Genomic DNA, 72089 nt, shown 5'->3' with positions numbered 1-72089 from the left:
GTGTCTCTGGTGGTGCTCTTTTATTTGTAATACTTTTGCCAGCAAACATCAACAGTCCCCTTGAACCCTTTCGGGATTGGCCTTCGGTCAGCTCATCTTTGATTTTCATATTCATACATCACTTGGAAACAAAGCTTTGCTACCCTATGGAAACCACAGTCTTCACCCTCTATGTGAAGCGAGCCCTGGGCATATTCACAGGGAGCTGCGAGATGGCTCTGTGGTCTTCTGGAAACCGGTGCTTGGCTCTAGAGCTGTTTCTTCTCATCGTGGCCTCATTGTGTGGTTATTGCCTATGTTTCTCTCTTTTTACAAATGTAAGAACTTTAGTAAGATACAGTCACAGACCACACAACTCGCCTATTAGAAGCGTCCAATTCCATGCCTTGGAGTATATTCACAGAGTAGTGCAAACATCCCTGCCATCAATTTTCGAACATCTTCATCACTGTTTCATCACTCCAGAAAGAACTCCATACCCACTAGCAGTCACTCCCTGTTTCCTCCCAACCCAGCCCCCCCGACCCCCACCCCAGCAACCGCTAATCTATTTCTGTCTGTAGATTTGCCTATTTTGGACATTCGTAACACTGGACTCCTACAATATGTGGTCTTCTGTAACTGGCTTCTTTCACTTAGCATAGGGTTTTCAAGGTTTATCCATATTATAGCTTGGATCAATACTTAATTTCTTTTTATTGCTGAATCGTATTATATGGGGAGACTGCATTTTATTTATCCCTTCATCCAGTCGATGGACATTGGGTTGTTTCCACTTTGGGGCTATTGTATATAATGCTGCTCTGAACATTCATGCACAAGCTTTCGTGTGGACACATGTTTTCCTTTCTCTTGGGTACTTACCCAGAAATAGAATTGCTGGGTCACTTCCAATGTTTTTAAGAATCATGCTACTCTTTCGCCCCATTACTCATTTAATTCTTTTCAGGCTTTTATTAAACAAGTATCCAGAGGTGTTTATGAGGTTGTTAATTAGCAGTAGCAACAATAAACCCCAAATTTTCAATGTTATAACATTCTCAACATTTACTACTCACTCACATAACAGTTTAATGTGGGTGCTCCTGGTCAGCAGCCAGTTGCCCCGTGAAGTCACTCAGTGTCCCAGGCTCCTTGTATCTTGTGGCTCAAACATCCCCTCCGCTTCAAGCTAAAGAAAAGGGGTCAGGGGCATGGAGAAGGAACATCTGCTTCTAAAAACCACTATTCCAGGTTTTTCCATTGACGAGAACTAGTCCCATAACTCCATCCCAATGCAAGTGGCACTGGGAGAGATGTCTCCAGCGGGGCAGCTGCTGGTTCTCAGAAACAGCTTTGTGCTGTGACAGAAGGAGCATGAACTATTGGTGGTCAGCTGACAGACTGCCACACCGGGGTTCAGGAAAGGCTGTTTGTTGGCAGCCAGAGGGCACAGGGCAAAAGATTTGAGCCAGGATCTCAACAAGGTCAAGAAAGGGGATTTCTCTCTCTCTCAATCTCTCTGCCCATTGCGTCTTCTTAGAAGGGAGTTGTGCCTGTGTTCAATGAGACACTGAAATAGGAGCAGGAATTGTTAAACATAGGAAGCTAGCTGCCATGAATGCGCCCCCATACGGAGAGGTCAGCCATGAACTTCTAGGTGCCTGGCATTCATTTAAATGGTCTTCTGCTGGGAGCACTATAGACCCCTCTGTCTTCTGGTAGGACTGTCCAGGGAGGGGTCCCACCGCCTCTGGCCAGAGGATGGATCATTGGCCCAAAGTAGACCAGGTTAACCCTTCTCCATGGAACTGGAACCTTCAGCAATGTGATACAAAAACAGACACCCCCTGAGGGTGGGATCCTGAGGAGGTATTGTGCATTCTTTTCTTCTTGGATTCCTGAATGGTGCTGAGATCCTGGTGTTTTGGGAGCCTTGTGTGTCAGCTCTGACTCTGTCGTTTGCTCCGTAGCCCTACAATAAGGCTTGTTAACTAAATCAGAGTTGTTTCTTGTCGCTGGCAACAAAGAATCCCAACCAATACTCTACCAGAGGCAGAAGCCTGAGGCTCATTCCAACATCCTTTCAACGTTCTGCATTCAAGTCCTATTGATTCTGTGTCTTACGGAGTGCTCAGGTCTGTCTCTTTGCTAATAGAACCTCCATGGCTGATGTTGAGGTTCCCACCATCGTCCACCTGAACTTCACAAGACCCCCTAACTACTACCTTCCTATCCCCATGGAAACTTTTCTAACATGCAAGTAAGGGTTTAAAAAATGACAATACCACCATCAATGCAGTGAAATGATGCATTCATATATTACTAGTGGGGTTGTAATTTTTATAACCTTTTTGAAAGGCAATTTGGCCATATGTATTGAGAGCCATTTAAAAAAATAATACATCCTCTGACCCAACACTTTCACTTGCAAGAATCTTTTTCCTAAAGAAACAGAGAGATAGAGATGTATGCATGACAGTGTTCTCTGAATCATTCATCCATCCGTTTATTCAACCATAATATTGAATGCCCACTCTATGCCAGCCACTATTAGTATTACTTTTAATAACAAAAAAGAATTGTTCAGTTAGTGGAAATCAGTTATGGTTGTATGATAGAATAAAAAAAGAGAACACTATATAGTCATTAAATACCATATTTTTAGAAGAATAATGACATGGGAAATTCACAGTAAAGGAAAAAAGCCAGTTCCAAAATAGTGTATAAAGTATAATCTCAAGTTTGAAGAGAGAAACACACACACACACACACACACACACACAGTACCCACCAAAATGTTAACAATGGCTATTTCTAGGAAGTGAGATTATGAGTGATTTTTTTTTTTTTGGTCCATGTTTTTATATATTTCTAATTATTAACAATAAACAGGGAAAATTACTACAAAAATTACTTAAAAAGCAATAAGCAAATATGATCATGCTCCCATTCTATATAAAACCCATCAACAGTTCTCCCCCTGTAGAGTAAATGATACAGAATTAGCTCTTCCAATGTCTCCAAGCCCCCCACCTGTCCCATTTCAGCTCACCCACCACTGCAGAGCACACCATGACCTTTCACACCTCGGGGCCTTCCCTACATCCCCACCCCTTTGGTCCCTTTTCCTGCACTGCCTCTGTGTCTTTGCTCATTCAACAAACACTCATGGGGGGCCATTCCTGGGCCAGCCTCTGTCCTAGGCACTAAGAATATAATGGTAAAGGAGTGCCTGGCTGGCTCAGTCAGTTAAGCATCCAACTCTTGGTTTCGGCTCAGGTCATGATCTCCAGGTTGTGAGATCGAGCCCCGCACCAGGCTCCATGATCAGCAAAGAGTCTGCTTGAGATTTTTCTCTCTCCCTCTCCCTCTGCCCCTCCCCCTGCTAGCATGCTCTCTCTTTCTCTCTCTCTCTCCCTCTCTCATAAATAAATAAAATCTTTAAAAGGAAAAAAAAGACTGAAATCAAGGTGTCAGCAGGACTGGTTCCTTCTGGAGGCTCCAGGCAGGAGTCCATTTCCCTGCACTTTTTAGCATCTAGTGGTGACTGGTGGCCTCCCATGTTCTAGTGGATTCCTCCATTTTCAAAGCCAGCTGGGCAGCATGTTCTCTTGTCTTTGAACATCTGTGTATCTGTGTCCATCTGACAAGGACTCTTGTGATTGCATCTGACACACCCAGATAATCCAGGATCATCTCCCCATCTCAAGATGGGGAGATCGGCAAAGTCTGTTTTGACATATGAGCTAAAGAGTCACAGCTTCCAAGGATTAAAACATGAACATTTTGGGGGGCCAGTACTCAGCCTACCATATGTGGTGTGTCATATGTGTTGAATGCTATGGAAAACAAAAAAATAAATAAATAAAAGGCTGAAAGTGCTGTGGAGGAAAGGTAATGAGTTTGCTCTTTATAGGGGGGAGTCAGGCACAGCCTCACTCATCAGGTGAGGTTCGCACGCAGACCCCAACACTCTTGGCATTCCCATGGTTGTCCTGGCAAAAAAACATTCATTTTCCAAGAATTCGTTCAAGGATCTCTCCTCTGGAAACCATAGGTCGATGACTCCATCGACCACCTCCCTGGTGGGTTAGTGTGACCAAGAGTATTTCCATATGTCCCACTATCATAACGCTTGGCATCCTGGGTGATCATTTTTGGGCTTTCCCTAAGAGCTTCTTTATGAGCTTCTTTAGGGCAGAGTCAATGTACTGTGACCGTCCCCCCCCCCCCACCTCCATTCAGCACAGCACTAGGCACAGATGTCCATTGAATGGGTGTAGAGCAGGTGAAGAAATGAGAGAGAACTCGACTTGGAATCAAATGTGACCCCCAATTCTGCTGCCCCCCCCAGCAGCCCATGGCAAGTTATGACAGCTCCCCATCTCTCTCTTCTCATCTGTGAATGAGATGACAATGTCACCTGCTTTCCAGGATGAATCTGGGAATCCAGTGAGGACGAAGTATGTAAAACTTCTAATGATTGGCTTGAAGGAGTCCCATTAAATTACATAAAAGCTGTGTCATAAAATTGGAGGTGAAGAGCAGCCAAGGGAAAAGTACATTTTGACAACTTGTGACCAGTTGCTTGAACTTAAGCTGAGGCTCTAAGCTGAGCGCAGACACTTCCCTCCCGGGCCTAAGCAGGAACCTGGTCTCATGTTGTATCTCCCATGGGGCCTAGAACATACTTGTTCAGCCCACCGAGTATGGAAGGTGCTGCCCGTGTGCCAGGAACTGTGCTAGCTGCGGAGGGTACACAGTTGACCTGAGAGACAGACCCATTTCCTGGCTCACAAACAGGACATGCACTAACTAGCATAGAAGCCAGACTCTGAGGCTCAGGAGACTCCTGCGCCTGGAGGGCCTGTGCTTTGGGCGGGATGGGGATGTTACTGGCCTCTGAAAATGCCTCGGGCAGAAGTCCTGCATTTCCAGCTTTGGTGCAATTTTGAGAAAAGACAGAACTTTCTTAAGACACTCTGGATTTTTCCATGCAGGTTTCTGTTGACAGCAATCCCACTTTGCATCTGTGAAATTTGCTAATGCACAGTTCTGTGCTAATGCATCGTAAGGCGTTTTATGACATTCGTGCAGCGCTGTTAAAGAACATGCTGGGAGAATGAACAACAAGCCAGGAAGAGCGTGGCGCAGGCTCTCAGGAAAGTTCCATCTTCTCCTCACTTAGCGCTGTTAACCATCGTGCTTGGGGTTCCTTGACTCCAAGACGCTATCGGGGCTGCCCTTTGTGAGAGAACGTGCATCCCCCCCACCCCTTGCAGCTCCCTCTGGGCTCTGAGATGGAGGTTGAGGGAATGCCGAGTTTCTCTGCCCTTCCACAAGGTAAGAAGGTAAGGGGGGCTCCGGGTGTCTCCCGCTTCCCTCCCTGGGGAAAGGTAACACGAGAGAGCCTTCTCTGACTGCCTCTGTGTGGACCCTGTCCTCTTGGGCAGTTGTGTTCCAAGATCATTGTATCATTGGCACTCCTTCCCCAGACGGCCAGAGAAAGGCCACTGGCAGAGCTGAGGCACGTGCACCTCGCCCTTTGCAGGGGGGGTGACCTCAGTGGCCCTCCAATCCAGCCACCGGTCCAGTGGCCGTGGTGATGAAGGTGGGTCCTGGGGACACTGACAGATCTGCACAGTAGGGCGTTCCTGGTCTTGCCCAGATCGTTCGGGGCTCCCTCTCCACCTGCACGACGCACCTGAGCTCAGATTTGTGCCTTACTTGCTACCCTCTGTCTCCTTTGCCTGGGATCAGCATCTTCTCTGCGATACTGCTTAGATTTTCTTTCCTGCCCATGGGTACCGGCCCCTGGCTGGGGTTCAACAAGAACGATGGGAAAGGGCAAATGGCCATAGGGTCTGCGAGGACCAATCTGGCTTATTTAGAAATTTAAATTTGGTTTTAAGTCATAAAAGGACTATAAAAACCTTACACTAAATAAGGAAAACTATCCCATTCGGGGGCCTAATCCCGGCCCCGTTCTGCTCGGCTTCTCTCCCTCATTACACTTGTATAATACAGTATGGTTTCTACTGAGTCTTTCCTTCCTGTTTTTACACTTATTCTTGCTTCACTGACTTTATTATCGGCAGATTTTTGCAGCATTTTTTTTAACACAGCCATAAATACTATTCAGTTCAACAAATGCATACAAATGGTTTCCATTAGAATTTTAATCTACTCTCAAAATGAAAGAAAAGCTTAATATAAATCTTTTTAAATTACCAGAACATAAATTCAGACAGGGACAGCTCCACCTAGACTACACACAAGGGGTCACATCCTGCTGTCCTCACTCATAAATTAATTGAGGTCTCTTGCCGCCGTAAACGAACAGTGCATCCTGGAAAGATCATATCTGTCAAGATTGCAGATTGGTTTCCCTCAGACTTTGTAAAAGTCACAGCTTACAATACCTTCATTATGCCGATGAGAATGGCTGTCTCCCCAACTGGAAAGAAATAGGTGTTTTGTTCTGTTGGACCAAGATTTACAGAAAGCAATTTTCCTCCATGCAGGAGATATGACAAACCTGCTGGAAAAAAAAAAATGTCATTTCACAACTTCTCCCATTCCGTCACCTTTTTTACTGCTCGATGTAGATTCTCTCCCCTGTGCGAACGGGCTGATGACATTTAATGGCTAAGTGAGGTATTCACCGGTGAGTGGAGGCACCTTTCCGAGGGACTAAGTCACAGAGCTGGCGTTTCCTCCTGTGTCCCCTCCCAGAGGCTGTCTGGAGATGCCCCAGCACCCACCAGTGCCAGGGAGCGAACCCCAGAGCCCCTCGAGCCCTCAGACCAACTTGAACTTGAGAACTCGTGTGAGGCTCCACGGGCTTTTGCAAACTGCAAGGTTGGCTCAGTTTTCCTCCTGTTGGCTGAGCCCAAGAACCATCCCACAGCCCTCTGTCCTTGGCCACCGGCAGCATGCTCTCTCCGGAGGACACCTGAAGGGCAGAGATTGGGCTTAGGTTTTTTTCCATTTCCTCGTGTCATAACCTAATGCTGTGGGAGCAGAGCTTCTGCATATTAAATTGCCTCTTAGCCACCAGGAAGGGGGTGGCGTGATCCGTGGAGAAAAAGCTCCTCGTATAAATGTATGATGGCTGACGCCCCCCCCCACCCCACGGAGGAGAAAGGGCAAGATGAGCTTGGAGACCGGAGGTCAGCAAACCCCGGGAAACGTCACTCTTTACAGTCACTTCGCTCTCCTTGAGTCAAGAGCCACTGTCCTGGGTTTCTGGCCCCCAGCATCCCCATCGCAGGCCTGTCACCGCCTGATCTTGGGGCCATGGCTGGCGACAAGGCCGAGGAAGTCTATGGGGGAGTGTAGGGAAGTGCTTTGTGTTCTGAGAGCTTCTCTGCAGTTCGGGTACCAGAGAGAAAGCTAAGGCAAAATTAAATCTCTCTCTTGCCAAGGAGGAGGGACTGGATCTTAGACAGCAATCGTGCTACAGAGGAGGCTTCCTACCTGGGCAGCCACTTAGCTGCTCTGGGCAGGGAGGGCTCGGCCACTGAAAAGCTTAGTGGGGCGTCGTCTCTATGGGCTGGTGAGGTTTTTGCAAAATCTTTCTACAAATGATGATCTCTATCCACATAAAGTGGCATAATAGCCTCTTCGCTTTACTGAGTGGTGCTGGCTGTTCAAGTGCTTATTTCTTGATTCTTAGCCCATTTGCTTTCCATTAGCAGTAATTCCAAGCCTGCAAAACTCCAATTACCAAGTGATAATAGAAATGCTGCTCTGCCTCGAATTCTCTGGAGAGTGAGGGTCCAGAGCTGGCCCGGGTTCCATGCACAGCCCCATGACGATCATAGGGTTGCCATGAGAGCGAGACATCTGGCCAAGCCCTGGGTGGAAGGCCCCAGGGCGGTGGGGGGGCGGTATTCATAGCAGGTGTCTGCCCCGCAGGGTCCTAGGAAGCTGGGCAAAACAGGAAAGGTGCCCTTGACACAGTCCAAGGCACTCAGGCAGAGAAGTGGCATCTGGAGGGGCCCGAGGCATAAAGCAGGATGCTGAACGTGTGCATCTTTGAATTCTCGAGTTGGGGGCAAGGATGTCCGGGGAGCGAGTGAGTGTGGAGAAAGACGGGGATACAGTCAGGTGGGGCAGCTCAGAACTACACCCAAACTGAGGAGAAATTTCACCCTCTCTGTGAACTACACCCAAACTGAGGAGAAATTTCACCCTCTCTCAGAGTTTCTCTGCAGTTCGGGTACCAGAGAGAAAGCTAAGGCAAAATTAGCCCCTGGTGACCACACGTGGGGGGGGGGGGGCGGTGACTGGTTTTGTTTTTGTTCTTTATTATGTTAAAACACACATAACATAAAATTTACCACCTTAATCATTTCTGAGTATGCAATTCAGTAGTACATTCACGTTACTGAATCCAATCTCCAGAACTTTCCATTTTGCAAAACTGAAATTCTGTATCTATTGAATCCCCCCGCCCCAGTCCCTAGTAACCACTTTCTACTTTCTGTCTCTGTGACGTTTAACTACCCCAGATAGCTTCTATAAGGGCAGTCATACAGTATTTGTCCCTTAGTGACTGGCTTACTTCACCTAGCAAAATACTCTCAAGGTTCATCCGTTGTAACATACGTAAGGGTTTCCTTCCTTTTTAGGGCTGAATAATATTCCACTGTATATAAATATTCTACATTTTGTTTCTTTGTGATGGAGTCTTGGGTTGCTTCCATTTCTTGGCTATTGTGACAAGCACGTGTCTCTCTTTACAGAGGACACAAGTCAGACATTATAGCAGCACTCAGGGGAGTCCATCGGCCCCATCTGGCTCCTCCTGAAAAACTAGCACTCTCTTCTCCTAAGATTTCCTGCCCTTGGCACCAAGCTCCCTACACCCTGATCCACGCTGTCCCGACTTCTTACTTTCCACGGCTCCTATCTCTCCAAATGTCCCCATTTTCCCCCCTCCTTCTGGCCTTCAAGAATCACTATCTTTTTTTCCACTTCTTCCTCAACCTTAAAACTACTCACCACCCTTAGCTTGTTTCACTCCCAAGCCCTTCTGCTGTATTTCACCAAGCACTGGCCTTGCCTCTCCCCGATTTTTCTTCAAATGTTCTCAACTGCAAGATCCTCTCCTAAATATACTAGAAAGGTAGACTTGTCTAACTTTTATCTATTTCATACCCAGGGACAGATCCCAACAGACAACAGAGTTTCTGGTGCTCCTGATATTTATTTCTGTGATTTAGGGGGTTTTTTGTTCAGACATGTGTACACCTATCCCCCTTGGAAAGCTCATAATTCATTGCCACTGCCAACCTGCGAAAACACAGAGACCTTCTCACCTGAGCAAATTTCATCCTAACCGTGTGTCCTCCCTAACAATGAAAAGTAGCACAGAAAGTGAAGAGCAGGTGCTTTCTCTTGCTGGCCCCTTCAAACCTTTTCTGAGTGGCTCCTCACTCAAATTGTTAATCATGCCACCAGCCACAATTTTTTTTTTCAGATTTTTAAAAAAATTAGCAGACTTAAGTGTTCAGAGCAGTTTGAGGTTTACAGACAGTACGGAAAGTTCCCACATTACCCCCTCAATTCTCTAGCCCACACCCCCAGAAATTCTCCTATTATTAACATCTTGCATTAGTGTGGCGCATTTGTTACAACTGATGATCCAATACTGATATATTATTACGAACCGAAACCTATAGTTTACCTTACGGCTCACTCTGTGTTGTACATTCTATATGTTTTGACATATGTATAATGACATGTATCCCACAGTATCACATGGAATAGTTTCGCTGCCCTAAAAATCCCCTGTGCTCCACCTATTCGTCCCTCCCTCCCCTGGAACCCAGGCAGCAGCCATATTTAAAATCACTTTAGACCAATTTTCATGAGACTTTCTACTGGGAGTCTCTGATATGTTTGGCCTCATGTGTCCTTGCTTAAATCCAAAGGAAGGGAGGGGGCATTGATAGGACGCAGTGAACTCTAGTTCTCCTGCCAAGGTTTCTGCCTGAGGCCACACACCAGGAGATTGGAGCAGAAAGCTGATTTGCAAATCCTTTCTTCTATGTCATTGAGAAAAAATAGTTCATTGCAAAAAAAAAAAAAAAAAGTGGGGCGGGTTATGTATTCTTCTGACACACCATTCCAAAACAATGTAATGAAATAAATGTTCGTTACATGGACAATGGTTGTATTTAAGTTATTAGATGATCAGAGTTTTTTTTTCTCCTACAGTTCTCAGTTGTGATCAGCTCTCCCCAGGCCTTCTTGGGCCTGGGTTCTGAGTCCAAGAACTTCTGGCTTCCTTCCCCCGGGCAGCAGCTCCAAGACACACTGGCAGGTGTCCCTCCCCTGCTGTCTTAGGACCAGCCCCAGCTCTGGGCCCCAAGTTTGGGTTACAGCCTGCCCGTTCCCAGCCCTGGCAATTATGTGACCTGCCTGATAACCCAGCCCCTGGAGAACAGGTAGCCCTGCCTCGCTCGGGCAGTTCTCCTCTCCAGGCCCTGCCCTAGTGGCCGGGGCCCCGTCACCTGCTGACAACCTCTCCCCACTGCCCACTTAGATGGCCCGCTCCTGGGTGCCCCTCACTGGCTCCCCTGGGCCTCCAGTCATCCTCACTCTGGGCTTGTCCCCTCTCTTGCCCACTGTGTCTCGGACAATCAATGGCTCTCCCTCCCGTCCATCATCCCCGGACCCAATTACTGAGACTCCTCACTCACTATTTGATTCTAACTCCTCTGAGCCTATCTCAAAGCTCTAGCTGACCTGTCCCCGCCTCCAGCTGTCCCACTTCAGGACAAGATCTGAGGCCAGGGTCCAGAACTTCAGTCTGCCTCTGCTGTCATTGGCCTGACCTCAGTCAGCCCTACTCTAAGGTAAGAAAGCCTCTGAGGAACACAGCAGGGGCATCATTCATAGAGAAACCAGAGGGCGGTGCTCCCAGGAGCTGTACAACGGGGTGCCTGCCGGGTAGATGCCAAGCAGCCACCAAGGGGAGAATCATAAATACCTCTCTGGGAAGCACCTTGTGTATGGCAAGCAGAATCTCTTTACACCATCCCTCCCGCTGTGACGTTTCCCCTCCGCCCTTGGAGGGGGAAAAAAGAGTCTGCCTGAACTACAGGGAGCGTTTCTGACCAAGACTTCCAGAGATAAGTTCATCCCTTCACTCCATTAGTCATTTAATACCTATTTGTTCAGGGACGCCTGGGTGGCTCAGTGAGTTAAGCATCTGCCTTCGGCTCAGGTCATGATCCCAGGGTCCTGGGAGGGAGCCCCGCATGGGGCTCCCTGCTCAGCGGGGGGCCTGCTTCTCCCCCTGCCTGCCACTCCCCCTGCTTGTGCTCTCTGACAAATAAATACAATCTTTTTAAAAAACCCAAAATGAAACAAAAACCTATTTATTCAGAACTGCTCCCCACCCAGGCCCTGTTCTACGCACTAGGGAGTCGACAGAGAAGAAGAGAGACTTTGCCCCTGCTGTCTTGGGGGGAGACAAGTAGAAAACAGAAAAAGCCAACAGACAGAATAATGAGGATGGAAGGCAACTGGGTGCTCTAGTAGAACCTGGGGGGTGGGGCTGCTGGGAGGGCAGGGAGGCAGGGTAGGCGTCTTGGAGGAGGAGGACTGAGCTAAGTGTGGAGGTGGGAAGGGCCGGGGAGGGAACTCCCGTCCAGGAAGGAGAAATAGCAAGTGCGGCAGCTTTGACCTGGGAAGGAGTGCTCAAGAAACAACACAGCAAGGCCGGAGCATCAAGACCAGGACGGTAGAGGGGAGGCGGGACATGCAGCCGTGATGGGAAGCCCTAGAGTGGGTCCCTCGTGCCTGCTTCAGCCGCAGAGCCAGCTTCAAGGCACGATACTTAGCCCAGTTTCCCTGCCAGGGCACTGGCCTCCGAGTTGGGAAGCCTGTGTTCTTCTCCTGGTTCTACCTCTCAAGCTGTGGAACCCCGGAGAAGCCCCTTAACTGCACACTCCTTGCCCACAAAGAAAAAGTGCGAGACCAGATGCTTGGAAACCCTAATACCCTCTGGCGACAACTGTGCCCCGCTGCTCAGCCCCCAGCGCGGACTCGGCAAACCGCGCTCTGTCCAGGCGCCCAGCTTGCATTTCGAGAGCCTCGGATCTCCCCTGCAAAGCTGCTGCCATTCCTGAGAGGGTGGAACCCTGCCAAGCGTAGTCCAGGGACACTAACAACTCGCTTGGCCGGTGAGCAATGTCACCGTCGTGTCCACGAGAGGACAGGCAGGAGGAGAGAGCAGACAGGCAGGAAGCCCACTCCCGGACAATGAGCCTCTTAAAGAGTCCTGACCGAGCAGGACTCCAAATTGAAACATCATCCCAGTTGGGCGGAGTGACTGCACTACAGCAGGCTGGCACGACATCAGACAGTAGGTAACATGGCTGCCCGCGCCGGAGGTTCCCGCTGACTTCCTAATTGGGCCAAAGCACCTCGAGAGTGTTCCGAGCCCAGAGTTCACCGCCACCGCCGCCACTGGGGGCTGAAACAACTAATCCTTTACTCAACTAAGCCGGGCTTCCGAGGCAGCATGTTGCCCTTCCCCGGAGGGGCCGGGGACTGACTCTCAAAATCTGCTCTGGCCTGGAGACCCACATCCGGGCTGCAAACCGGAAGGGGCGGGGCCTGGAGGTCGCGCCCGGGCCTCCACCGGCCTAGCCTGGGTGCTCTGCACCTCTCTCTTCACACCGCCGCGGATGAGATTAACCTGAGTGCTCTGTGATGGGGGAGGCACGCTCCACACTGAGTCCTTTCTGTAGCCACGCACCTAGCCCTCAGTACTGCTCTGAACTCAGGGTGCCGCTGCTGTTCGATGAAGAACCCTATGCCGGGGAGGGAGGCGGCGTCCCTGTCCCAGTGCGGCGCAGTACCTCTTTCCTCTCGGCCACAAGCTGCAGCTGCATTTCCAACCCCAGCTCCTGCTTCCTCCCGCTTTTAAAGATAGTAGTAGTTGCTTCATCAAAATATGCCAGGGCGGAAGGAGGTGCATCCGAGGGCTGCACAGGGCTGGAGTGATGCGCATGCGTATTTCAGGCAGGCACTTTCCTTACAGCTGGCGGCACCTTCCCCGGGGATGTGGTATAGGGAGGTGAGCGGACAGAGTCCTGGGCATCACTCTGTGAAATCTAGGGGCTAAAGGAGAGCTGCACTGTGGCCCCTTCCCCAGCCCGTGCTCCCCTCTCAGAAGCCACTCCATCAGCTCCCTGCTCCCCCCCCATTTCTGACTCCTCAACTAAGACGAAGGAATCAAGGTCACAAAGCATGCGGAGAACACGCTCACAGTATGGAGTTTCTTCTAAGTAATACTTTCCTGATTCATTTCATTAAGAAATTAAATAGTTGATCCATTTGAACTCTCATTAATAGATACTAAATGTTGCTTATAAAAATGCTAATAAATCATTAGGTTTTTAAAAAATTAACCACCAAATAGCTAACAAATTAAATTTGAATAATTAAGTCCGATATTCCTAGAGAGGGATCACAGGGGGTGGTACATTAGAGAACCTGTTTTTATTTTGTTTGGTTTTAAACAACAGGAGCCCGTGCTGACTGCTGGCTCATGGCTCCCTGGCCCCCTTCCAGAAGGCCATGAGCATCTGCGAGGCAGCTGCCTGGGCGGGGGCTGCAGTTTGGAGTGTGGCCGGGCTACCTGGGCTGCGGGGCCGCGTCCGTGACCTCGGCCTCATTAGTCCTTGCTCTAACCAGCCGCGCTAATCAGCGCCGACATGTGTTATTCAAGTGTTGATGGCTCTGTTGCTTATCGCCTCTTCTCGGGCTGCCAGAGATAATTAAAAGCTCTAACTCTACCTCGAAGATGGCCAAATAAGACTCATCTGGAGTTAGAAAGAAACTACTGTCCCTACTCAGTGAAAAGGAAGCAGGAAAGAAGAAGGCCCCAGTAGGGGGACCGAGTTTTCATTAGAACTCAGAGCCCACCTTTCCAGCAGCCTGCCTGGGTGGCTGACAGGCTCCAGCGGAACCCTCCATCCTCTTGAAATACAATGCTGTTAACTTGATTCAATGCACTGTCTTTTATTAACATTTGAACACAGGGGCATTAAATAAGAAGAGAGTCTGTGATATTCTTTTTTTTTTTTTTAAGATTTTATTTATTTATTTGACAGACAGAGACACAGCGAGAGAGGGAACACAAGCAGGGGGAGTGGGAGAGGGAGAAGCAGGCTTCCCCGCCGAGCAGGGAGCCTGATGCGGAGCTCGATCCCAGGACCCTGGGATCAGGACCTGAGCCGAAGGCAGACGCTTAACGGCTGAGCCACCCAGGCGCCCCTAGTCTGTGATATTCTAATTTGCAAAACCATAATGGACTGTTTCATTTGTTGAGCTGCAGCAAACCAAGCTAGCCTGGTATGTATCAAGGTTTGGTCTATTTTTTCTTCCCTTAAAGTGAAGATATTAATCATACCTTGCATACTTACTATGATATTAGAGGAGATAAAAATTATGGCAGGGGGCGGCTGGGGAGGATCAACTCTTAAAAAAAAAAAAAATCTCAGACCATGTCACCAGGCCAAGAAATGCATAAATACAAAGGGCCAAGCCGACAGTGAACAGACAGTTCCAAGTGCCCGTCAGGCTGGCACCACACTGTCATCGAGGGCAGCAGTTCTCAAAGCATGGTCCTGCAGACTTTCAGGGGTTCCACATTGTCACAACTATTTTCATTATACTACTGACATGAAATGGGATTTGCCCTTTTCACTGTGTTGATATTTGCATGGATGAGACAAAGCAGTGGTGGGTAAAGTGCTGCTGAATCAAAGCAGGGTACCAACTTGTGCTCCTATGGATCATCACTACACACTGGGGACAGACACGAAGAAAGAAGAAAACAGGCCCATTTCACCTAAGAATGTCCTTGGTGATGCCTGAAAAAGGTATTATTTGCACTAAATCTTAACCCTTGAGTCTTTCTAACATTCCCTGGATGAGATGGGAATCGGGCACAAAGTACCTGTGGTGGTCAGTGATTGTCGCCAGGGAAAGCACATGCTCAGTTGTTTGAGTTGCAAGCCAAACTAGCCTCTTAGCTCATGGAACACATTCTCCAGAAAGACTGACAGACCACGGTTACCCAGGTTTGGGTATATGACAAAAGTTTTCTTGAAAATAAACAAAGTAAGCCTATCACTTTAAGGAAAATGAAATGATAAAACTCAAGCTTTGAAGATAAAATGAAATTAGAGTTTTGGAAAACTTGTTATCTGGCACTGTGAGCCAGATGAGTCCATTGACTGTTTCCCAATACTTGAAAGAATTTTCTAACAAAATCAGCTGTGATATTTATTTAAGCGTGATTTGGGGATACGGTATAATGAAATGTATTAACATTTGGAAGATCTACCTAACTCAGTGAACCAGCATTCTCCAAATGACCAATGTTATATCATGCATCGGTAAAACATCAATTCAATGTAGAAGACAGACGACTGGATTTTAATGTAACGGGAAATGTTCACTGATATGGTTTCGGATTTCACATAGCAACTCATCTTAAGAAAAGTACCATTTATCAAATTGTGGTGTGGTTATCAGAGAATATTTATGGGGTGCCTAGGTGGCTCAGTCAGTTAAATGTCTGCCTTCGGCTCAGGTCATGATCTCAGGTTCCTGGGATGGAGCCCTGCATCAGATTCTCTGCTCAGTGGCAAGTCTGCTTCTCCCTCTCCCTCCCACTCTGTGATCTCTCTCACTCTCTCTCAAAAAACCAAATAAAATCTTTAAAAGACAAGAAAAATATTTACAATTTTCTGAAAAGGCTATTAAAATACTCCTCCCTTTTTCAGCTACGTATCTATGAGTAGCTGGATTTTCTTCACATCAACTAAAATATCACCAGACAGCAAGCACTCACAGAAATGAGAATCTGTTTTCTATAAAACTCATTAAAAAAGTTGTAAGACAATGTTACTCTTTTCACTAAATACCATTTATTGTTTTGGAAAATAGTTTTTCAAAGAAGTATTTGTGTTAACATACAAAGGGTTTATTATTGTTATTTGAAATGAATTAAAACATTTTTAAAACTCGTTTTAATCTCTAACATGGTACATATCGATAGCTATAACCCACATAAACAAAAGTGCTTTGGGGTCAATTTTCTTTTTTTTAACAAGGAATAATCTAATTTTCTTCCCTTCTGATGAGAACTCTTAGGATATACTCTCTTAGCAACTTTCCTATATATCATACAGCAGTGTTACCTGTAGTTATCATGCTGTGCGTTATATCCTTAGTACTTCTTTATCTTGCCCAGTAGTTGTTTTTTTATCTTGCCTAATAAAGGGAGTGGAAAAGGGCCTTTTAAGAATGGAAAGGGTGGGGGGAGCGCTTGGGTGGCTCAGTCGTTAAGTCTGCCTTGGGCTCAGGTCATGATCCCAGGGTCCTGGGATCAAGCCCCACATCAGGCTCCATGCTCAGCGGGAAGCCTGCTTCTCCTTCTCCCACTCCGCCTGCTTGTGTTCCCTCTCTTGCTGTGTCTCTGTCAAAAAAATAAATAAAATCTTAAAAAAAAAAAAAAAGGAAAGGGTCCTTGAGACCAAAAAGTTTGAAAACTGCTGCTTCTAAGGAATCTAAGTCTAAGACAGCAGGAGAAAAGGGCTCTCCGAAGATAAGCAGGGCCACCGCGCAAATGTTCTGGGTCAAAGAAGCTAAAGCCACACGAAACTAAATGGAATTACAACCTCTGGACTGGATCCTGTACTTCCGCGCTATAAAGAAAAAATTTAAGCCAACTGCCAAAATTGGAATGTGAATGGTAAAGTACTATAACAGTGTTAAGCTTACTGAAGTCGATAAATATGCTGTGGCTATAGACGAAGACATCCCCATTCTTAAGAAAGACACACAGTATTTAGGGTGCAAAGTCCATTATATAACTTGCCCTCAAATGGTGTGTGTGTGTGCACACGGGTGCACATGTGTTTTTTGTAGTTCTGCCCAACTAAGAAATGAAGAATTTTTTACACGGGAGTTTTGAAAGTCAGCACAAAGGTCCACAAAATTCCATGAAGCAGATGTCACTCTCCAACTAAGCAGATATTTTAACACCTAATATGTGAAAAACAGCTAAGTAAATTGCGTAATTTGAGATGCAATTTCCCAAGCCAGGTGTATAACCGAAAGCCATAATGCTAAGAAGAGCCAAGTGAAAATTTAAAAAGCCTAGGTCCTTGCTGAGCGGCTGAACCAACTCCACCAAACGCTTACCTCTGTTATTTCTTATTATGTGAGGAAAAAATACACTATTTGTTTAAGCCACTGAGAGTCAGGTGTTTGTTACTTACAGCCGCACATACCACCGATGCTTGCTTATTCAGGAGAAAATGGGAAGAGGCAGGAGAATAAACAGAAAGGGTGTATACCGTGCACCGCTGTGCAGAGAAAGCAATCCCGTAACAAAATGTCCATTAAAAACGTGGGCGAAATGGCATTTTTAACAATACCGAAGATGTAATGTTTCATTAACAAAAGTTAAAATAAAGAACCCCTGCAACAGTAAGCATTCTATCGTGATTTAAGACCTAAAAAGGTCAAGACATCCTCTAATCAGATGGGTTTAAATGGAAACATCATCTCTGGGTGTTCTGCCAGGAGTGTATATTGCCAAATTCCTAATTCAAAACCATATATAAGAATGCTTTATCTGAAACACTGAAGTTAAAAATAAGACATTCAAATAGTAATCTCCCTTCTCTCTCAAAAGATATATGTGCCCATTAACCCTGGATGCTAACAGGAAGATTTCTTACACTCTATTTGACCATTTTATTCAAGACATTCACAAGGAAATCAGTACAGAAAAAAATAATTTAGGAAGTTGGCTCCTGATCAGCTACTTCACTGAATTAAAGTGCAATGAGGTTCATAACTTTTAAATAGAAATATTAAACGTTTGTATTAAATACCTGTGTGTGAGGTACAGGGCAAACACGTGCGTGGGATGGGAGCCAGTGGGGCCCAAAGATACACAGCACACAGCACCTGCTCTAGTGGAGTTAATCATCTAGTTAGCGCAGTAAGAGAGCAATGTGGAAAGTTAAAGGAAGTGTTTCAGTAACAGTTCTAGACAGTAGAAGAGATGTCATAAAGCAGTGCATGATTCATTGCCAAAAAGATCGTTGTTGACAATAACTGCTGCAGGATTTCAAAGAAAAAGGTCATTTTGAGCTGAGAAAGGCCTGGGGAGACTTTACAGAGAAGGAAGGATCCAGCTCACTCCAAGAGATGTAGAGGAGCCTGTGGGTGGGCAAAGGAAACACATCTTGGAAAGGCTGTTTTGTTTTTTAAATGTACGTATATACACATATACATGCACATATATATATACACACACATATACACATATATATACATAAACTCCTCCATCCAGGATGTTCAGGTGACTAGTGTAGGAAGGAAGGCACTCAGGGGCCCAAGTGGATGATGCCAGGTTGTAAAGAAACACTGGGACATTCAAGAGAAAATTTGGCCAAAAGCTGGAAATAGTCCAAGTGTCCACCAACAAATGAATGGATAAACCAAATGTGGTATACAGTGGAATATTACTCAGCCTTCAAAAGGAAAGTTCTGGCACATGCTACAACGTGGATGAACCCTGGAGGCATTACTGGCTAAGTGAAATAAGCCAGTCACAAAGAGAAAATTCTATATGATTCCACTTTTATGATGTACCTAAGGTAGTTGAATTCAGAGACAGAAAGCAGAATGATGGTTGCCAGGGGCTGAGAGGAAGGGGGAATGGGGTGTTAGCTCCTAATGGGGACAGAACTTCAATGTTGCAAGATGAAACGAATTCTGGAGATGGATGGTGGTGATGGTTGCAAGATATGAATGTACTTAATACCACTGAAGATGATAACGTTTACGTGCATTATACCACATTAAAAAGTATATTAAAAACAGAGAGAGAGTGGGGTGCCTGGGTGGCTCAGTCGGTTAAGCATCTGCCTTTGGCTCAGGTCATGATCCCAGGGTCCTGGGATCGAGCCCCGCATCGGGCTCCCTGCTCAGCGGGAAGCCTGCTTCTCCCTCTCCCGCTTGCCCTGCTTGTGCTCTCTCTGTCAAATAAAGAAATAAAATCTTGGGCACCTGGGTGGCTCAGTAGGTTGAGCGACTGCCTTCGGCTCAGGTCATGATCCCAGGGTCCTGGGATCGAGTCCCACATCACATAAATAAATAAATAAAATCTTTAAAAAAAAAAAAGAAATAAAATCTTAAAAAAACAAAACAAAACACAGAGAGAATAGCAGCAGGCAAGAGAAGGTAGAGACTGGGGTTCAGGGAGCGCAGGGTGGGAGAGAAGAGATTTAGCAGTTGGCTACAACAAACAGGGGCAGCACCTTTTCCTAGGCTCCAGGCCTGTGAGCCCCATGGGCTCCACCTAGGAATTCCACCACTGAGTGGTGAGCACGTGGTATAGAGACCCCCTCCCCCCATTTTCTTTGGAAATACTGAACTCAATTTAACAAAAGACCTTTAAAATCTTTTAAAATCTCTGACCCTGGAAATGGAGTAAGAGCCGGACACCTGCAGACATTCACTTCTGCCCCCTGTTTCCCACTGGCCTTATTCAGAGGATGTGGACACTAAAAGTAGACAACTCAACCCCAGAGAAAGTGCACAGGAACATGGGCAGTGTTTTCTCTAGCTTAGCAAAGAGGTAGCCAGAGCCAGCTCGGCAAGATGGCGCCATCTGCATCATTGCACCTGGTCGGGCTGTTGGCCTGGCCAGGCTCCCGAGCGGCTCCTCAGGGAGGGCGAAGTCCTGTGTTTGAGAACCACCACATGACAAACCCGACTGGCTGGAAGTTGGACTGACCTTGGGCACCTCTCTGTCTTCTTGTGGATCCATCTCATCAAACAACATAATGAAGATGTTTAGAGTATGTAAGAAGAAATGGGTTGGAATAAACTTTGGAAATACTAATACAGTACGTTCCATCAAGTGATGATAGCAGTTCCTTTGGATTTACCAATATGTTGAGTTAAATGAGAAAGGAAAAAATTGTATGTGAATGTATGTCAGGTCAGCATTTGTGTTTCTCATCATTACATGAAAAAAATCAAAATAGTTCTGTATTCTTCAGATTATGTATACTGTGACAAGGTGTAGAAAATGTCAATTCTAAGGCTCATTATGAGAAATATTTCAATGTGGAAGTTACCGTCTGGTAACAGGGTCAGTCGTAATTAAGGACACATTGATAAGAAAACTTGTTTAGGAGACAGATTTTTTTTCAATCACTGCTTAAGGATTTACTCCTTATATCAACTCTTAATTTCTAATCAAAATAGTCTTTGGTGGATTAGGGTGTAGAACTACTTTATTACTCAAAATAAAAATGAGCTCAAATACTGTTTTCTTCTAGAGGTGCCATTTTGGTAAGTCAGAAAGTAATGATGAATCCAATTATCAGACCAAAAAAAAAAAAAGTTGGCAAAGTTGAGCTTCATCAAATGAACGATTCTATTACCTAGCCATCGAGGTCACCTTTAACTGAAAACTAGGAACCACCAGGGAATCCACCTGATGCACAGTAGACATTCAATAACTATTTGGAGATGCATATACTCTCATGGTGAAATGGCTTTAGACCCCTCCAACAGTTAGGAAGGAAAAATTGGGCTAGCTCTAGGTCTTTTCAGAATTCATGGGCACCCATCAATTGGTCTAAATGTGACAAGCTTTTTCCTGTAAGTGTGATCCTGGATCCAAAAAGCCCCGGGCCCCAGGATATTGTGCCTGCCTCTGCCAATGATGATCTGTAATTCAACTCATCAGGGGTCACTGGCTGCTGGAGCTCCAGTCCTCACACTGAGTCTTAGGCAAGGCCTCCCGGCCCATGACTTGCTGAAACCGCCATTTCTTTAAGTGGCCTTACTTTAAAGAACAGAAACGACTGAACTATGAATATTAAAACTTCTTACCAGTGTCACAAATAGGAGAACTACCTCCTCTGCATCCTTGGGTCCTTCTGCAACAATCCATTCTTCGACCTAAATAATTTTAATCCTCAGGTGGGTATGGACATCGGAAGATCAGAAATTATGCCTGGCCCATGGGAAGTTTAGATCACTGGTCATCCAAGCCTATATTTTTATTCAAGCTCTTCTCAATTTTTCTTTATACGCTTGTTCCTTTATTTTCTTCATTTGTAATTTAGGAAAAGATGGCTAATACATGGGTCTTGTTGGGCTTCAGAAGTCTTTAAGGACAGACTTGTAAAAAAAAAAAAAAAAGAAGAAGAAAAGCATGAAATGTGTCAGGGAAATGGAGTTCCTATCATTTCACTTACAAATTTTGCCTTTTAAATGTAGTTCTCCTGCCAACCGTTCGGTGAAAGATGGTTTCCTTATTGTTATTTATTAGCTGTGACAGGTAGCAACACTATTCTCAGATAGAGTCTCCCTTTGTCACAATTATCTACTAATGCCTGTGAGGCAGAAGACTGCTCAAAACCCCTTCCTTCTGGAATGCTTTTCCCAAAGGCAACAGCTCAAAGCAAACCTCTATTAACTGGAACACTGACATCTGCAGAATTCTCTGGACAGGAAGATTCCACCACTCCTGCAGTGATAGCAGAAACCAAGACATAATTATTTACACTCCCGTCACCAGGAAATCAAGTTCAGCAACCGTTCTGTGTGTGGAAGCCTTATCTACCCATACCGAGAGAATCACCACTCCATAAACAACCCAACCACAGACTGTTGGTGGATGTATTTCCTTCTGAGCAAGGATCTGTCCTTAAACATCTCCCAACAGGGAAAAAAAAATAACCTTTTTTTCCCACTAAAATTCCATGTAACCAATGGGACACAATGTAAGATAGTACCAACATGAACTAAATTAGATGCCCTCCTGGCTTATTAGCCCCTAGACATACTTACGAATGTGACATAAAAATTACACACTCCTTGCAACAGGGCTCATGACTCGTAATGTGCAGCCACATAAAAATCTAATATATTTTCTATCTTTAAGTATCTTTACTGATTTCTTTCTTCTATGTACCTTTTGTTTTATGCATTTTAGAGCTGAGGACAAGTGGCTGGGGGGAGAGAAGAGACCCAAAAAAAAAGAGAGAGAGAGAGATTTAGAAAGAGAATAAGGTGACAGAAGTGTCACAGGAGGGGAAGCCTGGGGCCCATCAGAGGGCCGGGATGACCCATCAGATGGCCCGCACATGAGACTTCCTTAACACCTTCAACCCAGTCCATAAACACGCATCACCCCCCATCAACCCCGGGGAAAGCACCCAGCACCCATCCCTCAAACTGTTCTCTGAGCATGAAACATATGTGATGTGTTCCACAGACCATACAGAAATGACAGAAACGGAGAGCTAAGCATACAATGAAAACATAAAAACTGAACATACTTCCGTGTGGTAGATTTTAATAAGATTGGTAAGGAGCCAAATGACAAAACGCCCTAGAATACGGAGTACAGAACCTCAGAGACAAAATAAAAGCTCATGAAAACATAAGAGCACTTGAGAACGGTAATAATCTTTAGGATAAAGAACCCACTTTCTCAACAAAGCTACTGAGCACGTTTAATAAGAATTAAGGGAGATTAAAGACGAGGCGCACCGAGCCACATCCCCGAGCCGCAGTGACTGGGAAGGCGAGCTCTGTGCTTCTGAAGACACGGCGCCAGGAGCACAGATGAGCTCCCGTTACCAACAGACCTGGAATAAACCACCGCGAGGCAGGCTGAACTTCTCACATCTCACTTACAGGGTAGGAATTAATCGACTCCCTGGCTGAGCGGCCTTGGACGTGCACCGTGTGGGCACGCGGAGGAGCAGCGACTCTTCCACGTGGTAGAAGGGGCAGGTGCACGCGCCACCGCCATCCACACGACCCTCCTGCCCCAGCAGCCGTGGTCTTGGGGGCGACGAGGGGAGACAGGCTGTCTCCGCCGGGAACAACTCATTATTCAGATAAAGCAACGTAAGAGCTCCGCGTGGGGCACAAACCAACGGCGGTCCCCACTTCTGGAAGCAGAAAGTGCCACCACCCCTGTAGGAAGCAGGACAGCAGAAGGAGAGAAAGTGCTCCAGGCTCAGTGGTGCTCATCATTCCTCAGGAAAGCTGTGCCATCCTGTCTAGGATTTGGGGGTGGGTCGGTGGCGGTTTCCCTCCACGCCCTAAAGCCAATACGTCTGCATTTGCACCTGTCATGGGGGTCCTATTTTTTTTCCCCAAGGGCACTACATGTTATGCTTCACTTGGGCCGGATGTTCAAATCAGTGCATCTGTTCATCCTGCCAGCACAACAACAATTATTTATTTGTCCTTCCAGCACCTTAGCAGCGAGGAGCAGCCGTTTCACGCCGCCAGCGTCCCAGCAAACCAGGACACACGCCAGCCCCGTGCGACAGGCCATCTACAGGCTCCTTGATTTTAAACCCTAAATCAGTAGTTTAAACAGATGCACATTCCATGTGACAAGAGAGACAGTCGGGAAGATTTGAGGCTCTACATTCTTTAGATGTCGACTTTTGCTGGACTGGCTATTAAAAAGTTATGTGTAACTTCAAGATGAAAGGCATTAGCAGCTTCTTAGAAGAGGATAATCCCAATCTTTTGGAGTTGTAATGAGATGTAACTCACTGAAGCTTCTGGCTCGGTTTGCTGTTAATTGAATCAAAGTCAATGACAATCGCGCTGCACTTTGGTGTGAATTTCCTAAACACAAGAAACAAAAGATATCAAGATATTATCCAGCGAGTAGTTAAAGCAATTTGTTTACTTTGGCTTAACCTACACTTTCTGTGGGCGAGGAAAAAAATTTCCGGGGAGGCGCTTGGTATCTTATCTCTAAAGGAGCCAATTACAGTGCACCATACCGAGAGGAACATGAACCAGAAAGGACTAAGACAAAAAAAAGATGCATGGGGTGGCTCGGTCTGTATGTTCTCCAGCTAGCTGAGTGCATGAATTATCAGGGAGTCAAAGGATTTCTAACAAGTTAGCTGCACAACATGACACCCGATTTCTGGTTTTCCCAACAGATTTATCTTCCTTCTTAGGATATTTCTGCAGCCAACCTGGAATCGCTCGAAAGCAAAAAAGGGTAAATCTTCTTTTGCCTCTTGTACACACAGCAAGGAAAAAAAAGCAACCAACTAGCTTCAGTGAGGAGTAATTTTTAAAGTCCCGTTCTAAAAATGCAGATGTAAAATAAACCCACCATGTAGTTTTACTCATTAGTGTACCTTCTAAAACAGTTCAAAGGAAAATATTTGGGGACTAATCGTATTCTTTTAAAACCAGTCAACAGTTAATATCTAATTACTATTATTAGGTAAATAATCTGGATTTAAAGTCTCATAAGGCACAACAGTTCAAGAGATTCATTACGTATAACCTCTATCCCCAGTGATGAACACAAGGGGTTAGGTACATTACTAATTACAGAACCCCACTGCTAACCACAGATACTGTAAAGGAATTGCTTTGAAAGCTTTCAGTCCCAAATGAAGTTTCCACCATGAATCGAAGGTGGTTGAACCTGCCTGCAAGTAAAGCATACCTCCCAATCTTTGCCTAGCACAGATAATCATAAAAGTCAAAATGACTTCAAATCTCAATTTAAAATGTTGCTATCAGAAGAATTCCTGGTGTTTCAACCTAGCAGGTTACTTTCATCCTAAATTTTCGATGCCAGAATTGTTACATTTGCAAAATTTACAAAGGTTTAATGTTAATATTACGAAACTTGTGATTTTTACAATGTCTCACTACTGGAGTAATTTAGTCCAAGCCCCGGAAAGCTCCTAATATTTAAGTGCAGGATCATCAGTCCGATTGTCTTCAGATACTTCTGTCACTGCTCTTAAAAATCCACCCCCCACATCATCTTGAGATCCTCAGCCCATCACATTTAAAAAGATGCTTCCGAGTGTGGAAGTCAGGCATCACAAGCAGAAATTAAACGTCAGCCACGGTCAAATACGTTTCTTCATTCGGCCTTCCACCCCCTTGCCCCCAAGCTCTTCCCGCTTACCTGAAGGCCACCCCAGCCATATCAAACAGGCGCCTCGCGGCCGTCATCTCATCACTATCATGGTATTTATCAGATATGAAAATAACTTCTTTTATACCTTCAAAGGCAACAACAGAAGAAGCCCCCTTAGTATATACACATAACGCAGGGGCAGATGGCGCCCCGTAGTGTCCGTGATGAATCACCATTCCCAGGCAGGCTTGCCCACAATGTCCACTTACTGAAATACACATCTACCCCATTCCAATACAGCAGACAATGGATTATATTTAATCTGCCCTCCAGTCTTTATGGATTTTTCTTTTTTTTTTAAGATTTTATTTATTTATTTGAGACAGAGAGAATGAGAGACAGAGAGCATGAGAGGGAGGAGGGTCAGAGGGAGAAGCAGACTCCCTGCCGAGCAGGGAGCCCGATGCGGGACTCGATCCCGGGACTCCGGGACCATGACCTGAGCCGAAGGCAGTCGCTTAACCAACTGAGCCACCCAGGCGCCCGGATTTTTCTTTTTTTTAACAGATGCAAAGTGAAAACATGTCAAGTAGTCAAGCCTTGATCTGATTAACAAATTTTCTTTACTGCGGGCAATCAAATTTCTTTAATCACAAGGCGACTCCTCTTAACACAAGAGGCTGATGGTTGCGAGGGGTGGGGGAGGCGGGTGGTGCGGGGCGGGGGGGAAGTGCCACCATGCTTCCAAAAATGGCTGCAAGAACTGATTCCAGCCAGCTCCACCAACAGCAGATCTGTTTTCTTTTCCTGTCCCCCAGGGCAGTGCTAACTGGAGGGTCAGGAGTCTGGGGGGCATTTGAGACACCACCCTGCTCCTCCACCAGCCTCCGAAGGGACTGCATGCTGGGTAAGGAAAACTCCCGGAGGGTCACGCACCACCAGGGAGGGAGCCCACGACATCCTTTACCAGGGGCCGGCCTCTGATTCTGATACCACCGGATCTCTTTTCAGAGACCCATGGGCTCGTGATAAACAGCCCCTTTAAACCACACATCTGGCTAACATGATAAGTCTTTAAATCTCAAGCTGAGTTTTATGGCAACATAGTGTAGCCGAATCTCAGATGTGACAGTATGAAAAAGGTGAAATATTCAGAATACAATGGTGTAGATTTATGGGAACTGTAATGTAAGGAAAACTTAACAGTAGTACCATTCGAGTCTGATGACATTTATATGCAAAGATATGTTTAGGTCCTAAAGCATCTACCATATATTAATACAAATTAAAATTTCATATACAGACTCCCAGCTGACCTTGCTTCTGACAGAAGTTCATTTCTCTCCCTCCCCCTAATCTATGCACGACATGTCAGAGAACAGTAAATTGGCAGTAATTATATGCAATGCCTGTGTTGTTTTTTGGCAGCTTGCAGTTTAAGAAGTTGCAAACTAAATTAAAAACATGCTAAGAATCACAAAGGATGCAATTAGTCTTAGAATACCTGGCACCATTCAAAAACAAAACACGGGAAATACCTTGCAAAGTTGATAGTGCAATTAATTTTGATCTAAACAATAGCAATTTCAGATCAAGCGCTTCTGCAATGAGCTGCTGATGAGCAGGCAACAATGCAAATGTGACAAATGGAACGGGCCCAGCTCCTACCTGCCTGGATGATGAGCTTCGCACATTCATTACACGGGAACAAGGCGACATACATAGTGCAGCCTTTCACATCGGCTGAGTTTTTGTTCATGATGGCATTCAGCTCGGCATGGCACACTGTGGGTTTGAAAGACAAGGAAAGAAAAACTTTCATCGCGACTCATGAGGAATTTACTAACGCTGCTAAAGCATTCCACTCGCCCCTTTGAAAAAACATATATAACAGACTCGATTTCTTAAAAATTGATTAGAAACGGAAAGTACTGAGAATACCAAATGAGGGCCACGTGGTCCGACAGGTTGGCGATTAGCAGCAAAACCATTCGCCGTTGCGGCCTTGGGTCTGTAAGCGCCTCGAGCAGCCAGGAGAGGCCAAGGTCAAGTATCTACATCCACCCTCAGCACAGCAATAGCTCACGGCTCCACAAGACCCTGGGGTATGAGACTGCGCACATAAAATGGCTCATTTGTGTGTTGATATGCACATGCAGGGATATTTGCTGCGACCGTGAAGAGGGCAGGGTGCAATTTTAAGAGCAAGAGAATCAGGAAGTGAAGCTGAGCATTTCTATCCCGACGGATTTCCTTCACCTCACGGCTCTCAGCCCCCATACACACGAGAAAGATGCTGGCAGCTAACCAGTGGTTTGACTTATGTTAGAAAAGCCTTCATCCGCTTAATGAAAAGTCAAGTTCTTGCTATTATGGCCCATTCCACCAACGATCCCCAAACAGTGATCCAAGGTCATTCGCAGACCTGCCTGAATTCAGAGTTAGAGAGAGCACCCTCCTCTCTTCTCCCGCAAACCTGTAAGCCCAGCCGTCTCCCCAGGCGTTGGCAAGGTGTCCCACCATCTAACCCACAAGGGCGCTCCTCCTCTCTAGGAAGTAGTCCTCACCCCTCTGATTGAGTTGAGAATCCCCTACCTGCGCTGTGAGGTCACCCTATTGCTCTTATATTGTTATTTAAGTTTCTGGGTGTGTTGCTAAAACTCTATTATCATCTCCCTGGGGCAGTGATTTGCAAACCGGTCTGCACTCATCTGGGGTGCAGCCTGGAATTAAGAGACTCCCGGCCTGATTCTAACGAGCAGACGCCTTGCAGAAACACTGCGTTGCAGAATCCTCTGGTAACTCCTAGGAGACCTAACACATACTAAGCACACAAGTGCTAAAGTAAATGTTTGTTGAACAAATTAATGACAATCTGGCCATGGTCCAAATCACACAAAACTGCCGGAATTATAAATATGGGGGTCCTCAAGGGGGCCCCCACCCCCTGCCCTCTCCAACTCACCAAACTTCTGCACTGAACACCTTCTTCTGGGAGCATGGGAGCCTTAAATGAAGAGTAGCCTACACTCAGAGTCTTGGACATTTTAGCCCTGACTACTCACTTAGTCAATGAGCCTTTTTTTAAGATCACAGCCCATCGGAGATTAATCCCCCGCCGGCCGGCCACAGAAGGACCTGAGCCACTCTCCCGGGGACAACAGGAGAGAGAAGAAAGTCTCCCTGGCTCAGTGGCCTTGAGGACACTGGCCTCAGAGAAGCCCCTTCTGCCCCATCTACTTCCCTGGTGACCAAGATGTTCCCAAGCAGGGATTAACACTGCTCGGTGTTAAAAAAACAATTAGATGTAATTGTTTCTTTTATTTCCCCCTTGAGGGCAGAGACCAGTCTTCGAGGTTCTTTCTAACTCCCCCAGTCTAATGTGATGCCAGGAACATAATGGGTGTTAAATATTTATTAAATGAATAAAGGAGGAAATGCAGATTCCAATTATTGATGGTGATGTTGGGAAATACAGAAAGTCCTCTTAAATTCAAATAGCAAGAAGATGCTTTCCCATCTAATAAATATTTTTGGATGGTGTTGGTATTAATCTTCAGAACTACAGTTTCTGAGTCTGTGCGGAAACACTGTTAATAACCATCTTCTTCTGAATCTCTAAAAAGCGGTCACATTGACTGCAACCGTCTTCCTATTCATCGGAGGCAGTTTGGGGATAAAACTGAACATTGTATGGTCTGGATTCATTAATGAAAATTACCACATGAAACAGATTCTCTTGAGCTGCATCCAATATCCCCGTATAAAGGGTGGCTGATAGAAATAATACTTGGGGTCATCAACAGAATTCCCTTCTCTTAGCTACAAAATCACGGGAAGAAAAATACAAAGCTTCTTGTTAGAAACATGAAGTCTACTGGGCTGTATGAACAACTGAGTGTCCGGCACGCAGGAGACCCTATTTTTTTGTTTGTTTTTTTAAAGATTTTATTTATTTATTTATTTGAGAGAGAGAATGAGAGAAAGAGAGAGAGAGAGAGCACATGAGAGGGGGGAGGGTCAGAGGAGAAGCAGACTCCCTGCTGAGCAGGGAGCCCGATGCAGGACTCGATCCAGGGACTCCAGGATCATGACCTGAGCCGAAGGCAGTCGCTTAACCAACTGAGCCACCCAGGCGCCCCTGTTTGGTTTTTTTCAAGTTTTAAGTTTTTCCTTTTGATCTTTATTTTTTTATTTAAATTCAATTAATTAACAAACAGTGTATTCAAGGCCCAGTTGCCACTTAAAGCTGTGTGACCCTTGACAAATCGTGTCCTTCGGGTGGGCAGGAAGAAGAGACTCTGAGAAAGTGCATTTCCAGCTAACAACATAAAAGTGAGTTTTGAAATACCAAGTAATCTGATTTCTAGCTTTTTCCTATTGTGTGTCCAGTTTCCTCCCACCTTCCTCTAGAACAGCGGGATCTTCTCCAAGACAGGCTCTCGACAGCAAATCATGACCTTCTCTCCCAAGGCCAAGGGCAAGTGGAAGCCTTGGCCCAGCTCCCCCAGGGGACACCAGCTCCCCCCAACTCAGGTTTTCTCCATTCTGTGTGTCCTTGGTCTCTACTCTCAAGAGGCCATATTCTCAGCATTTCAGATCTCTTTCCTTCTTCCTTTTGAGATGAAATTGTCCTGCCTACAACTGCAAGACTTATTTTTTAAATAATCATCTCTTGACTTCATCACGCATATACAACCTCTAGTTTTTGCTAAACCAATACTTTCCAAACTGTAGGTCACGAAATCAGTTTAGTGAATTACAAACAGCTTGCCCCCCCTTTTCAATGGAATGGATGAAAAGAGAAGAGATCAGAATGCGTCCCACATGGCAAAGGTTAAGTGCCGTTTCTAAAAACTATCTGAGGGGTGTGTGTGTGTGTGTGTGTGTGTGTGTGTTTCAGGTGTGAACTATGTTTGCTGGGTCGCCATGTAAAAAGTGTGTAACTATGGGGGCGCCTGGGCGGCTCAGTCGGTTAAGCCTCCGACTCTTGGTTTTGGCTCAGATCGTGATCTCAGGGTCGTGGGATCCAGCCCCATGTGGGGCTCCACGCTCAGCATGGAGTCTGCTTAAGACTCCCTCTCCCTCTGCCCCTCCCCGCCTGTGCGCTCTCTCTCATTCTCTCTCTCAAAATAAATAAGTAAATCTTTTTTTTTTAAAGTGTGTGACTACGGAAACCTGTTGACTCTGTAATGTTATTAATATTTACAACCACTGGGGGAAAAAGAAGGCCCTGATTTGCAGAATCTGCTGATTTCAGTGGGGTGACTACTCCCACATGGCCAATTTCCAGGTCCTGGCATGACCCAGAGTTGGGAAGAGAGAAGCAGCTCTGCTCAGGTGAGCTGGTATGACCTAGCTCTCACATACACCCCTGGATGGCCTTATCTTCACCCAAACCCAGTGCCTCTCTGGATGCAATCTCTGGATTCGCCTGCCCACCAGGCCCTCGGTTAGTGACAGCTCTCCACTCGAAACCTTCTCAGGCACCAGGCCTTGTGGAGTCTCCTACTTTTCTGTGGGGTCTTTTCTTTCTCTCGCCCTTCAGGTCATTTTCCAAGGTTCGATCCTGCTCTTCCATTTTTCCCCTGTAGTCACTAAGTATTCATGCATTTGTCGATTCTCCGGGAGCAGGTTGATTTAGTCAGACCCAGTGTCCCATCTTCTCCTCAGGCCTTGGTTTTGGATGGTCTGAGGCTTCTCTGTGACTTTTCTCTCCATGATAAATACTCCATAGTTAACTGACAGCAACAAATGAAAGAATAAATTCATCTTTTTCTAGTGCTAGCATTTTAATTGTGTCACCCGGGAAGAACTACAAGAGCTACAAATATATGAAAGCAAAAACCAACCAACGAGGAGGGGTTCCGTTCATGACCTTGAGATGCACACAATTTTTATATTTGTAGTAGGAACAGGACCGGGTATCCCAAACATACACAGTCCCTAGGAAGTATTCATAAGATAGCTAACTTGTCCCCAAAAAAGACACATTTGCCAACTACCTACCTGGAATTATGCATCTATGACTAAGCAATAAGCAAAAGAAATCTCCAAATACTACAAGTATATTTGATAAGCACAAAGACTGACACAAAACCTTTCAATTATTCTCACCACTGTTTAAAAGGAAAAGAATCAGGTGGTGAAAATATCAGATTAATGCTTATAAAGGAGAGCCTCTGCTTCAGGTAATTATAAGACAATTCATATGCTTTGGTCGTTTTTTTTTTTTCTTTTTCTATTACTAACTGTCAGAATTCAGAACTGCATTAACCTTGGACCACTGAGAAGAGATTGTATAATTAGAAAACTGTATTTTTCAAATTCCCTCTTACTAGGGCTTGATTAATCCTTACTGTCTCAGGTAGGCGGTTCTCTAGAAGTTTGACAAATTAACAGGATATATTCCATCCTGGCTAGATTTAAGAGATTCAACATTTTACAGATTTGACTTTCATCTCATTTGATACAAGACTAAGACAACATCTATTTTAGATAGTACTATTATTAAGGTTACTTAAATAGGTTTTTTTAAAGAAAAAAAAAAACCTGAATAATGCTAAACAAACGTTAATTGCAGTACAAAGAATTCAGCAGTAATAGCGAGGCTCCACCTCACCTCCCGTGCGCTCCTGGGCCAGGATGGGAAATACTGGGCCTGATAAAATTTGGAGTCAGGAAAACTAAGCTTCTCTTTTAGTTAAAGAAACTCTCCAGGGGCGCCTGGGTGGCTCAGTCGTTAAGCGTCTGCCTTCGGCTCAGGTCATGATCCCAGGGTCCTGGGATCGAGCCCCGCATCGGGCTCCCTGCTCCGCAGGGGGTCTGCTTCTCCCTCTCCCACTCCCCCTGCTTGTGTTTCCTCTCTCGCTGTATCTCTCTCTGTCAAATAAACTAATTAATTAAAAAAAAAAAGAAAGAAACTCTCCGGGTTGGTTAAAACTTCCCCATTTTTAGTGGTACAGAATTTTACCTGAAGAAAATGACTTCCTCGGGCCTGAGGGGTGTTCTGCCAAGGAGGCCCTGAAGCGAGGGGCAGCCTGGTGTGGCAGCTCAGGGAGGGGCGGCTCGGAGGGTCACACTGGAGCACCTGCTGCCACCCGGCCGGTTCCTGCCCCACCTTCCGCCAACACTCTCCAGGCTGGACACACTACGAGCCTCGATAAGTCTCTGGGGAAATGTGCCTCTGCCCCTGACCTCAAAGGTTCTCGGGCTGTGCAGCCACCCACGTGAATAGCATGGACAAGAAGCATCTGCTCATGGCCTTCCAGAAGGAAAGGTAGGAGGTTTCACCCTGCAATTAATAACTGACATGACATGGGGTACCCGAGTTCAAAGTTGACCCTGTGCATTTTTAAAAATAACTGTTAATTTTTACAAGATATTCCACTTCTATTCTATCCTTTTTATCATTACCTCTTGAAATAAGGATCTAAGGGCTTTTACTTCAGGGGTCCTATAGCTGTCAGTCATTGCACCCTGGCGCATCTCTCTGTTGGGGCTCAGCACCCTCTTTCCTGTGCTCGAAGCCCCACAGATGCGAAAAGTCCACTGAGGGGTGGGGCGTGTACTTGCCCCTCTAACAGATCCATTTAGGGAACTGGGGCTTCTGGAGCTAAAATGGAGTTTCAACTACTTATTTCTTAATTATTGAAAGATATCCTGACAGGGCCTCATACATCACTGCCAGCCTCCAAGTACCTGTCCTTCGAGTCAATAATTTAACAACAGAGGAGCCTCTGCATTTAAGCCCCTGGCCACCACCTCTAGGGTACCACCCCAAATGTTATCCATGTTCACTATTCCGCTACCCCGAAATCCAAAACATTGCTAGAATTTAGCCCCGGGGCAAGGTCAAAGCTCAAGTACCTTATCTCCCCTTCATGAAGTTGCCATATCTGTAAAGCAGCAACCAGACTCAGGATCAGCGTTTTCAAAGCTACAGGTGGGGAAGGGGAGAGGGACAAACAACTTGGAAACAACAGTTGCATCACGTCCTGAAGCCAGCCCCACCTACACAGGCCCGTGGACCTCATGCTGCTCTGCTCCCCAGCTCCCCCAAGGCCCCCCTCCCCAAAGTCTTCCTCTCTGACACTTCCTGGCATGCTCCAAAGCATATCTCACTCTTAGGGTTTCTCAGACAGCTCTGCCACCCCCAACCAGAGGAGCATCCCTCTGGACTGCACGGCAGCAGGGAGAGGAACCAGTTTTAAACCGTAGGCACTTCCCTCGGACGTGCAGTGATGGGTTCTGGTCGCAGGCAGAGCGCTCACAGGGCTGGGCACCGGGGCTGTAGGAGCAAGTAAGCCCAGTCCTGGAGGGGCTCAGGCCCCGCCGGGCGGGAGATGCCGGAGCCCCGAGCAAAAGGCTAGAGACACGAGAGGAGCACCGAAGAAGTAGTGGGAGGGGGCAGGAAACGGGCCGACAGGTGAAGGGTGACAGGTGCCATGGTGCCCTTCTGCCTCACCTGACCGCGTCCACCGGCTCAGAATCAGACACCACTGCCCCCTGGCCCCACCCCACGCAGTTAGGGGTCTTTCTATCCAGAAGATGGAAGCAACTGGGCCTCACAGCCTTCTGGCTTTGAGAGACACACAATTCCAGCAGAGAGACGATGATTAGGACAGCGTTAAGTCTGCGGGTGAAAATAAAAACAGGTAACAGCGAGAAGACAGAAGCCAGTCCCCAGCCTGGAAAATGTCTGGTGTCTGTTCCGTTACTGCCCGGTGCCCCGAGAAGCCTCTAGCAGAAGAAAATGACAGCAGAGAGGCATCCTGGCCAGGCCCGGGAAGATGGAGATGAGTCACTCACTCAGAAGGCAGCCAAATCCTCCAGGCTCTGGGTGAAGCACCAAATCCTGGGGCACCCCACCGGGGGCAGCGGGACCTTCCCATCTCCACTCCTCCAATGTGCCCTGGGGCCCAACGAAAGGCGCCCGGGCCCTGGAGCCAGCTGATGGCTCTGCCTTCCCCTTGCTTCCTCCCTGCGCGTCCACGCGGCCACTCCTCACAGGCTCTGCCTCCTCCACCCGCTGGTTCCAGGACCCTATCCCCCCGCCTTGTGGAGCCTCAGCCTCCCGGCCTGTGAAATGGACAGAGAGACCCACGATAGTGACTAAGGTCCGTGAAGGCACGGCACCGAGTTGCAACCTGGTACACGCTTGTGCTCCCCAAGCTCTCCTGCCCGGGCTGCCCACCTGAGACCCGGCAGCCCCAGGCTGCTCGGGTCGGACACGGGAGAGCACACGTTCCTTTCCTCTCCCTCCTACGCTGGTCCCCGTCCCCTGCCTCTTGCTAAGGCTGCCGGCAGCACCACGTGGCGCCTGGGGGCCACTTAGCCCCAGGGGCAGTGCGTAGGGCTAAAGAGATTTCTGACTGCGGTGTTTCCATTACTGTCAATAAAGCCCCCAGAACTCTAATCACATTGCTTGCCCGTGTGCAAAGGGTACACCATCAGGTCGGAGGGAGAAGGGCGTGGAAATGCTGCATTTCATCGATGGGTAAGCCATGCCCAACTCCCTCCCCACTGTTCACGTGAAATACATGTTTGATGCCTAAAACATACTCAAGAAACATGAATAGAAACAGAACACTCATCGCTGCTTGGCAGCTTTGTAATGCAAATACACGCAATAAAGATTCCAAGCTTCCCTCTCGCGTTAATAGCTTTCAAAGGGTAAACTGGGACTGAGCAGCGAGCACTGGAAGAAGAGTCAGGATGTGTGTGTTCTAATTAATTCCGGCTCTACGAGGCCCGCCTTGGGCAACTCACTGATCCTGTTCCGGCCTGCACAAAATGGGGCTTAACCGACCTGACTCAGGCTTCTGAGATGAGACAGGAGCTGGTGACTCTGGCAGGCCTTCTCCACTCCGCACTGCAATCCCCTCCCCGTGTCCCCCGTGTCTGAGCCCGCTCACGCTCCTCCTCCCTCCCTGCGGCTGACAGCCTTGCCTTATCCTTCACTGAGAGGCTGCAATGGATCACATCCCCCCTGCAACTAGGCAGACTGTGCGTCGGCTGCCATCCGCCCCCCCCCCACCCCTACCCCACCAGTCAGTGATCCTCTTCTACCACTAATGCATGTGCCTGGGAGGCCATCTCCTCACACCCTCCCAGACCTTCCTCTTTCTCCCTTTCTGGATTCATCGGTCTCGTTCGGACATAGAAACCCTTCTCTTGGTCCCCTCACCCTCCCGTCCAGCTGTCCTCACACACAGCCCAAACCCATCTCTCGACGCTGCCCCCATTCCCTCAGCTTCCTTCAGCTGGCTCTCCGTTGGCCTTCCAACACCACCACCACTCAATCAGACAGCGTCAATAATGACCTCCAGGTCACTAAACACTGAGGACAGCCAGTCTCCCTCTCAGACACCCTGTCACCCAGCCCTCTTGATGCTGACTCCAAGATATACCCCAGATCCATCCACTCCTCTCCATCTCCGACACCCCCACCCCTGTCACCAGAGAGACACGCGTGCCCAAGTCACTTCAGGGCTGCCATCCTTGTTTCCACTCCTGCCCCGAACCATCCACACATCCCACACACACCAACTTGATCTTGTTAATCCAAACTCCTTATCCCACAGCCCCCAACCGCATCTCATTACTCAGACCTTAACCTTAACCGCTAAGCGTGGGCCAAATTCTTTCCCTCCCACGTAATGCTTCCAAGCGCCTTCCTGCCCAAGGGCTTGCACCAGGCACTCTCTCAGCAAGGAATGTCCTTCCCATCCCCAAACCCTGACTAGCCCACCTTGACCTCTGGGAACCCATCAAATCCTTCAGCTCTCAGCCTAAAAGTCACTTCCTCAGAAAGGAATATTCAACAGCATCTGTTTATTTCATTCATGTCTACCTCCATCACTGTGAGTCTGCAAAGTCCTTGAAAACACAGACCTTGTACACTTTATTTACTCCTGCAGAGTGCCTGGCATGAGACGGGCTGGGTGAATGAATGACCACAGGTGAACAGCCTCTGAAAAACATATTGTGATATAAAATAAAGTCGTGATTTTTAAAAAGGAAGCAAGTAACTCGAGAACTCCCCCATCACTGACAGACAACTCATAACTGATAAAAGAAGAGAAGACTCATGAGTCTTTATTTCAATTCCTAAAAAGTTGTAACTCACTTGCAGAAGGAGGAACGACAGTGAGGAATCCCGCTTCCCTTTTTCACCTAAACTCAAAATTAATGGCGTTTTGAACAAAGTCTTTTAATTGCAGAATTAAAAAATTCATGCTCAGTTATCATATTCAATATTTTAAATTTACTATGGCATCTATCATTTGGAAGAAGCACAGAGATAAAATTTACACGTCCGCTAACTGGCTAGGACCGACCCTCCAGAGTGTGTGCTCCCTGGAGTTCTAACTCCCTTGCTTTCACCAATATTCTCCATTCGTCCCGGGATTTCCCGATGCCGTGTTTCAATAAACATTGTCACACTGACTGATGCACAAAAGGATTTCTGAAGTGCTTCTTCTCCATTTGGTCTTAGAATACCCCCTTGTCTCACAGAGTTCTAAACCCGCCTCCTCTATTCAGATATTTTCTTGGACTTCAATGTGGGGTCTTTTTCTACCCTCCAACCTCTTTACATCCAGTGTCTTCCAATCTCCACGTTTGTGGGGTAACCGTAATCTTCAACAGCCCCCTCATGCTTGTATGTTCCGTCTCTGTCCGACTTAGAGTCATCTTAGAGCTGGTGCAGAGTTCGACCACTGGAAGGACAGAACGAATAAAACCTGCTTCTCTCCTTATTAATTTGTCCACACACACACAGATGCGTGTCCTCTCTGTGTCACTGCCACCAACAGCTTGTTATAGCTCGGCAGCTTTCGCCCAGGATGGCTTCGGAACCCCCTTCAAGCCCCGTAAGTAGAGAAATGGTGCCCTAATTGAATGCAATCAAAGCTATACTGTTTAATTTTTCCTTAGAATTCTAGCACTGATGGAGTCCTCGGTGATCATTTATTTCATAAAGATACTGAGAAGTAAATGTCAAGTTATGTTTAACAAGCCCACAATCACTGGGTATAAACACTCCACACCTGGACCCTAGACTCCGGAAGCCTGTCTGGGATTCTGCCACTGGAATCTGGTCCTTGATGTTTTAAGCACCGTGGGGGATTTCTTAGCTAATATGCATATCAAAGACATATATATGATCTCACCCAAATATTAAAAAAGGTCCTAAGAAGTAAAAGCAAAATGCAATATAAATATCTGCAAAAATCTCTAGGAACTGGGTCTGATTGCATATTTCCAGGAGTAAACAATATATACATATTCTACCTTTATACCAGTATTAACGAGGTTAAAGTTGACATGTTGAAAATGTTGAATGTCGAAAAATAATGCAAAGTAAGACCTTAGTCATTCAGGCTGATTTCAGAGAAGATCAGCCCAAATCAGCAAAAACAGATATAGATCAACAGAACAAAGAAAGGAAGCCCATCATTGTCAGCTGCTCCCCAGACCCCCACTGTGTGGTGGCCCAAAGTTCTAGGCCAAAGACTTACCGAAATTAAAAAATTAAAGAAGTTCTATTTACCACAAGGAATATCCACTTGCACTCAGAAAATTAACGTGCTCACAAACTTAAAACCTAAAATGGGTTGAATGTGACCCTGGAATTTTATTGATACTATTAAGTTTCTCAACAGACCTTTTATTTTGAGAGACAATACAAAGATAAACTTGAGCTCACTTCCTGTTCGTTAATTTGGAAACCACTATCCTTGGATTATTTAAAAAGGTTTTATTACAAATTAGCATGAAGTAAACCGGCTCTAAAACACTGACAAATGTGTGTATTTTTATGAGTAGGTTGGATCCCCACAGATGAGCATTTTAGGTTTTCCTACATATGCTTTTCTACATATGCTCCTCAGAACTTGTTACTATCTATACATGCTTTGTAGATATTCCTAGTGAAACAGTAATCTGTGGCTCTTCAAAAATAATTAACCCTGAATCTATAGATTAAAATACATAGACAAAAGGGCGCCTGCCTGGGTAAGTTCGTGGAGCATGTGACTCTTGATCTAGGGGTCACGAGTTCGAGCCCCACACTGGGCGTAGAAATTACTTAAAAAATAATAATCAATAATAAAATAAAATAATAAAACACACAGATAAAAATCAAATACATTAAACCCTCCCAAATCATGATTTATTCTTAAGTCTATTTATGAACAGTTATACCTGAACATGAAATATCCTTAAAATAAGCTGGTTCATTTGCAGGGGGACCGTCACACATACGCTGTTGTATTGTGTTGTCTAAAGCATCACACAATGAAACCTGAGTTTGTCCCTGATTCATAAAAATAATGCACTTTCTTTCTTTCCCGGGGTAAACTTGCTCGAAGGTTTCCCATTGATTATATTCGTTATTTTGTACAAAAGGTCCTCCTTAGGCACACTGTCAGGGCCATCACTGCTAGGAGGCAGAGCAAGGGAGGGACGGTGGGAATCTGCAAGTGAAATTAGAATTCTGGAGCAAAACAAACAGCAAGTCATCAAATCCACGGATCTGCCTAACAAAACCGGAGGGCGTTCAATTTCAGCTGGCTGAAGGAACAAATTTGATCTTAATTACGAAGAAGCTCTTCCAAGTTTTGAGGAAGTCACAGCTTAAGAAGGATCAGCCGCCTAACTTCTTGATAAATTAGTTTCTCAAGCCTAACCTTTTGGATGCCAAAGAAATATATCACATGCATGGCAGTCAGGAAAATGTCAGTGTTCAAGGGGGTAAGGTAAATGGCTAAGTCATCACTAAAATGACATCTTTGCATGCTTAACAATATGCTAAATCTAAAAAATAAAGATTAGATTTAAAGGTAAAATTTTTTTTTTTTAAAGATTTTATTTATTTATTTGAGAGAGAGCATGAGAGGGAGGAGGGTCAGAGGGAGAAGCAGACTCCCCGCCGAGCAGGGAGCCCGATGCGGGACTCGATCCCGGGACTCCAGGATCATGACCTGAGCCGAAGGCAGTCACTTAACCAACTGAGCCACCCAGGCGCCCTTAAAGGTAAAATTTAAAGAAGCACCACCACACACTAGCAAGCTGTTGGAAGTTGCCAGGCTGCGCAATGTCTTATTGAATTCCAGCACTGTCCTCCCCAGCACTAGATCCTTTCTCAAGTTTTCCTGCAGAAATAGGAACTGACCCTGGAAGGAGCCCCACGTCTCCATTTCTGCCTGATGCATCTAGAGCATGGCAACCAACCCCCCTCGGGGCATCAGAACAATGGTCCTTCCATGATGAACAAGTGTGAGGCAGCAGGCAAAGCAATCCTGGCTTCTGGTCTGACGGGACAGAAGAGGAGGCCGGGCAAAGAAGCATGCTCACCCACACATCCCTCACCAACAGGAAACAGCACGACAGGGAAACACAGGCGAGCTTGGTGAGCAGAGGGAACACGATTTAAAAAATGCAAAGTTTTGAACAATGGCTCTCAAGGATGAAGGATGTTGACTCCACTCCAGCTCTCTGGTCTGTAAACCACGTCATCAAAATTCGTTATGAAACCCCAAGGAAAGTGTGATATCTGAATTACCACGAGTATTTTTACCTCCATTTTATAAAATTGGTATTTTGATTAAATGTGCTTCATTCTAATGAGCTTCACAAAGAGAAAGAAACTAAATATGTCACCTGAATACTTCATCCCGGGGTTAGCAACCACCCCCGCCTAAAAATAAAAGTCTTCCAAAGCTTTTTCATATGGTTAAATTAGATCAATCTGCTGCTTCCCGGTTTTTTAATTGTCACTCATGTGAAAAGGTGTCACTTTTAACGCTGACTTCTTCCTGCCACTTAATGTTACTGACATCATACTATCTTTTGGATTTTTTAGGAAAAGAATGAGATAAAAAGCAGTTTCTGTGGCAGGGGGAATTTTCATTTTCCATATTAATACTACATTATAATCAAATAGTTTCATGAAGTTTTGATCCTAAGGTTGGAAGAACAAAAACACCCTTTAAAAATGCCTCTCCAGAGACACAGCCCAGAAAAACCTCCATCTTCCTATTATGTTACAAGTATTCTGCGCTTCTCTCCTTTCCACAAAGTGTCAATCAAGACTAATGACTCTAAATTTACAGAATTAATAAGGAAAATTAAGTTGTATATGTTGTTGGTAAACCCAAACTTACACGGCTCCCAAGCCTCATGCCCTAGGGGAGGGCACCACCATGTGAGCCCCTGACCTCCGGGGTGTTACTTTGCCTAAGCCTCTGCATGCTCAAGGGCATGGTGCAGAGAGAACAGGTGGTCCACTGGGCTCCGACCTAAGCAATCTTTCAGCAAAGCTGAATTCCCTGGCCCCATGGGAGAGGCAGCTGGGTAGTGGAGGGCACTGACCTCAGAGTTAGGAGACGTCTCCCTACCTATGTGGCATTACAAAGGATACTTAATGTTTCTGGGCCTTTCTTTTCCCATCCATAAAAGAAATGCGCAGGCTCAGACCCTGTGGGCACAGGACTCCGAGGCACTACTCCAAGCATGGTCCACAGACTGCGGGAACATCATCCCCTTTCTCTAAACACACACAAGTGCTGCTTAATAAAGCTCAGAGTAATGCAAAGCGTTACTGGTATCTGAGCAAGTTGCTTTTGTCATCCATGGATTTTGTTACTCAAAAGATGCTAACGGGGCCACCTGGGTGGCTCAGTCGTTGAGGCCTCAGACTCTTGATTTCGTCTCAGGTCATGATCTCAGGGTCATGAGATCGAGCCCCCCATGGGGCTCTGTGCTGGCTATGGAGCCTGCTTTAGGTTCTCTCTCCCCCTCTCCCCCCACAGGCACTCTCTCTCTCTCAAAAAAAAAAAAAAAAAAAATGCTAATGATCTCACTTATGTGTGGAAACTTAAAAAAAAAAAAAAGCTCATTAATGCAGCGTACTGATTGGTGGTTGCCAGAGGTAGGGGGTGGGAGTGGATGAAATGAGTGAAGGGGGTCAAACTTCCAGGTATAAAATCCCTAAGTCCTGGGGATGTGACATACAGCATGGTGATTGCAGTGAAGAACACTGTATTGCATATTTGAAGGTTGCTAGGAAAGCAGATCTTCAAAGTTCTCATCGCACACACAATGTTTTGTAATGATGTAGGGTGACAGACATTGACTGGACTTCTTATGGCGATCATTTTGCCATGTATACAAATAACAAGTCATTAGATTGTACACCTGAAATCTAATATAACATTACATGTCAATTATACCTCAAAGAAAGATAGGGAGAGTTTAACTAGCATTATATAGGGGTCCTGGAAGTGTTGACATTTGAAAGAGGATCCTCATATATTCAAAAGAACAAAGAAATTGCTGGTCTAGAACTCTGGATGATCCCTAATGCTCCTTTATAGGGATTAGCACATCATCTATCCTTCCTCAGCAGCTTGGCTGCCGATAATGTTGGTGAGGAAAGAAAGGGTTCAAATTAAGCCTACCCCGGGGGCGCCTGGGTGGCTCAGTTGGTTAAGCGACTGCCTTCGGCTCAGGTCATGATCCTGGAGTCCCGGGATCGAGTCCCGCATCGGGCTCCCTGCTCGGCAGGGAGTCTGCTTCTCCCTCTGACCCTCCTCCCTCTCATGCTCTCTGTCTCTCATTCTCTCTCTCACAAATAAATAAAATCTTTAAAAAAAAAAAAAATTAAGCCTACCCCATCCCAGACATGATCACTGATTTTTCAAATTAATTTAATCTTAAAATGTAAGTAAAAAAAAAAAAAACAAAGAACTTGCATTTTGGCCAATTATCACCAAACATTTCTATCACCTCCAAGGAGATCCAAACATGTATTTCTCTGTGGCCCAAAATCCCTTATAAAAGAAGACTGAGTGTACAGTTTGTAGCTAGTCATCATTATTTAGACTCAAAGCCCACCTTTACATGTATTATGATGGTACTAACACTAAATGCCTTTTAAAAAGCATTTAATACCGTCTACGACTTTTATGGTACATCAAAGTACAAGTCTACTCTTGTGAAAGAAAATTGTCTACATTCTAGCATAGCCACATGTAAAATGAATAATTGATAAGCAAAGGCAAAGAGCTTTGAAAACCTAGAGGTAGCATATGGAGAGTACAAAATAATGCACAACCAGCGTCCTGAAACCCAGTAACTAGTCAATTTAAAAAAAAAAAAAAATCAGTGAAGTTGGACGAATGCCTACATGGGTTTTGGTTTTCTTTTTAATTCCTTTTGGAAAGAAGCTCTGTAAGGTACTGCCTCAAAGTTGGGCAAAGCTACTGGACAGGTTTTGCGGCACAGAGAAGTCAGGGGTGGCCAGTGGGTGGCAAAGCCTTTGGCCTCTAGGTCACTGCCCCGATCTGCCCGGGGCTCACAGTGACCGAAGAAGAAGGGGCAGGTCCCGCCTGGAGAGCCGCTAAGGAACCAAGGAGGACCCTTCTACGACGGTCTGACCACTGGCATCTTTTTACAAGAAGCCTCCGCTTTTTACAAGACTGACACCTACAAACTCCTCCATTCAGCAGGAGGCCCAAGGCTCCACCGTGTGGACTGGGTGAAATAACACCGTGGTTGTCCTGCATCTCAGTGTAGACCTGAAACACATCGACCTTCTCACTCTCGCCGTTTCTACGTGGGACATTGCCCCGTGAAAAATTACCCTCACCACGTACCTACGAACAACGGATCCTTTCCCTTCTTCCTTACCATGGAAAGCTGACAGAATCACAGTCAGGATGAAAAAAGTTTCGACAATACATTAGCACGTTATTCATTTCAGGAGCTCCACTCAGCTACAAGGAACGCTAAGGCTAGAAGATGGTTCTACCGATGTGGTATATATACACAATGGAATATTATGCAGCCATCAAAAGGAATGAGATCTTGCCATTTGCAACGACGTGGATGGAACTGGAGGGTATTATGCTGAGCGAAATAAGTCAATCAGAGAAAGACATGTATCATATGATCTCACTGATATGAGGAATTCTTAATCGCAGGAAACAAACTGAGGGTTGCTGGAGTGGGTGGTGGGGTGGGAGGGATGGGGTGACTGGGTGATAGACACTGGGGAGGGGCTCTGGTAAGCGCTGTGAATTGTGCAAGACTGTTGAATCTCAGATCTCTACCTCTGAAACAAATAATGCAATATATGTTAAGAAAAAAAAAAAAAAGAAGAAGAAGGTAGCAGGAGGGGAAGAATGAAGCGGGGGAAATCGGAGGGGTAGACGAACCATGAGAGACGATGGACTCTGAAAAACAAACAGGGTTCTAGAGGGGAGGGGGGTGGGAGGATGGGTTGGCCTGGTGGTGGGTATTGAGGAGGGCACGTTCTGCATGGAGCACTGGGTGTTATGCACAAACAATGAATCGTGGAACACTTCATCTAAAACTGATGTAATGTATGGGGATTAACATAAGAATAAAAAAAAAAAGAAAAGAAAAAAAAACTGCAAAAAAAAAAAAGAAGATGGTTCTACCTTCTCCTGTCTGGGACCCGGTTCTTCCTTCCCCTGCCAGGGATGGAGTTAAAAGGACTGACAATTAAATCCCCCTAATCACTGAACTATGTTTTATTCCTGGGAAACCCAGAGTGTTTTACAGCCCCCCACCCCCACCCCCACCCCGCCCGCATTCCTCAGTGCCTTCCCCGCCTCCAGGAACATTCTTTTTCTTTGGAAAACAGAGCGGTTGCCCTGAAGCAAAGAGAAATTTAAAAAGAAACTCAAGGGTTTATTTAACATGATTAAGGTCCAGGAACATCAGTAAAAATATATAAAATACATAAATGCCACTAAGTGTAGAGTTGGAATTCTATAGAAAACCCCAGAGGCCAGTCTACTGTGGAAGAGTCAACAAAGGAGAAAGGTCTTACATCACTCCTCGACTCGCGTTTCCTAAAGGCCCAATCTTTCCCATTTGGATGGCCTTCATGGGCTGTACTCCCAACAGAGGCGGTCGGTTCATTTGCAGACAGAACCACAGGCCCTCACGTTATGAAAAATCAGCAACCAGCGAACGCAGTCCCATTTGCCTTAGAGCATTGGCTGCATCTTCTCCAGGGAATTAAAGTTAAAGCGAGGCTGTGGCTCGTCCCTCCCAGTCTCTGAAGTGGTTCTTCTTGGGGCTCAGATATTCAACAAATTATAAGGAGCACCCTTGACTAATTTAAACATGAAAACCAGAGCTGGCCAGGCCAAAGGTTTTCGGTTCCACATGTCTGGCTTGTGGTCTGACTACCGGCCGCCCTGGGAATACAGACCCAGAACAGGAAGAAGACACCGAACCATCCATTCTCTGACATCCACATTGATGTAGGAAAGATGTTAGGGTTCGAAGCCGACGGCCAAGAAAGAATTCTTGAGATGTCTTAGGTGCAAAGAGGTGGTTTTATTAAAGCCCGGGGACAGAACCCGTGGGCAGAAGGAGCTGTACTGGGGTCAGGAGGAATGGCCCGTTGTATGTTTTCAAGTTGGGAAGGGGTTAGGGATAGCATCGGTCTCTAAGGAATTTTGGAAACAACGTTTCCAGGACCTTGAGGGGGCTAGCTATTGTTGGGAAAAGGTCATTTACTACCGTCTAATAAAACCCCAGTCATGAGACCCTTCAGATGTATATCGGAGGGTCATATGCTTGGAGGATGATTGCCAACATGGATCTTGGGGGGTTTAGAGACAAAGGAAGTTTCCAAAGGAATTTTTATATGTTAAAGTAGACTTATAGGATCCTAGGGGCCAGGCTAGGACTGCCTTTTGCCCTTAGCAAAGCATTAACATGGAGGCAGCCGAGTCCCTGGAGGAAGGTCACTCTGCCTGTTTCAAGGACTCGTCAGTGGGCTGTAAGTAGTGAGGAAATTTAATAATTCTTCTTCTGCCTTTGTTTCCCATATCACAGCCCACAGTCATTTCCTACTTTTCAGAGATGAGCTTGAGATTTCCTCTGCAGGCAGAGGGGCTGAATGAACCATGCTTCTCATCAGAGCTAAGCCCTAGCCAGTCCTTGGTTAGCTGACTTTGCCTCCAGGTGGCCAAGAAACAACCCGTGGAGCCCCCGTGCACATCCCCTGCTACCCCCACCAGGGGCTGTGGCCCTCTGCAGAGAAGTCCGCCATCCATGCTCTGGGGTTGCAGAGCCTGGCAGGCCCTCCACAGGCAGCGGACCCCTGGACCTCAGGGACAGGCTGGGTGACCACTAACATGCTTTCCATTCACGGACAGGGGTCGGGGGCAGGAAATTGAGGCAGTCCAATAGGATTTTTCTTTTGTCCAGCTTTTGATGACTAAAAAGAGATGATACTTTCTGACCAGCTTTCTGACTTAAGCACCACCAAGGCTAGGCCCCTAAAGCAGAAGGAAACACAGACCAGGCCCTACCGTAAGGGTATTTGGTATCCAGCTTGCTCTCCGCCGTCCTCCTCCAAGGCAACAGGTCATCGCTGCACCCGTTTGGCATCCCGTTATACCCGATGCCGACAATCTTGTTTTCTGCATTCACGATGCACGCTCCGACCTACAGGGAAACGTGCCCAAAGGCTTGGTGACCTGGCCAGGCTGGTCTGCCCCTGGACAGGCAGACATGAAACCAGAAGCTTGCAGAGCTCCAAAGCGAGCAGGGGTGTGTGAAGAGCTCTCTATCTCCTCGCTTGCTTTCTGCAGCAGCTCCCACAAGCCCAAGAAAGCAGACCCCCTAACCCCCGAGGATGTCCAAGAAGCCGTGAACGGTGGCTGAAAAATGTAAGCACCTAGGGATGCAGCACAAAAGGCAGATTTACTCTGCCTTTAAGTTGCCAAGCATCCGCTTCCTGCTATAATTTGTTCATTTCCAGGTTATCTCTGTATCTGAGTGTCCACTCTCTTAGAAAACTCACTTACCTGTGAATTTGGATCTTTGCTTCTCTGTGCCGATAAGAAGGCCACAGCCATGAAATACTCAGGCCATTCCAAATAGTCATCACGTTTTTTGCAGGGAACTTCACTCATGCTGGGTCTAGAAGGAAAACAGTGGTTGAGAAAAGCATTTTGGTACACCTGCTTGCCAGGCCAATGCAACCACATGTCAACTTTGGATCTGCAGAGTCAATTTCCGTTACATTTATCCATCAGAAATCACAGATCATGGGACCTCAGATCGTGTCTGGCCTTAAGAAAAAAATTACTATTTCAGAAGTTTGGTTTTGGCACGTAGAGTTTCACATCCCCAAATTTTACATCTATGTACTGCTTTCTCATAGGATTTTTTTCAACCTACTACAAATGCCTGCTCCACAAATTGTTCTCATCCGTCACCTCCCTCCCTTAGGAAATAGAGCCAGCACAAGAGGGAGGGAGGGAGAAAGGAGAACATTTATTGATCATCTACTATCTTTCAGACACTGTGAAGGGTTATACGCATCATCTCACTCAAGCCTCATTCCTAGCAAAGGTAGTAACATCCCATCTTACAGAAACTCCCCGAAATCACATAGGATTATTATCCATGTCAGATTCCTCTGGAGCTGTCCCAGCTCTGATATTAACCAGAGAATCTGTCCCTTTTCTTTCCCCTTAGCTTCCCCAGATGAAAACAGAAATTATCAACTCTGAGTACTCAATCAAGTGAGAAGAAACAATCAAAAGTGTCGAGTGCTGTGACTGAGGCTAAGTTTTAGCAACGTGGGCTCTACTTACTCGCTCACGGGCAGGCACAAGCTGATCTACAACAGGGGGAGCCCCTGAAACTTCCAGTAAGGGGTGGGTGGGGTCCTTTCAAGGGAAAATAAACAGCACAAGGGAAGAGGGCAACACAAGAACTGAGTGGGTATCACTGAGCATTCTTGAGCATTTGGGTGGAAGGCAGGTGTTCATTTCCTTGCACTTGGGCTTCAGGCTCCAGCCCTCGGCTTAAGCGGGACAGCGCGCCAGGGCCTCAAACTGGGATGCAGGGAAAAAGTCGCTACTGGGACCCATGATTATCCACTGATCTGTGGCCCAAAGTTCTGAGAAGCCTGTAAGCCCTCTTAACTGCACTGGTTTACCACCGGCTCAACAGTCGGCATCCATAATCGCTGTAGGGTGCCAGTTACGTGCCCACCAAACAGGAGGTGGGAGGGGAAGAAGAGAGGGAAAGGGGGGTATTACTCCAACGTCTGCTTTAACGCTCAGGGGAGCCCCGAAACCCAGCGGCAGCAACAGTTGGGATGCTACTCCAGGGGGACACATCTGGTAACGTGCCCGGACAGAACCCGCGCTCCTCCGCCCACCACCCCTTCCCGGCATCCGACCCCGGCGAAACCCGGCACCCCGAGCCCCCACGTGGGCGCAGGAAGTGCCTGCCACTCCCAGCCTCCCAGTCCCACCCTCCGGAGCAAGTCTCCAGTGATCGGGCCCTCCCAGCCCGCACTCTTTGGCCCGGCAGGAGGTTTCCCCGGGCTGCAGGGGAGGCGGGGGGGGAGGGGGCCACCTCGGGCTTCCCCGCCCGGAGCCCCCGCCGCGAGCCCGGCGCCCCGCACCCCCGCGCGCAGCGCTCGGGCCGCGCCGCGTGGCGCGCAGGCCGCGTACCCGCACGGCAGGGCTGGCCCCGGCTGGTCCTCGGCTCCGGCTCCGCGATCGCAGGCCGCCGCCCCCGCCCCGCCCCGTCGCCGCGCGCGCCGGAGGAGAGGAAGTCGGGAGAAGAGGCGGGGCCCCGCGGGGCCGGAAGGTGACCGCGGCCAGGCGGCCACGCGCTCTGGAGAGGGGGCCCCGGCGGGCGCGCGCCAGGCGGGGGACTCCTGGGCGAGGTCGCCTCCGCTTCCTCGTCCCGGACACACAGCTCGCTGAGCCCGCGATCTGGCCGGCGACCTTCGGGGCCAGCGCCCGAAAGACCCCTCCCGGGGGCTGGCTGCCTCCTTTTGTTGAGGGGGATGGTTTGGGATTTGACCCTGACCGCGCGCCGGCTCCTGGATACCCTTGAAACCGCCCCCGAGGCCCCTGGGCTGGGGCCGGCCGGAGCGCCCCGCCGCGGAGCTGGCCCCGCGGACCTGCGCCCCGGGCTCCCCAAGCCTCTGCCCGCGTTCGTCGTCGCGAGCCTGGGCCCCACGGGGGAGCCTGGGCCCCAGCAGCTCGCGGCTGCTCCCGGGGCTCTGACTTGATAGTCTTTGCGTTTTTCAGATCTCTGAATCTGAGGGTTGGGTAGTTTTCGTTGGTGGTGCTGAGTTTGTTTTTACCACCATTCACCCCCCCCCCCCGCCCCGCCCCGGATCTACCATCCACTTAAAGCTCTCGCTGTAAATCTATTATTTGTAAATGAAAGACGACCCGAAAGAGTCTAGTGCCATGAAACTGAAAAGGGTAGGAAGTAAGGAGACCTGGTTTTGGTCTCTGGACTGGGCCTGCCGGGTCACAGTGTCGTGGGGAATGTGGACGCGTGGAGCGTCACAGTTTGCTGCAGGAGGGGTGGGTAGGGCGGGACGCCATGCCTCGAGGCACAAATGTCTCGAAGTTACATTTGCATTTGTGCTTTGCATGGCCCGCTTAGTTTCCACTCAAACGGTGTGGAAGGGCCCGAGCTGTGCGCTGAAGCCTGCTACCCCTTGCCAAGCCCACCGCGGGCTACACACCTCTCGGCTTTCCCCCATGCGTTGGCCGGGTCTAAAATTGCGCACCCTGTGTTGCAATTGATTAAAAAAAAAAAAAAAAAAAAAGATCAGAGAAAGGGGGCACGGGTCAATAGGAAAGGCCATCAGGGAGATTTCTGAAGCCATAAGCCCCAAGGAAGTAAATCAGATTTTCTTGAACTTCATTATTCTATTCAAAAGTGTAGCCCCTCATCCTGGCGGAACAGGGGTTCCTGCGCAGAGAATGACAAAAGAACCTGTTCTGTGTTACACACAGGGCTTGAGGATATCGTCAGCACCCCACAAATGATAGCTACTGTAAGAATCATGAGTTCTGATCAGCATATCCCAGATCTGAGCCACTAATCCAAACAAAAGCTTGTTAACTATATTAATTTAGCCTAACGGGGGAAGAATGATGAGAGTAAACAGTTGGTTCTACCTAATTTCTCACTACCGCGGACACATCATTCTTCATCTCCACGGTCCAGCCTGTAGATTCAATAATTAAATTATATATGGCGTTTCGTGGATGCCGGGAAAGCAAAGAGAAAAATACTTCATCATTAACTATAGATTTTTTTTTTTTTTTTTGGCTTTGATAAGAGTCAGGTTTCAAAGAGCTACATAGATTAAGATGATGATTTTTAATGTCAAGTTAACTTTACGTGGCTGGCTGGTTGCCACTAAAATGTATTATATACTGAGCCCTTGGTCCCCTTCCCCCTCCCAAATCCACTGCTTGGTCTTTGTCACACTCATCTATAGTCTTTGAGTCTTCATAGATCCATTTCTCTTCTTACCAATCTCCAGCCAATACATCACCAATTGCTGCTGGTCCCTCAACCACAACATCATTAAGCTTTCTTCCTTCCTCTGCTCTGTAAAGACTGTCATACATAATTTAGTTACTTCTCATCATTCTCCATTTTGGTCAGCTCACACACTCTCCTCTGCAATAAATTCAGGATCCTGCTTGCTGCAAACACATTACCCTGAATGTTCCTGCGTTTCACTCTAAGTCTCTCATCTTACAAGATGACATCATTCATAATACAGGAAACCCTCCTGATTCATAGTCTCAGAACTTGAGGTTTCAATTATTCAGCACCCACAGCCAACCCAGGCAGCCAAGGAGGAAGAAAAATGCATTCCTTGGTTTATCTTGCTCATTAACACCTTGTAACTCCAAGTGTGAGTGTGTTAAATCTCTCTTGCTAATACCTTGTATTTTGGTTTATAATTGACGCTCTTTCTCCACCTACCACAGATGCAGAGGCTCACTAGGTTTTCAGCCAAATCAAGAGCAAGGAGAGGGGGCTTCACCTAAGGGTGAACACAGTCAGACGTTTGTAAGGACCATTGTCCCAGGCTGGGCCTGGCTTCTCTATTTATGAGACTGTGGGTTATCTCTGCCTGATCTGTAGCATAACCTGGAATATATTTCAGGACCTCGAAGGTGGGGGATCCCAATAAAAAAATCAACATCAAGGTGAGATTCTTTGGGGGCTCCCTCAAATGGGGCTTTGATGGCATTCATGGATGGCTGCTCTCCCAAGAGACCACTTACCACTTCCCCCACCACCTCTTGCCCAGAAAACGATGTGACTTGCAGCCCGGAGACAGGCAGGGAGTCTGGAAAGCAACCGGTGTGTGCATCAGGGGTTGGCATGGGAGAAGGGCACACTTGGACTCGAACCAGAGTTTGAATTCTAGTGCCATTTCTTACTACCCAAAGGACCTTCAGAAGGGACTCACGTTCTTGGGGTGTTTGTCTCCTCAACTGCCAAATCAGTAACATTCAGTCATTTTTTGTTAATTCTCTATGTGCTCAGTGCTGCGAATACCAACATTGAACAAGATAAGCCAGCCCTTACCCTCACAGGGCTTACCCCTCTCTCTCAAACAAATGCCAAATAAATGAACTTCATTGCTGGCTCAGTGAACACAATAAATGTTATGATAAAAGTTTCGTGTTGGAATATGTTGGTTCTTAATCCAGTAGTCATCAGGGTCAAAAATTGCTTTTCATAGCTCCACAACCATACTTAGAAGGAAAGTACCACGGTTTCTATTTTTCAGAGGAATAATTGTTTATATTTCCATGAAGCAGTCCAAACTAGAGAGAACTGTTTAAACCTTAAGTACGGGGATGACTAGAATATTTGCTAACCAGAAAAGAAGTCAATGAAAATTCTAGGAAAGAAATTACATATGTGTTGTTGGATATATATATATTTTTATATGTATGTTAGAACATGAGGTCAGTTGTTCACAATGGAAGACATACAGACCACAGATTGATATATCAGAATATTATTTTTTTCTTTTTTTAATTAACATAATGTATTATTTGTTTCAGGGGTACAGGTCTGTGATTCATCAGTCTTACACAATTCACAGCACTCACCATAGCACCTACCCTCCCCAATGTCCATCACCCAGCCACCCCATCCCTCCTACCCCCCACCACTCCAGCAACCCTCAGTTTGTTTCCTGAGATTAAGAGTCTCTTATGGTTTGTCTCCCTCTCTGGTTTCATCTTGTTTCATTTTTCCCTCCCTTCCCCTATGATCCTCTGTCTTGTTTCTCAAATTCCTCATATCAGTGAGATCATATGATACTTGTCTTTCTCTGATTGACTTATTTTGCTTAGCATAATACTCTCTAGTTCCATCCATGTCGTTGCAAATGGCAAGATTTCTTTTTGTTGATGGCTGCATAATATTCCATTGTATATATACCACATCTTCTTTATCCATTCATCTGTTGTCAGAATATTAATATCAAAAAAATTCAAGATTCTTGGGGCACCTGGGTGGCTCAGCTGGTTGAGCATCTGACTCTTGGTTTCGGCTCAGGTCATTATCTCGGGGGTCATGGGATCAAGCCCTGCATCGGGCTCCACGCTGAGCATGGAGTCTGTTTGAGATTCTTTCACACTCCCTCTCCCTCCCCTTCTACTCCTCCCCCTGCTCTCTTTCTCTCTCTCAAATAAATAAATAAAATCTTTTTTAAAACATTTTAAAAATTCAGGATTCCTAAACAAGGTTTTTGTTATAAGTTGATGGCCCAATTATCTTTATTGCCACACATCTTCAAAATTATGATGAAGCTCAATGAAGAAATGTTAACTTAGCAGATGCACAGAGCCGGGTGCTTTGCTATTGTATGTCAGTAAATGTTAGTTGACCAAATTAAGGAATAGACAATAATTGCTTTACGCCAAACACTTTGGAGCACCCAACACATAAAGAGAAGTCTTCATCAGTAAACTCTAGTTAGACCTCTCTGTTTCCTTTTTCTCCTTGCATTTAATGGACCTGGGAAGACCTTTGATAAGTGACATCTTGGGGCTGGTGGATTAAGAAGCAAGGGCAAGCAGAATTGCTTTCAAGACATGTAGTATCTCAGTCTTAGGATTTTCGTCTTTGCCTGCAAATAACCATCTCTAGAACCAGAATGAACGGCAGCTGGGAAGGCTGTCTGCTTTTTTGTGGTTATGTCAGCTCTCCCCATGACTTGCTTCTCCTCTACAGAGCTGAACTTGTAGCCTCTTTCATACATAACTGGTTGAAGTTGATGGAAATTACATGTCTTATCACTTCTTAAAAGAAAAAAAAATACATAAAATGTAAATCTGAAAGAAATGGGCAATTTTCTTGTACCACTTTATATTTCTGTGTAAGTTACCAAGTGCCAATCATTCTTACTTTTTAAAATTCAAATTTGTCAAGCAGCATGTAAGCTTTCAGTGTTGTACAAGAAAAGATAATGCTTCATGTGGAACAGTCACTTACGCTAGTTCTGCAAAAGTGCCTACCAAAAGAGAATTTATCAGATTGCTGGTTTTATGGAAATATTAATGACCTCATTAAATTGTCCCTCTACTCGGGGGTCACCATGGAATCTACTGAAAGGTAATCAGCAAGGTATTATAGTCCTGGATATAGAATTCTTTATTAACATCAAAGTCACTGCTCAATTTGTAGTGTATGTTCTAACTAATGTAACAAGGTGAGTGCCCAAGAACCATTGTAAATGAAAGCCACCGTTGAACTGTTTTCAGAAGTTAATGGCTATCATAACCTGCTTGACATGTTGTGTCTTCCGCCAGTTAACCGGAGAGTTCATGAAGGGTACACTTCTAAAATGAGAAATTAAGAATTAAATTAATATTTCAGTATTGCAGCTCCCTGTGTACATGTCTACGGAAGGTAACATCTGGGGTCTGACCATGACAACGATCAATGCCAGGAGGCGAAACATTATCTTCTGCACTCACGAACAAACAAAATAAGGAAGGAAGCCTATCTTATTTGAATAAGTATTGACATTGTTCACAGTAAGAAATTCGAAGCTTTGATGCACGAGGTGACGGAGAACAACACGGCAGGAAAAAGGTCAGGGTCCTCCAAAAGTCCCATTTTTTATCAACCTCTATCGGCTCGAGTGTTCGATTGACAACCCAGAGGTGAGGAAAGGTAGAAAGCTCTCAGCCATGAAGCATTTTGAGAGAGTTTGATAGTAATGCTATCTTCATATTAGCCCTGGACTGAGTTAAATATCAAACAAAGAGAGTAGAACGACACTCGTGAAGTCATCCTTATGAGAAGGAGAGAGATTTAATAGTTTGGTGGTTACAGTAACCACTAGCTTGCAAGAAAAATCAATACCGACACGGTGTTAGAATCGCACTGAGAACTCTTGGAGCTGAGCCATTTCACTGAAGAATAAACCCAGATTCATTAAAGTAGAAAGTCAGGATGTGGTAGGAGGTCAGGCACAAACGTACCCTGGGCTCTTTTGTCTGGAAACTCGAGAAGGTGTTCTTCTTTCAGGATCCAAGTATTTTTTAAAAACAGAATTGACAGAGCTGGAAGTGACCTTGGCCATCACCTTCTTTTTACAGATAACTAAATAGTGGCCCAGAAAGATTACTTGGCATGCCCCCATTCACATAGCTGATCTGCTGTGATTTCCTCCATGCCACACTGTTTGTCCCCAGTCTTAGGGCCTATGAATCAAACCACCAAGTGTTTATTGAGAGCTTCTGTGGAAGATGCTCTGCTAAAAAATAAAAAGCTGAACCAGCTTTCTCTGAGTCTTTTCCAGAGAGGAGATAAAACCGCGTAACAGGTTAACCAACATTCGCTGATGAAACAGCGTGTAAAACAACAATAAAGAGCTGTCCCCAAGTAAGACATGATCTGTCGTGAGTGTCTTCTACTTCAAGAAAAGCCCTTTCTGCCCTCTCAAGATGTAGTTTACTGACAAAGTGGTACCCCTGTACCCCTCAGTATTACTTCCATTTAGTACAATATTCTGTTTATAACCCAGTTTGGCTTTTGTTTTGTTTTGTTTTCCGGAAGAAGTGCAAGATCCACAAGATAAAAACAAAACAAAAAAAAAAACAACGAGAGTCTGACAGACATAGAGAAGCATCTGCATCTCACCGAGTAGAAGAGGTTGCCCTAAGTACGGTGCCGTACAACGGAGGGAAAAGAGCCCATCTGAAGAAATCCGAATTTCCTTCTAGAGCTGTGGTGAAGCCCAGACAAGGAAGAGTGAGTGTCACCTCTTTGCGTTCACTAAATATTCAATGGGAATATGTCCCCCACAGAACCGTAGCCCCTGAGAACCAAGGAGTTTCAGGCAAGTGAAAATAGATTCATAGGAACAAGTATACAATCTTTCTGCTTTGTACTATTTAATTCAATCCTTGTTGAAATCCCAGGGATAACATTGCCTTTTTGATACAGTTCTACTATCTTTCACCCACACAGAAAGCTTCTGTGAAATAAATCAGCGCGTGCAGAAGGAAGACCCTCTAGGATTGCCGGGCCAGGTGCCTGGGTCTGGCAAAGACACTGAGCTCATAACGAAAGTCTGGCTGCAGAGAACCAACAATATCTACACAATAATGCCTATACCCCCATGTAAACTCCTTATCTTTGCCTTCCACTCCTTTATGTTGTCATATTCATGGCTCCCCATGAAACGCAGAGGAATCTATCTCTTGAAAGTCTTTGTTAATAGCCTATTCACTCCCTTGCTCTTTTTGCATGCACGTTGCACATGGTTTGTGTTGGCAAAAGAGGAGATAGCAAGTTTACATTTTAGAGGGTAATTTCCTTACGAAGCCGTCCGTTTGTTTGCAACGTCTGGCGCTGTGCCAGGCACCCAGATAGAGCAAAGATACTTCTTTCTGTAAAAACGGTAGCAAATTCTATTAGTGATTTCAGTGGCGCATTAAGCAGGTTATTATTAGAACCGACATTTCACATGCAGAAATACTCTTTGCTTGAAAGTCAAGTGTCATTCAAAAGAGGGAGAAATTATTTAGAATTTTGAAAACATCAAAGAAGTCCCCTGCAAACCGATCCTTATAAACACCTCAATGGGTTTAGGAAACGGGGTTAGAACTGATGCCTTTGATTTCTCTTTGATGCAAACAGTAATACCAGAATGGAATGTCTTTGCAAAATGCTCATAAGCAGTGGCCAGGAGAGTAGATTCTTCTTCTATCTCCACAGCCAGACCCCAGCGCTGATGGGCCAGAGCACAGCTGAAGGTCGGTGGTATTCACTCACAGTGCACGCCACAAAGAACTCCCCCCTTGCTTCACCAAACAGAATCTCCTCTTCCTGCTGTAGAGACAGATATGACAGCAGTCCCGGAGATGCTTGAAGAGTTTTTCACTGCATACGCCTTTAGAGGTACACATTTGGCTCAGCAGAAGCTAAACATTTTTAAGAGCACAGTAAGAAATAGGCCAGAAAACATCAAAGCTTTATAGCTTTTTAGAAAACTTGATGGTCTTGCTGGTACAACTCCCTATGATATGGTTCAGTTGTAATAACAATGGAAAGTGTATCAGTGCAAACTGCTGATGAGACATCGGAAAATGTAGCTTTTAAACACATTTAAGAACTGTTCTTTTGAACTGCGCCCCTTAGCCTTGGAAAACCTCTTCAAGATTTTAAACAGGGCTTCGGATGAACTGCAGAGGGAGAACCTGAAATTATCTCCTGCACGGGAATCAATATCAAGCAATATTTTCTCTTGGAGAGAAATTCAGTCTGACAGAGAAGAGACCGAGCAATAAGGGAACTGGGACCCTGGCTAAAACGCTTGCCTTAAAAATACCCTGTAAAGCAGTACAAATTAGGTGGTCACCAGAGGCAGAAAACCGTAGTGACAGAATAAAATGTTATCTGGGCTGCAGAATACTTCATTATCACTACCACAGGTCACTAAGCTTCACAAAATGCATCCATCAGCCTTGATGGCCCTTTGTAAGTCACTGCCTAAGCCAGATGGCGCAGCGAGCGCAGGGCCCCTCGGCCACGGGAGACCGGGGTGCAAACGGAGCGAGGCCTGGGTGCCCGGCCCCAGCTTTGTTAGTCTCAAAGTGCTCTCTAGTGGCCAGATGAACATAAAATTTCCGACGCACTGGAGGCACTTGGGGAGAGGATTCAGAAATTGACAGTTGTCTTGGAAAGGCAAGGTAGAGACCCTTTCTATTGCAATTGGCATCTCCTGGACCCAAGGGAATGTTTTACAAGGAAACTTGCCTTTTCCAGCTATTGTGTGGCAACCCATACAACACTTCTAAATTATTAAACTCCACTGTGTAATTTGTATACCATGTATTAGAGGCTTATCAAATTAATGGGGAAGCATTTAGGTTTGAATTAATCCTTGGGCACTTCTGGGAGGTTCATTAGTGAAAGGTATTTCTACATAGAATACAAAGTACATTTCGTTTGTCCGTCTATCTAGCTATGCAAATGCTCCGTACCATGCTTCAAAACCATCTCGAAAGCAAAAGTCACCGTTTTTTTTTTTTAGATTTTTTTTTAAATTTATTTATTAGAGAGAGAGTGAGAGAGAGAGCGCAAGAGGGGGAAGGGTTAGAGGGAGAAGCAGACTCCCCGCCGAGCAGGGAGCCCGATGTGGGACTCGATCCCGGGACTCCGGGATCATGACCTGAGCTGAAGGCAGTCGCCCAACCAACTGAGCCACCCAGGCTCCCACAAAAGTCACCGTTTTACCGAATGTGATAAGGTTCAAGTATCAGGCTTGGTGGAAGGGAATCATTTCTCAAGCACCTGCAGATTCCAGGTGCAGCACCATATTTTATTTCTAGTATTCATTCGATCCTCACATCACAAAAATAACTCTCTGATGTAGGAATCATTATCCGTTTTTTTTCCCAGATAAGGCAGAGGTTGACAAACATTTTTATAAAGGGCCAGAGAGTAAAGCCCACAATTCTGCTATTACAGCATGTTAGCGGTCATGGGCCGTATACAAACAAATGAGAGTGGCTGTACCCCAATAGAACCGTATTTATGGGTGCTGAAATGTGAATTTCATGTAATTCTCACAAGTCTCAAAATAGCATGTTTTCTTTTGGTTTCATTTCAGCCATTTAAAAATGTAAAAACCATTCTTAGCTCACGGGCCATATGAAAACAGGTAGCATCCGAAGACAGCGAGTGGCGTTGTGCACTGGCCAGAGTTTGCTGAGTCCCGTGATCAGGAAACTGAGTCTCAATCCACAAGCGTGTGAGTGGTGACGTCAGCAGCCAAACCAGCTTATCTGCAGTCTGTGCTGAGCTGTGCCTCCATTTCTACTACCTTAGACCTCTTCCTGCCATCAATGCCAGAGTAAAATTTATTTTCTTGGGATTGTTTGCTTTGTTTTGTTTTAAGAAAAAGAAGAATCAAAAGAAAACTCCAGGAAACGCCAAGATAAAGACTGAGAAAGGAAGAATAAAAGCATTGAGGGAGGGGCTTCTGGGTGGCTCAGTTGGTTAAGCGTCTGCCTTCAGCTCAGGTTATGATCCCAGGGTCCTGGGATCAGGCTCCCTGCTCAGTGGGGGGCCTGCTTCTCCCTCTGCCTGCCATTCCCCCTGCTTGTGCTCGCTCACTCTCTCAAATAAATAAATAAAATCTGGCATCAAAGGAAGCCAAGTAGGCATGAAGAAATGTGTCCGGTGCCTTCTTGGAAGACCTCTATATAAGACCTTGTGGACATTTCTGAATCACAGAGAAGGCACAGTTCCTGAATTCAAAAGACGTCATATCATATAGGGAACACATTAGAAATTCATGGAAACATAAACAAAAAACTCACAGGTGTATATCCAATCATCTTTACCATTAAATGTGCGTAGCAAGCGTTGCTTCTAGGAGAGAGACCCCCGGGGAACACAGGACAGGTCTCCTGCATGCAAAGGTGTCAGGTGTTAACTCATTCGTAGGCTGAACAACAGTTGCAAGCCACAAAACCCAGGTGAACAAAACAAAAAGGTGCAGTTTCTGATATTTCTAGAATTTAGATTAAAATCTACCTTGAGCTTTCATGTTGTCTAGTGAAAGAAATGTAGACTTGGTCACTGAAGGCTTAAAATCAGTCAGATCAGCATTTCCTGTCCCTCTCCTGTCTAGGAAGCAAAACTTCCTTCTAAATGATCAGTGGAAGGTAACTTTGCAGCCTCAGAGTACAGGTGTTTGGTCCTCGGTGGGCATCTGCCCACGCAGGTGCTTGGCCCCCTCTTGTCTCCAATTGCGGGCAGAGATCCCCACCTCAGGGGAGATGCAAGTCTCCTCCACCTCTTGGAGCCCTGGGTCTTCCTCATGCCAGTGCAGAGGTCCTTTCTGTGTGGCTCCCACTTCCTCGCCCCACCAGGCACTGCTCAGGCTTCCTTGCTCAGCCACATCAGGCAGTCCCATGTCCTCCCTACTGCGTGACCCCACTGTGCTGGCCCTGTGCCAGACAACCCAGGACCCTGCTCTCATCCCTGCACCACACCAGAAAGCAGGCACAGACTCCACCATCCCCAAGCTGCCAAACTTAAGAATGCATAAGCACACAACTGGTGACAGGTGAAGGACACTAACTCACAGCACCTAGCTCACTCCCTTCCCCTCCAGCACTCAACCTTCCCTCCACAAGAAGTTCTCCCACACCCCCACCTGCCCCAGCTTTGTTTTTTCCCCTAGAGGATAATGTCAATTCTCTCATGAGAAATCTTCCATATCTATTGTCAAGGTCAAGATCTTGGCTCTGGAAGCTTCACATCTCCTTTTTTCCCCTTTCTGCATCCCCAGCAGCCTTGCCCTGACAGTCTGAAGTCCCAGGTCTAGGTGTAACTGGGGAAGGGGAATGTGACTTTTTAAAAGATGTGTGTTTCACTGGACCAGATGGACTTCACAGATAGAGTCAGAGCATTCCATCCTAAAGCAACAGGATACACATTCTGCTTGAGTGCACATGGAACATTCTCCAGAATAGATCACAGACTGGATCATAAATCAGGTCTCAACAGGTACCAAAAGATTGGGATTATTCCCTGCATATTTTCAGACCACAGTGCTTTGAAATTTGAACTCAAGCACAAGAGGAAATTTTTTTTTTTTTTAAAGATTTTACTTATTTATCTGACAGAGAGAGACACAGCGAGAGAGGGAACACAAGCAGGGGGAGTAGGAGAGGGAGAAGCAGGCTTCCCGCCGAGCAGGGAGCCCGATGCAGGGCTCCATCCCAGGACCCTGGGATCATGACCCGAGCTGAAGGCAGACGCTTAATGACTGAGCCACCCAGGCGCCCCTCAAGCACAAGAGGAAATTTGGGAAGAACTCAAATACATGGAGGCTAAAGAGCATTCTACTAAAGAAATGAATGGGTCAACCAGGAAATTAAAGAAGAATTTTAAAAATTCATGGAAACAAATGAAAATGAAAACACAACTGTTCAAAACCTTTGGGATGCAGCAAAGACATCCTAAGAGGGAAGTATATAGCAATACAAGCCTTTCTCAAGAAACAAGAGAGGTCTCAAATACACACCCTAACCATACACTTAAGGGAGCTGGAGAAAGAACAGCAAATAAAGCCTAAACCCAGCAGTAGAAGAGAAATAATAAAGATCATAGCAGAAATCAATGAAATAGAAACCAAAAGAACAGTAGAATAGATCAATGAAACTAGGAGCTGGTTCTTTAAAAGAATTAATAAGAGTGATAAACCCCTGGCCAGACTTATCAAAAAGGAAAGAGAAAGGACCCAAATAAATAAAATCATGAATGAAAGAGGAGAGATCACAACCACCACCGAAGAAATACAATTATAAGAACACATTATGAGCAACCATATGCCAACACATTAGGCAATCTGAAAGAAACAGATGCATTCCTAGAGACGTATAAACAACCAAAACTGAACCAGGAAGAAATAGAAAACCTGAACAGACCCATAACCTGTGAGGAAATTGAAGCAGTCATCAAAAATCTCCCAAAAAACAAAAGCCCAGGGCCAGATGGCTTCCTAGGGGAACTGTACAAACATTTAAAGAAGAATTAATACCTAGTCTTCTGAAAATGTTTCAAAAAATAGAAATGGAAGGAAAACTCCCAAACTCTTTCTATGAGGCCAGCATTACCTTGATCCTACAACCAGACAAAGACCCCACCAAAAAGGAGAATTACAGGCCAATATCCCTGATGAACATGGATGCCAAATTTCCTTAGGGAGGGAAATGCCGAGTGGAAAAGGATGGCTCCACCAATGTTCTTTGTTTATAGAATGATGGTTGCTTTTGGAACGGCATGATAGAGATGCAAGTAAGCATAAGAAGTATTTACAAATGATGGGGCATATTACCAAGAGCATTTCTGGGTAAGGAGGGCATCCACATTGAGGAATGGGCCCTGTATGGGGTGCCAAAGTCCAAGCAGGATGAGGAGCGTGGCCATGCAGGGGGTGCAGGCTGGGAGGACAGGTGGTCTCAATTGAGGTAAGGAAAGCCACCACTTGTGAAGAGGGGCACCTGACCCGAGTGTCAGCCGAGGGGAGGAGAGGTGTGTGCATGCCCGGGCACAGGTGTTGAAACCCAGGTGGGGTAAGGAATGCGCCCATGAGGAGGGGAGAGGGGGCTGACAGTGACAACAGGAGATTGGTTATTTACCGAGTGATTGATCAAATAAATAAATACATTAAAAATACAGGGGTGGGGGCGCCCACGTGGCTCTGTCGGTTAAGCGTTCGACTCTTGGTTTCAGCTCAGGTCATGATCTCAGGGTCCTGGGATCGAGCATGTGGGCACCAGGCTCTCTGCTCAGTAGGGAGTCTGCTTCTCCCTCTCTCCGCTCATGCTCTCTCTATCTCTCTCAAATAAACAAATAAAATCTTAAAAAAAAAAATACTAGGAGCCTAGTTTCTCACTATTGGAGAAAGGAATGACAAATGAGCAAAGGGGAAACTAGATGGACCCTGAATAGCAATTAAAGATATCGCTGTGAACTCATTGTTTTATTTTTAATATTTTATTTATTTATTTGACAGAGAGAGACACAGCGAGAGAGGGAACACAAGCAGGGGGAGTGGGAGAGGAGCAAGCAGGCTTCCTGCAGAGCAGGGAGCCCGATGTGGGGCTCTATCCCAGGACCCTGGGATCATGACCTGAGCCACCCAGGCACCCCAAACTCATTATTTTAAATATATAAACAAATATAGAAATCAGCACAACTGGAAGGACGCCTGGGTGGCTTAGTCGGTTAACCGTCTGCCTTCAGCTCAGATCATGATCCCAGGGTCCTGGGATCAAGTCCCACGTCGGGCTCCTTGCTCAGCAGGGAGCCTGCTTCTCCCTCTGCCTGCTATTCCCCCTGCTTGTGCTCTCTCTCTCCCTCTCTCTCTCTGTCAAGTAAAGAAATAAAATCTTAAAAAAAAAAAAAAAGAAATTATTACAACTGGAGCCTAGAGTTTGGTGCTTATTACTATTGGAGTGTCCCTGCTCCCCGAACCTCCCAGATGACAAAACTTGAGAATACATGCACACACAGACATACAACATTCACATTTACATCTATATTAATGTCTATATCCAATCAAATCAGTGATAATTTGAGCATCAAAATAAGTAATGATAGTAACATAGTCCAGCCCATTGAGTACAACAGGAAACTATCAGTTCATCCTGATATAAATTAATTAATTCATTCATTCATTGAAAGCTTATAGAGATAGAAGGTACTCACATAACTTCAAAGTAACTTCCCCAAGGATATTTAATCCAAAGGGGGAAAAAGGAACTTTATAGTGGAAAAGCCTGGCAGACACCACCTTACTCAAGTGTTCAAAGTTAATATGACCGATAATGGCACAAATCAAATTGATGTACCGCTTGAGAAGATTCAAGAACACAGCCACTGTGATAGTTCTGCCAAAGACATATGACCTGGATCTAATAAAGATGGAACACGAACCACCCCAGACGGGGGGAGCATTCTACAGAGTAAATGGCCTCTCATCTTCAAAAAGTGTCAAGGGCACAACATTCAAGGGAAGACTGAGAAATATTCTAGATGGTTAGGACTAAAGAGACATACCATGAATGCAGGGTATGGCTCTAGATTAAATCCTTGGGACAGCTTGAATGGGGTCTAAGGTTTCAATGGTAAAACTCTGTTAGTGTCAATTTCCTGATTTTGAGGATTGATTTTACAGGGGGGTGTCTTTGTAGAAATACACCGAAGTGTTCAGGGGTGATGGGGCAACTTACTCTCAAATGGTTCAGAAAAAAGAGTGATTGTTCTGTGCTTGAAACTTTTCTGTGAGTTTGAGATTATTTTAAATTAAAAAAATGAAATAGAAGTATGCACGGAAATGTAACAGTTCGGGAATAGTCAAGACATTGCTGAAGAAGGTGACCAAGTTGAGAGGAGTTGCTTTACCAGATGTCAACACATATTTAAGTATGGTAATTAAGATCATGTGGTGCTTATCGGCACAAGGGGAGATAAGTGGGTTAACGGAACAGAATAGAGAATCCAAAAACAGATTCACTGATAAATAGAGACTTCATAAATTACTAAGCCACTGCAGAGCAGCGGGGGGGGGGGGAATAAATAGTGCTGGATTAAGTGGGGATGCATGTGGAAAAAATTAAAATTTACCACTACCAAACACATACGCAAAGATAAAATCCAGGTGGATGGCAGAACCAAATGTGAAAAGTAAACAATAAAACTTCTGGATAAGTGCTGTCCGATAGAACTTTCTACACCGTTCAGTATGTTAACCACTAGTCACATGCGGCTGCTGAGCACTTGAAATGTGGTTAGTGCGACTGAGAAACTATTTTAAATTTAATTTATTTTAATAGTCATATATGGTCAGTGGCTATTATATTAGCACAGATCTAGAAGATAATTTAAGGTAATACCTTCATAACCCTGTGTTAGGAAAAAATGTTTGAAATACGACATGAAGAGGACTAACCATACAGAGAAAGTGATACATCGTACTCAATTAAAATTAAGAACTTCTGGGACATTATGCTAAGTGAAATCAGTCAGTCGCCAAAGGACAAATACTAGATGATTCCATTCATGTGAAGTACCTAAAGTCAAAACCACAGAAACAGACAGTAGAAAGGTGGTTGCCCAGAACTGGGTGCAAAGGGGAAGGGGTAGTGTTTAATGGATATAGAGTTTCCATTTTAGATAATGAAAGAGTTCTATTGCACAACAATGTGCAATCGATGCCCGTAACACGGATGGATCTCACAAACATCATCTTGAGCTGAAGGATCTCTGCAGGTGATTTAGCTGTCGGCTTTCAGCTTCAAGCCCATCCTTCCATTCCCTGCTCCCAGGGCTGGGCTGGGCCTCTGAAGCACGTTTGTGCTCAGCAAACTGGCTCCCCGCCAGGCTCCGCCACTAGGGGACACTAGCGGGATCCCGGAAGAGGGAATGGACCTGCTCCCACCGCACGGTCAAGGGTTTCCACTCGTCTCAGAAAAAGCAGCAACTTGTTTTCTTCGCTCCCCAGTCCTAGAGGGGTAATTGCATCCTGAGGTTGGTTGCTACCTACGCGCCACCTTAGTGTCCCTTTTTGCCTTCTCCAGTCCCCATGCCAACAATTCGTGTAGTAAATGAGATTATCTCTGTTCAAATAACTGGTGTGGCTTTTATAATCCGATGCTACCAAACACAGAAGTCTCTCATTCAATTTGTATAAAGTTCAAAAACAGGCAAAACTAGTGGCACCTTTACAGAGACAGGAGGGAGTCGTCCCTGGGAGGGGTGCTTCCCGGGAAGCTGGCCATGCTGTCGGCTGACCTGCAAGGTGCTTACACGAGTGTGTTCCCAGGTGAGAAGTCACATGGGCTACGAATACACTTATGTTGTGCGCCTTTCTCAGTGTGTGTGGCTTCTGCTTCAATAACTTTTTCTTTTAATTAAACTTCTTTCTGTGTAAGAGAGAGAGATTCCTGAAATGGGAAAGTGCCAGTCTTCATGGCATTGTTTTCTCCTTGTGTGGACCACTGGCAGGCGTCAGGATTAAATGGGGTCATCAGTTAAAATGCAGATGACAGGATCCGTCCAAGGTTCTAAGTCAGTAGGTCTGGATGCCCACTCAGAAACCGAAGCTTGCATGGGCTCTCTAGAAGGGTCTTAGGAACATTTGAGAAGCACTAATACTGACTGACCTGAGCCTCTTCCTGGAGATCTGATTCATCTATCAGACAGAGCAGCAACTCCCGCTAAACCTCTAGGAAGCCAAGCATTGGCTTTATTTATCTCCAAATTCCTGTTCACTAGGAGGTTCTCAGGTATTTATTTTAATAAGGTTGCAGCATAAAGAAGCAACTCATATATTTGAAATAATGGGGCTTCACTAATAACCTGCATCTTCTGCTGAAGAAAAGACTAGAAGTCTGGAAACCCTCAACAGATTCAGGTGTAAGAGTGACCCAGATGGATGATTTGATGGGCCCTTTGAGAATCCGCTGATAGCTCTGAAAATAGGCACAGAAACACACAGTTTGCATTCACTTTGGAGTGTTCTCAGAAGCCCATCTGTAAGCCTCGTCGGGATCCATGGACTCGTGGTTAAGAGCTTCTGCTGTGGAGACTCAAAGCCCACACTAGTGTGAATCTTATTTCAGAAGCAAGGAAGACCTGGTGGTGTCTGGGAGAGGGTGACGTACCCCGAATTTTTGCTGATGTGTTTTGGATGCCTCAGAACGAGGAGAAGCTGCCAAAAGAGAAGTCAGCAAGGGTCAAATTCTAGTCCCACTCCTAACAACTCTGGGGACCTGTTCCTGTTTCTCGATTTCTGTTCCAATTTCTTCTCTTGAAAAATGGCATAAGTATTTGTCCTGCTTTCTTTACAGGGCTGTTCTGAGGCTCAGACAAGATGTGGAAAAGCATATGTGCTTTGAAGAGCGTAAGCATCACATACGTTTATTGAACACCTGATGTGGGTTCTGTGTGCAAACAGTCTTCAGATATTTATACAAATACAAGCCATTATCCATAGTCTATGTACAAGGGGTGTAAAGCCTGCCTCTTCTATTGTGACAATAGAAGAAATAGGTGAAACCAAAAAATACAGAACGATTGAGATTTTTTTTTAAGGGAGAAAAAAGAAAAAACCTCACAGATAAAAATCATAGACCTGAGGGTCAACAAAATGCACAGTGACCACTATTGTGAGGGCATTTAAACTCTCCAAAGGGGGCTCTTCAGAGAGGAGCTCTGTCAGCACGCCTTCCCTTCCCGCACCCCCCATAAGGAATGCCAGTCTGGGGGCCCTGACCCCTTGGGGTTCCATCCTGTGGCCAACCACTGTGTGTTCATGCTCACTCTCCTGTCTCCGTGTTTGCTACTCCCACCACCTGGAAATGTACTTTTATTTCAGTTAATGCAATGGATCTCAATTCAGCTATTGTAGCGTCATTTTGTAATCTATCATTACCAATGATGTCTTTACTACTCTAGATTATTATAAACCATGGTCTACATAATGTGAAAAATCCATTCCAATTCCTCACCTTGTGTAGACACAGCTTTCATCATTAGGCACCGATCCTTTCCATCAAGAGATAGAGCATAATGTACTCTCCCGCCCCCTAATTTAGCACCAACAGTTGGCTGATGGGTAGCAATTTTAAATATCTCTGTTTCTTTGTTCTTGGCCAGATTCTGCCTTCCACTATTTTTGATACTCCTGGGTCGATGATTTTAATATTTTTGAAAGTTTGTTTGAAAAAGTTGGAATAACTTTTCTTCTCAAATTTTCATATGCTGTTATAGGAAAGTATTACATTAATATAGCCAAAGCTAATTGCTTCGTGCACTGAACAGAAGGTGAAGCAAACAGATCTGACACAGCTTCAAAAAAATTTGAATTACATTTTTAAATTCAGACCTGCATCATCAACTGAGATAATAACGAAGATTCTACCAGGATTTTTCTCTGACAATAAGAGATATTGTATTGAATTCATTAGCACTCGAGTCATCAAATAAAAGATTATGTCGGGGAAAATAATGAGCTTAGTGATCACATGAAAACCAGTGTGACATATGCTAGGTCATATTTTTAGCATCAAGGCTCAAAGGCAAAGAGAATATTAATAGATGTATGTGTACTTTTATTCATCATAGAGTGACATAATCATTGGGCTTACCAAAGCTTCCTGTTTCCAGAAGAGCATAAACACTCTACGTGTGACTCAAAAATAATAAGATTGATTGTTGTGGAGTCCTTCTCATTACTTTACAATCAAATTACATGTTCTCTTGAAGTGGTTGATCTTTTCCTTTGACTCATCAGTCTTACTAAAAAAAAAAAAAAAAGACATATTAATTGTTACCATACAAGTTTTACTTTACGTGCACCATTTGGAATCTTGAAATATATTTTGTCCATTGGCCAATCAGAGCTCCCCAATTCCTTCCCCCGTTGGCCAACTGTAAGTGCTACACTTTCAGTTAACCTTACCCTCTAGAAATTATAAAATGAGTAATGCAATTGGCATACATTGGAAACATCTTAAATATTTGGAAACCCCACCACACCACCACCACCACCATCATCATTGCTAAGATTTACTGAGTACTTCACATGTATTGTATCAGTTAAATATCATAACAACTCAGGAGAAATGTATCCATTTCACAGGTTAGAAAATTGAGATTATAGAAGTTAAGTAACTCACCCAAAGTCATAGGGATAGTAGGTGGTGGAGCCAGAAGTTAAACCCAAGTGTTTTGACTCTGGAGCCTGCATTATGCTGTGCTGCCTTAGTTTCTACATGATGCTCTGACTGACAAGGGATGGACATAGTGTATATAAATATAATGGGCAAGTCCTGTGTTTGAAGAATATTTAATAGAATGAGAAATTTTCATGATATCTTAGATAAAAGAGAAAATTTCTTGAGTACTAAAACTGTGTCTGACATTGTGGTAAGTTGCTATATATACATTATCTCATTTAATCCTCATATGAACTGGTGGTAGATTTAATTTACTATTATCTCCATTTAAGAGTGTGGAGACTGGGGGCGCTTGGTGGCTCAGTCAGTTGAGTGTCTGCCTTCGGCTCAGGTCATGATCCCAGGGTCCTGGGATCGAGCCCCACATCGGGCTCCCTGCTCTGCGGAGAGCCTGCTTCTCCCTCTCCCACTCCCCCTGCTTGTGTTCCCTCTCTCGCTGTCTCTCTCTCTGTCAAAAAATAAATAAAATCTTAAAAAAAAAAAAGAGTGTGGAGACTAAGTCATAGATTTAAGAATCTTGGCTAAGATCACACAGCTAATAAATGGTAGAGCCTACATTTGAACTTAGGTCGATTGACTCCAGAGCCCACATATTAAAGCACTCTGCTATAGTGATTTTAGGACACACTAGGTGACGTCAGTTTGGGTAATGAATGCATGCACACACATACATGTGTGCACACATGTAGGAAGAAAAGAAGACTGGAAGAATATACACAAAATATTTAAAAGTGATTATCACCAAGAGTCAGATTATTGATGATTTTTACTGTCTTTTTTTATACTTTTGTATATTTTAAATTTTTTCTTTAATGAGAATTTATTTTGCTTTTATTAGTGAAAACATTATTATTATAAAACGAACATGTTACTTGTGTATGATGCATTCAGCTCTCTGGAACCCGAATTCTGTGATAAGCAAAACTCTCCCCCCATCTTTTTTTTTCTCCCCCCATCTTAAGCCTCTCCTTGCAGGCTCACCCCATTTCCTGCCTGTCACTGAAACCTTGAGCTGACCTTGAGCTCCTATGTACAAGGGGACTATTGGCACTCCAGACCATCACTCCCCGCGCCCTTGAGACTCATAACAGCTGTCGGTACCACCCTCTCGTCCACCGAATGCTATCATTAGCAAAGCCGGTCTCTCTCCCTTATGTGTCCCTCTCCCCCGACCTTCATCATCTTTCTTGACAGCTTCAATATTTACATGGATGACCCACCTAACGCCCTGGCCCATCACTTCCTTGGTTTCCTGTGGCAAAAGGATGACCTTTTCCTCCACTCCAGTACTGTCATCCTCTTGCATGATTGTATACACATCACCAAAACTTGTATCACCTTCAAAACATTACCCACACTAACCCCAACCTCTCATCTTCTATGACACTTGAGCAAGAACTTCCACCATACATGACATTTATCATGACACAAAATCCATTGACTTCTACATCTCCATCTGCCCTTTCCTTTCTTCATATTCTTCTCCTGATTACGTTCCATGGCCCATCACTGTAATCACTTAGCCTCTCTCTCCCTCCACCACACTTGTCTGAACAGACCCAGATGCCCACTAGCCTCATTGTCTGCACCCAGCAGTTGAACTTTGCCAGATACACACAATTGGGCAAACTGGCTTTACTTTAGAATTCGTGATCCCACACCCCAGATGGCCTTCATTGTAACCTACCACCCCAATACTTTTTTGCTAGTAAGATTACTGTCCCTGTTTCCAGGAGAACCATTTTTTTTCTCTCCTCTTAAACCTTCTACCCCTCCCGGTTGCTCGCTCAAATCTTTCATCACCTTACCTTATACTTGGTTGAAAAAGTAGGAGCTTTCAGATGATTACTTTCTTACCCTCTCACCATCAGATTTACAAACTTACCTGCATCCATGCTGTTATCTTTCCCTTCCTTCAGCAACTGAGGAAATACCCCCTTTCTTATCAAAGGCTAATCCTTCCATGTGTTTTCTGGATCCCACCCCTTCTCAAGGAATTTGCTCCTTAGTAATCCCTTCTTTCTTCTGCAATAACAATTTTTCCTTCGCTCATTTCCTATGTCATAACAACACAGAATCTTCCATCTTTTAGCATTTCAGGCAAGGCCAAGAGTTAGGACTCTAGTTATGTCATTGGGCAGACATCCCATAAAACCAACACACGCACACACACATATGTGAACACAACACCTAACAAGTAATTTTTCTGAGTTTCAATTAACTTGGCTTTTTGCCCTGAAAGACCCGTATCCCAGATTTAGATTCAGCATTCCTTTTGAGGTTATTATAAACTGTGGTGACTTTAACTTATGGAATAAACCTTTTTAAATGTATTTTTCTCATTCAATTATTTAGGTTCAACATTTATGTGACAGTGTTGAGAACTCTGAATATGTTTCTATCATATTCAAAGTATTTCTACTCTCTGGACACCTCAGGGTAATTTCTGACATTATGACAAATATAAAAACCTGAATGACTGAACCTGAGAGTCCAAGTAGTTATATTATGGCATTATAAAGTAGCTCTCAAAAGAACCCATTCAGTCATATATTAGAATTCATGTCTATAACATAAAATTTCACACTAGGGAATCTCAGGAATAGTTGCTTTATATGGTTCTAGGCTTTGCTTCAAGCACAACAGGAAAAAATGCCTCTGGCATTTCCAGAAGAATACAAGAGGGAAGCTGTATCTTGAAATCACTGGCCATAATTGTTAGCTGTAATAGCTACAAAATATGACTATGTGTCTTTTGTGGACTTTATTTAAACTTATGCACTTTTGTATTTAGTAGCTAATGTAAATACAATCTAAATAAGCAAATATTTATGTTCATATACATATAAGTAAGCAAATATAAATTTGTCCAAAAATAACAATGAAAGTATGATGCAAATTTCTTCGGTCTTCCTCTTCACTTTTGATTCTCTCCCTTTTTTTTTTTTTAAGATTTTATTTATTTATTTGAGAGAGAGAGAATGAGAGACAGAGAGCATGGGGGGGGCAGACTCCCTACCGAGCAGGGAGCCCGATGCGGGACTCGATCCCGGGACTCCAGGATCATGACCTGAGCCGAAGGCAGTCGCCCAACCAACTGAGCCACCCAGGCACCCGATTCTCTCCCTTTTTGAAGACTCCTCCTCCACTGGCCTCCATGATACCCATCTCTCTCTTTTCTTCTGAACCCTCTGTCTACTCGAGTTTATTCTCCTTTGATGGTTCTTGTTCCTCCAGTCCCTGCTTAAACATTACCTTTCCCCGGGGACTTTACCGTAGTTGTCTCCTCACTCTACACTCTCTCTGGGGATCCCACTCATGCCTTTTCACCCACTGAGGATGACTTCCATTTATCTTCTTTGAGCCCATATTGCTCTTCAGAACTTCTGAATCAAGGGTATATCTTCCTGCTGGGATTCTCTACTCCTGTGATCCATGGGCACCTCAAGCACAACGCGTCCAAAACTCACACAATCCTTCTCCCAAATATGTTGCTCCTTCTGCATTCCCTCGCTCAGCAGGTGATATCCTTTTCCCATCATGAAACATTGGGGGTTATCTGAGACTTCTTTCTCTCCCTTGCCTTAAAATTAATTGTTTAATATCTCCTATTGAAACTATAGCCTAAATATCTTTTAAGTGTTTCTCTATAGTCTCCATCTTCACTTTTGATGACTTGATTGATGACTCAATATTTCTGTAATATTTCAAAATTTTCTCCCTCTTTTAGGGACCTTTGTGAATCTACTCCTTACATTATTGTCTAGAAGGATTTTCTTAATATGCACATAATATCATGTCCCTTCACTGCTCAAAATCTTTTAATACCTCTTCTTTCTTTGTTTAAGTTTTTTATTTTAATTCCAGTTAACATACAGTGTTATATATTAGTTTCAGGTGTGCAATATAGTAATTCAACACTTCCATACAACACCCAGAGTTCATCACAACAAACATACTCCTTAAAACCCATTACCTATTTCACCCATCCTCCCACCCACCTCCTCTCTGGTAAACAGTTTGCTGTAATTAAGAGTCTGTTTCTTTGTTTGTCTCTTTTTCCTTTGTTCACTTGTTTTGTTTCTTAAATTCCACATATGAGTGAGTCATATGAATACTTCCCCTTTACTCTCAGGAGAACATTCATACTCCTTAGAATAATCTACAAGGTTTTTTCTGATCTTACTTTTCACCCATTCATATTCACTGCATCACGATCATGAACTGCATTTGATTTCCAAATCTTGCTCTGCTGCCTCACATCTCTTTGCCTTTGCAAACACTGCTTGCTGTCTTTCCCTGGAGTGACTTTCTCCCATTTGCTTTCCTAGCTGACTCCTGCTGTCCCTGAGAGAGTGAGCTCAAGCAACATCCCATCTAAGAAGACTGTCCTAGTCTGATTAGGTATCTCCCTATGTGCTGACACACTATTCTGTTCATACAGCTATCAAGCAATATAATACAATGATACTCATTTATCTTCTTGTCTGTGTCCTTCACTGGATTGTGACATTCCTAAGTGTCAAGCTCTGTCTTTTTAATCTCTGGGGATCCCACTCATGCCTTTTCACCCACTGAGGTGAAACTGTGTTAACAACTTGTATCAAAGAGTTTCAGGGCATTGGGTCATTCAAATATTATAGTTGATATTGAAATAAAACATTGGTGCTGATACTCACAATGAAACATCCGTTTTTCTCAGCATCAAGTGACCCCAGATCTGTTGCCATGGAAAGTAAAAAGTAAGTTTTCAAATGGTCTACAGAAAGTTGCCCTAATGATTGTAAATTCTCTAATGGCATTATGGTAGAACCATTAATAACAGATGTTGTTCTGAATTCTCAATGCATTTTTACTTACATGAGAAACCTAACTATTTTCCGACGCTCTAGGTCTCACTTACGGTTTCTGATTTGCATCCAGCTGAAGTGTAGCTAGTTGAAGATTTTGAGAGGAAATACTCTTTCATCATTTATACAACAAGTGCTGTGGCTTCTATAATCTTTATGAGGTTCATGTGAACCACTAATTTGTGACAAGATCAGTTGACATTTTATAGATCATCAGAATCTTCCTCAAGGCAGAAATTTAGTCTTGCTTCTAATAGCCAACAGTCACAAAAGTCTTCATGTACCTGCTAACATTCATATTCCTGAACCTCACTGTACAACTTCATTGTACTGAGCAGCCTTCAGCAGCAATTCTTTCTCTTATTTCCAATTATTTTTGGTTATGAAGCTATAAAATTATGAACACATGAGGATTAAGATCTTCTTTAACATTTTCCTTGACTATGTTCTTTAATGGAAAAATGCAATCATTCAGCTAACATGGAGACTTACTTAAACCCTCCATTTCTGTTCATTGTCAGTCTGCTTCTTTCCAATGGAAAGAGATACTTTGTTCCTTCAGCATGAAGGACAGAGAATCCCAGTTCCTCTAGAACTCCATTTTAGGAGCCA

The 72089-nt window shown here is 45.2% G+C and overlaps 1 protein-coding gene across 2 annotated transcripts; it reads right to left on the bottom strand.

Annotated features, from left to right (window-relative positions):
• Positions 1-22394: 22394 nt before the first annotated feature.
• DCTD (dCMP deaminase) lies at positions 22395-47573 on the bottom strand. Of its 2 annotated transcripts, none has more exons than XM_035004284.1 (6): positions 47512-47573; positions 45847-45961; positions 45349-45484; positions 26654-26770; positions 25034-25130; positions 22395-23712 (listed from the first exon to the last, which is right to left on the bottom strand). In XM_035004284.1, the coding sequence occupies exons 2-6, from the start codon at positions 45952-45954 to the stop codon at positions 23634-23636; spliced, it is 537 nt and encodes a 178-aa protein (XP_034860175.1). In that variant the 5' UTR covers positions 45955-45961; positions 47512-47573; the 3' UTR covers positions 22395-23633. The 2 variants fall into 2 exon arrangements, with proteins under 2 accessions (XP_034860175.1, XP_034860176.1); XM_035004285.1 differs by lacking the exon at positions 47512-47573 and adding an exon at positions 46642-47190.
• Positions 47574-72089: the final 24516 nt, after the last annotated feature.

This window comes from Mirounga leonina, unplaced genomic scaffold (assembly GCF_011800145.1).
Source record: "Mirounga leonina isolate KUSES-001 unplaced genomic scaffold, KU_Mleo_1.0 Mir_128, whole genome shotgun sequence".
Classification (NCBI taxonomy): Eukaryota; Metazoa; Chordata; class Mammalia; order Carnivora; family Phocidae; genus Mirounga; species Mirounga leonina.
The sequence above is the reverse complement of the archived record's forward strand: the minus strand, read 5'-3'. Positions and strand labels throughout refer to the sequence as shown.

Bases quoted from the DNA above. Each gene is read 5' to 3' on its own strand.
- DCTD (XM_035004284.1), bottom strand. From the start codon at position 45,954: ATGAGTGAAGTTCCCTGCAAAAAACGTGATGACTATTTGGAATGGCCT. The intron at 45,485-45,846 runs GTAAGTGAGTTT...GTTTCCCTGTAG, and splicing joins GCAAAGATCCAAATTCACAG to GTCGGAGCGTGCATCGTGAA. The intron at 23,713-25,033 runs GTAAGCGGGAAG...TCTTGTGTTTAG, and splicing joins ATGGCTGGGGTGGCCTTCAG to GAAATTCACACCAAAGTGCA.